Genomic DNA, 72,089 nt, shown 5'->3' with positions numbered 1-72,089 from the left:
GATTTTTTCCTTCATATTCATAAGTCTTTTCCTTTTTATGATTGTTTTTTAATTCATGTGAAGAAAATCTCTCCTTGAAATCAATAGCTTGACCTAAAATTGTGTTTCTTAACTTCTAATCTAGCTATATCATGCTTCATGTGCCTAAACACACACACACACACACACACACACACACACACACACACACACACACAAGATTAAACCTTTTATTCTGACATTATAGTGAAATTTTAAATTTCACATGCCAGAACCACTACAGATTCTTTTTTAAAACTTTTGGCTGTGACTATTTAGAAATCAGTCTGGAAAATGACAAATTTTATTTCCCTTGTTCTGTCCATGGTCCAATTAGCAAATACAGGGATTCAATCCTCTGCAATTCAGCAATGGGGTTTCTTATGTTCTTTCTTCCCCATGATGAAAGTGTTTGTATATTTTTAAATACTTTTAAAGTTTCAACTGAATAAATTAGATAAACACAGAGTCATTATAGAATCCAAGTTAATAAGCAAAATAAACTATATTTTTCTGATCCTCCAGAGTGGACCTAGATGACCCTTCTAACTTTAAATCACTTTAAAGAAAAGGCAATTCTCTGGACCTAGATCCTGGCCCCAGAAGAACAGGAGGAGTCTGTATCATCACATCTTCTCTCTCTCTCTCTTCCCGCTCCCAGCCAGTTTCACACTTCTCATAGAGTACATGGATTTGCACAAAAATACTTTCAACAATGTGATCAATATGGGTTTGCCATTTAGATGCAGAAAACTAAGGTTCAAATCCTCTTTCTTCTCTACGTATTGCCATAACAATCACTGAAACTCCTCAGCCTCAGTTGTGAAATTGAAATAATAATGTCTCCCTTGGAGCACTGCCGTGAAGATCAGCAGAAAAGGTGTATGTGATAGCACGCCATAAACCGAAAAGCACTATGGAATGTTAAATTGTTGTATTATTATTATTATTATTACTTTAATTCTCAGCTTCGAAATAGATACAGTGAGCATTAGTGAACTTTAATAGAGGTCAATAGTTGACCAAGAAGAGTCCTGGATCAACTCTCCAAAACGCGGTCCAGAACATCAGCTCCTTGAGTTAGTGATAGATGTTACAAAAAAAATTTTTTTAATTAAAAATAGCAAGAGGAAAACATTGGTTAACAGGGTTAGATCTGTTTCTCCATTCCAGGATGATCTTTCAAAACCTTCTTCTGCTAACATACAAAATGACAATCCGAGGGGAATATCATCAACTCCTATCCTCTTTCTCATTGTAAAACACTATCTCTAACAAGCACAACTTGATCTTTCTGTCTTCCTGATTCCTATTACCCAATTCTTAGAACACACTCTCTAATTTTTGTTATTTTATTTTTTCTGTTAGCAGTCAGGGAATAACAAATTTTCCCAAACAATGTCTTATTGCAGCAAAGCTACACAACTAGCCCTGCCATATAGAATACAATGTAGAATTGTGTACAGGAGCTCAAGGATAGAAAATATTAACAAGAATCCAAAGCAATAAGAATCCAAAAATACAAATTATACTTTAGCAACTCTTCCTTCTTCCCAATCTACAGAGCTGATTTTCATAAAGGAATTTCATCAATCAACATAAGAGGGGTTTAAGGAATAGTACTGTAATATAAGTCTTAATCATTAGTCTCTTTGGCTTGGAGTTTTAAAGCCCAGTGTCTCCGTCGCATACTTCTGAATTGTATAATAGTGATAATAGTGTTAGTGTGAGTAGTCTATATAACATGGAACTCCACAGCCATCAGTTTGCATTCTAGTACAAAAATAGAACACTTATTCAGTTTTTCACTTAGCACATTTCAGACCTCAGAACAACCAAAGTGATGCTCACTTCCTTATTTGGGGTATGAAAAAGTTCCAGTGCATTCTCAAAGTCACAACTTTGCTGTCATGTGTGTGTGCTCATATCTTCCTAAAGCACACACCTTCTTCCCCTCTGTCAAATGTTTTTACGTCTCTGTGAGTCAGATCATAAGTTCTTGGGCCAAACCCCAACTCCTTGCCCCTCTCTTTTTCCTTTTGTATCATATTTAGTGTTTATAATTCCTCTCAAACACCCGGAGGCCACCCAGGTGTAGGATACCTCCAATTGCAGTAGTGTTTCCAAACATCACCCACACCTCCCCAGCATGGCCCCCAGACCTCTCACAGACCTCCATGGCTCATTTTCTCCACTCCAGCTACACCAGCCACATACAAGCTCCACCTAATTTATAAAATGACTGTATTCTGCAAAAGCCTATCTGGAGTCAGAAAACAACCTGGGGGTTTAATTTGAATGTGAAAACCACTAGAGTTACTTGTTTGTTAAAAGAGTTATGATGTATTACTCTTTTCAATTTCTGGACCCCTTACTCTCACCACCCACCCAAAAAATGATCAAAAGAAAAACAGGTAGTAAGGAACTCTCGTAGTGTTATTTCATCCCCTTTTGGTACCCTGCCTAGATGCAAAAGTTAGTAGACTTGAAACTCTGAATGAGAAGGGCTCTTTGGGTTGAGATGGTTTAAACACCTAACTGATAATCAAATTGACATGTGTACTTCTGAAAAGAGAATGAACTTTGAAGCAGGACAAACTAGGTCGGTTTTGCCATTTGACCACCAGTTGCTTAACTTCCTTGAATCTCCATTGCCTCAACTATAAAATGGAGAAAACGTTGCACAAGTTTATCATGAAGATATGAAGTAATATACTTAAGATGCTTAACATTGTTCCTAGCACCAAATGAATGGCAGCTGTGATCTTATTTCTTTTCTGACCTAATTCCTGCGTACCTCACAAATGGTGTTACAGCTACTTTAACCCCCCAATGAAGAGGAACTCATTGCTTCCCTAGTTGGTCTATTCCATCCTTGGAAAACCCTTCAAGTTATAAAGTGCATACTTATTGCTGGGATGACCAACTGTCCAGAGTGGTAGAGGCTGGAGGTGAGCAATAGCAAAGACTGTATTAAGTGACGGACAGAGGAGGCTGTAGATTTGAACAGAGAAAAAAATAATTCAGACTCAATCAAGTCAACATCTGCTAATTAGCCATCCTACACATGCACACTCTTCCCTCAAGCCCCTTAAGCTTTTTCAAAGAAGACTAAGAAAATTTGATAGTCTAGTTGCTAGCAAAAATGTGAAGGGTTAGGTATGGTGAACACTTCAAAACTACCAATATTTGAGCAATGTGCATCAACCTGTAATCAATGAAAATTAGAAGTAAATGTGGTCATGTACAACCCAAGATTGGGAAGTTATACTCCATGTATGTATGATATGTCAAAATACATCCTACTGTCATGTATAACTATAAAGAACAAATAATTTTTTTTTTTAAAGAAGTAGATGTGGAATGTCTTAGCTTGGATTCCTCAGACAGCAAAGTATGTAAGAATACTGTGTTGGCGAGTGGAATCCAGGGAGCAGAAGAGGTGACCAGATGACACAAAACTGGGAAGGGAGAGAGCCAATTCAAGAATGAGTTATTACATTAGCTGCCACTATATGTGATTTCCTCAGAACTATATGGTATGAAACCTCAGAGTATAAGCGAGAAAGCATTTAACCACTGTCTTCCAATTCCTATTGGTTAAAAGTTCATCCACAGGATATTAACACCTCACACCTGGCTGAACATATTAACTAATTATTGCTGCAATAATGTATAATAACACCAAAATTTCAATAAATACTCATTTTCTCACTCATGGATCTATGGGTCTGCTGGCCATGTTCTGCTTCAGGCTGTGAGTGAGTTGGGTTCAAGTCTGGTCCACATGTCTCTCCTTAGACTAGAAATTTGCTGGTACATGCTCTCTCGTGGTGAATGGTGGAAACACAAAGCCAGTTCAAACCACACAAATACATTTAAAGTCTCTGTCTGCATCCCAAAGCTAGTCACATAACCAAACCCAGGGTCAAGGAGGCCCAGATTAAATCTCCACCTATTCTACTGGAAGGCACTGAAAATGAAAACACCTGGCAATGAGTTTCAATGTGTAAATTCTATTGTAGGGAGGAAGGGAAGACTGAGGGACATAATCTAATCCAGAAAGCATAGATGGGCACCAAGTATGATGCTGAGGAATCAACACTAAGGTATCAGTACAGAAGTCCTTAAGCAGATGAGAGGCACCGAGGTACATCTGAGACGAGGTGCTATCAGGTTGAAACTACGCAAAGCTGTTTTCCTCTGCAAATGGGGGAAAAGACATGGGCACAGTTGAGAAGATTTGAACTGATATGGAAGAAATGGCCAAAACACATATTCAGCTCTGATGATCAGCCTTTATAGCGTGGTAAGGAAAACTACTTCAGCATAGTATGTAAGAAGGAAGTCCATTTCTACTGGGAGTTTGTGCTCCTGTTTTTCCTGTGAAGTTAGGAAGGAAATAATGTGAATTGAAGCAAGGAGTCACCATTTTCCACTCCACTGTCTTAAGAAACTTAAGAGGAAGAGAAGTCTGGTCCCTCTTAAAAGAAATGAGTTGTTAGCCAAGGCTCTGATGTCAGATATGGGAATATTCTTTGGGAACTATGTGGGAACCATGTTCCCACTAAGAGACCAGGCCTTTCTCCCTCCTGCTGACCTCGGGTGAGAAATTTGGGGACAATATACCCTGGTGCCGTATTTTAAATAGATAACTCCTCCTGAGACCAACCAAAGCAACTCCTTCTTGCCTTCGACATACAATACTTGCCATTTTGGAATGAAAGGAAACAGCTTCAGCAGTCTCAAATTAGTCCCTCTGGAAGTTCATGTCACTGTCCCACAATACATCTGGGCCTCATAAAATGGAACCCATCTATCTCCCTTCTACCCAGAGGCTTCAGAGACTAAAAACAAATTCAAAATCAAACATAGTATGGAAGGATCTCATCTGCAGTATGTCAAACACACTGACATCTGGAAACACATAAGCCACTAACAAACTTTCTTTTTATTTGAACAGAAATGACTTCAGACTTGTGTATCTTTCTATGAATTGATTCAACATGAGGATGGATCCAAACATACACTTTCCTAAGGCAACCAACAGCATATCCCTTGACATTTGTCAATATGTCCAATTTTACAACACCCTTAATGACACACAATTTTCTTTCTTAAAATATGTCCTCTGCATTGGCTTATCAGGAGTACCTCACACATCTAAGAACTATGGTAAATTACCATGAAAGAAAAAGGAAATGGTTTATGTGTATGTGCTTTTGTCTGGGAAGAAATATCGTGACTTTGAAAAGATTCCCCAAAGGGTCTATGTGCCATCAGATTATGAACACTTGAACTTGGTGGCAACTCCAGTATATCATATCAACAGCATCACAATATACTTTAAATGGAAAAAAAAAAAGAAAGATTCATGAAGCTTTTCCAGCGAATGAAGCAAGGTGACATTCTAAAACTTCTGTTTCCTTATGATGAACCACATTTATTTATTTATTTTCAATTGTGAGACAAGGTCTCACTAAGTTGCTTAGGGCCTCCCTAAGTTCTGAGACTGGCTTTGAACTTGTGATTTTCCTGCATATCCTCCCTAACTTCTATGATTACAGGCGTGTGCCACCACACCAGGCTGAACAGATGTTTCTTGGAATTGTGTTAGACACAAAGGGAGAAGCAACTCGGTTGACATTGATTTCTCCAGAAACTGTTCCTGCACTCTGTGCCTCTCCTTTCAACAAAAGATTCCTTTCCATTGGTACTTGATACAAGTTGAACATGTCATGATGACTCCATGAGATTTTCACACAGAATCTGAGATGATACTCTTCTTCTTTGATCACTCTCCTGAAGCAATATGAGCCCAATAGGCTATATGACCAACTACCAAGTATGCCTGGTCTTATGGAGAATGAAGAAGAGAGTGGAGCTTGTATCTGGAAGGGAACAGAAGCAAAAGACAGCAAGAGTCCTAGAAACATGGGGATCCTGGTTCCATCATCCCCTCCCTATCCCAACCATATGAACTACCAAATCTCTTTCACTACTTAAGCTTATTTAAGTCATGTTTGTCACTTGCAACCAAAAGTTTTCAGCATCAGCTGCTGCAGTTATCTTCATTTTCAAGCCACTTCTCAAAAAGAAACAAGGATTTTTGTCTTTTTATCTTGTCTCAAGAATTACTACAGAAGTTGCCTCACAAGAAAAAGGACAACCACCCTGGTGTGCTTTCAGTGTGGTTTAATCTCTAGATAAGTTGAAAACAAATGAAGGGAGACCCAGGAAGCAAGGACATTGATGCCATTTTAACATCTCCCCCTCCAGTCTTCTAAGGACATAGAGAGTGTTAAAGTGATCTTACATAGCAAAGTAGTCACCAAGTCAAGTTTTCTGACTCCCAGCCCAATGACCTTTCCACTTTGCCATGAAGTTTCATCATATTATTCCTTCATTTGGAATACAGCTCTTTCAAAAGTCATGATCTGCCTCCCAACTTGAAGTAGAGTCTTATTCTCTTCTCCTTGAATATGGGCTGGTTTGAGTGATTCACTTCTGAATTTGAAGGCAAACAACTTCTGCCTTGCTCTCTTAAGGAGTCCTTGATCTTGAAAACCTTGTTGCTCTACAGTTGTGAAGCCCAGGATGTATGGGCCAACAGTCCTACATGGACCGACAACCTCCAACTAATAGCAATATTAGCTGCCAAACTATATGAGGAAGTTTTCAAGATGGCCCCAGAGACCACAGGTGAGGATAAAGATGCTAAACCCGGTCAACCCTAGAACTATAAGAGAAAAGAAGAAGGAGGAGGAGGAGGAGGAAGAGGAGGAGAAGAAGAAGGAGAAGAAGGAGAACGAGAAGAAGGAGAAAGAGAAGGAGAAGAAGAAGGAGAAGAAGAAGAAGAAGAAGACGGAGAAGGAGAAGGAGAAGAAGAAGGGGAAGAACCTGTTGTCTTCTGCAATTAAGTTTAGGATAGTTTGTTACACGTAAATAGAAAATATAAAGTGGGTCTATAGGCAGTAAAATTTTCTTATACCTTTGGGTACTATTTATCAGTATAAACAAACACCCTAGAGTCTGTTAATCTCTCTTTTGAGCAGAGGGACATGTAGGGAAGAGCCAACAGATCTGTCCACATATGGAAGGAATATAGTGCAAGTTCTAATGATTTGTTTTGGCACCTCTGTGCATCTTGCACCAAGAGAAGAATAGAAGATCTTGCCTTGCAGAAAACAAGTCCTCCATAGTCCAATTCTTTCCATCCAACATACATGGCAGCAAACAGGTCAGGATGCTCAGTAGTTGGTCAGGATACTCTTTTATAGCTCTAAGAAGCCTGGGTACTTGGTGTGCTCTGTAGACATGTGCTCTTGTGAGAAGGTCATGCCAGACTAAGATTTCTGAAGTTCATTCATTTTTACGGAAGAAAACACTCAGTGTCCCTCAGAAGGGAACTGTCCTTCAGAGAGACAGTAAAGGAAACAGAATTGAGGCAAGGAAGAAATTGAACTCTGATGCAGTTGCACTTAAAATAGAAGCCTCGGTTAATACTATGAAAGTTATGACACTTCTGAACTGTCCCACGGTGGCATTTCCAAATTGACAAGTTATTAGACAGATGCTGCTCCCAGAGATACGGCATGATCGTGGGTCAGGCAGCTCCCTTCAAGGGGAACAATTTCCATGGAGGGACTCTTGTGAGCCATCACAAGCAAACTCTTCAGTAGCTGCAGGAGTGAGTGCCGTGGTGGACAGCACATCTGTCCATTCCACTCACATGGGAACAACATGGACATCAAGTGGTAGAATTGCAAATATTTTTGTGTTTATAAAAATACTGATATACTTGACTTAAATCCTCAAAACATTAAAACAATTTTAGTTTTATGTTAATAATGTTTTTCAGTTGTCAAGGAAAGTCTCTGAGATGGCACTAACATGGTTGGAAAAAATGACGTATATAAGACAGAATTTTGGCTTCCAAAATACAGAAGCTACATAGGACTCTATTTGTATTCAGCATTAGGAGACATGACTTCAAATATGCTGATAACGATGCCATTCTTGGAAAAGATTCAACAATTATACAAAATATTTTATAGATCTACCAAAAGACAGACATCTTGATGAAACACATCAAATTTGACCCTTATGGTTTGTTTTGAACACATGATAGTGTTATGGACTGCATGTTTGTGTCCCACCCAGAACTCACATGTTGAAATCCTACCCATCACTGTGATGATTTTAGAAGTAGAGCCTTTGGGAGGAAGTTTGGTCACAGGAGTAGGGCCTTTGTGATGGGATTAGCGAGAGGACTTGCTTCCCCTCTCTCTGTTCTCTGCCATGCTAGAACCACAGCAAAAAATGGCCACCTGCAAAGGAATTGGGTCCTCATCAGACATTGGGTCTTGGATTCCCAGTCACCAGAACTGTGAGAAATGGATTTCTGTTGTTTACACTACTCAGTCTTTGATAATTTGTCTTGGCAACCTGAACTAAGACAGATGGGAATGCCAACTAAAACTATCAAAGCAATTAAATTTAACTTAGACAAGAACTCATATACATTTGAAGGGGTAGGCGAAACCACAGAAGATCCTCAGATTGTAGAATTTGTCAGAAAATGAAATTATTTCTGTATTAGTTCTAGCTATAGTTATTTGTTATCAACTATTACTTGCTATTTATTACAAAAAGAAACAGATCTAAATGTGGATGTTTATGTTTTAAATTTTTTAAATATTTTTTATTTAGAATAAATGAGTTTTCCATATAAAAATAAACTATTTGTGGAAACTAAACACAACTGAAGTGGCACTTCAATAAAACATGAGGAAATTAGAACAAAAATAAAACTTCATGGACCTGAAGAAGAGGTTCATAAATAATAATTTTGAAACTACTATTTCTAGAGACTATGTTATGACCAGTTGATATAAAGGCACAATCTCATTTGAGGGTAAGAACAAAAAAATATTTGAAGGCAAGTTGTTTAACTTAATATTACAGTCACTGATACGCAAATTATGCGGAACATCTTGCATAGACGTGTTATTTATGCTAAAATAAAGGCAAGAAAAATAAGTTTTGTGGCATAAGAATTTGTAAAAAAATTTAAAAGATTTTGCTAACATATAACCATAGAGAAAAGCATGCAAATCACATGTATATAGCACATTTTCCAAGTGAATAGTAACCAGTACCCAGTTTAAGAAGCAAATATATCTCCACAAAGATTAGAACTGAGTCTACCCATTACTTCCTCTTCAAATGCCCTCTGCTCACCTGCCTGAGCTCCTTGAGACCCAGCAGGTCCAGACCTAGAGAAGCTTTGCTGTCCATATGTTTCCCACCCACCTCTTGGTCTAAATGTGGTTCATACTATTACTCTCTCACATAAGCCTACGTTTTCTCTTAGTAACACCTACCACAATCTATAATTACATATGTCTTTGTGAGTGTATGTATCTTCTCCAGCTCAAAAACTCCATGAAGGGAGGAAAGCTACCTGTTCTCTCCCCCTTTTGTAGGTAACATGTAGCTCATAGAATGCATTCAATAAATAATTTTTAAATGAAGGAAGGAATAGAGGAATGAGGAAATGAATAAACTGTAAGTTGATGACTGAGTCACAAATCTCCCTGTTCTCTGCTCACTCATGGGTGCCATAACTCTGTGTCTAACTGCCTCATAGAGTATCTGTACCTAGATTCCTAAAAGCTTGTCAAATTCAACATGCCCAAGTAAAATTCAACATCTTTCCTTCCCACTAAAACCGACTTTCTTCTCCTGCATACCTTTTTTAGAAAGTATAAGTACCACCTGCCATGAAACCAATCAAAACCCAGGGGTGACCTTCTTCCTCCCTCTAGCTTCTAGAACCCACTGATCCTCAACTTTCTATCCACTTAGTGCTTTCAACAAACCTGTTTCTCCAACTCACATTCTTGCTTGACTTACTGAGACAGCTGCCAAATCAACCTCCATATGATAGCAAAACAATCTTTCCAAAGTGTAAATGCAATTGTGTACCTCCTGTGCTTAAAACCTTCCCCCCAAGAAAAAAAAAATCAGAAAGGTAAGAATTAGTAGAAGTCTTTCTTAATGGAGAGTCCACAAATTTTGGAAGTTTGACAAATCAAGAAATAGGATGAAAACATATAACGAGTTACAGAGATAAAATAACTTTCAAAAACTTATAAACTCTGAAGAATAGAACAAAGGGGGACAACAAAAAGGAAGATATTTATTTTTCATTGTGTAGATTTCTATATTGCAAGATTATTGATTTTTACATTGTAAATAATAATTTTAAATGCTGATTTTGACAATATATCTTTTATTAGCTTTCCAGTGCCTTTGAATTAACCTCAAAATTCCTTGGCACAAAGAGTTTGTCTTAATATGAAATCAGTCTATACAGCTAGTCTCATCTCCTACGCTCTCTCACACTTTACCTGCTCTCTGACACTCTGACTTCACATGCTTGTGCTTTTGCACAGATTGGTTTCTCCACCTGAAATGTTAATTCTCTGATTCACCACTTAGCTAAGCCCTTCTGATCCTCTAAGTTTCAGCTGGTGTCACTCCAAGAGTACTTCTTCCCTGAGCCTCTCCCTCTCCATCTATAGAGAAACTGATGCTCCATCTTTGAGCTACAATAACTCCCTGTGCATAGTTCTATCATACACTAGAGAGCCATGAGAAGTATTGTAGCTCCCATAATCTGGGAGTTTCCTAAGGACAGGACCTGTATCCAACTCCTATGCCAAATTCAAGACAAAGCATAGAATAAGTATGCCGATGAATGAAGAACAAAACAATAAACATACATCTACAAGCAAAGGGATAATTTTCTTAAGAAAGTCACGCATTAAAAACCAACAACACAACTGAAAAAATGGGCAAAAAATATGAGTAGACAATTCACAGGAAAAGAACCACAAATGGCTCTTAACCATATGAAAAGATGATGAATCTAATTTGAAGAAAATGAAATGCAAATTATCTTGACTGAGATACCATTTTAAACTATCAAATTGGCAAAGATCAAAAGTGTCGATAGCTCTGTTAACAAAAATAAATGAGGTAAAATGTTCTCTTGTATGTGACTGATGAGAGCATATATATCATTAAAATCTCTATGCAGAGCAAATTGGCAACATTTCTAAGAATTAAAAATGCAAGTACTCCTCCTCAAAGCAACTCTACTTCTTACAAATTTGAAAAGATATATGTTTAATAACCTTTATTTCAGTCTAGGACCCTGAACTTCAATTACCAATCACCTAATTGGAACTTAGTGTGTGTGCCACCTTTATGACCAGTTATTTCTTCAACCAGATGGTAAGTTTCTGAGGTCAAAACTATGTCAAATCTCTTTCTCTCTTTCTCAGTGCCCAGCACTGTATTGAACACATGCATGGTTCACAGGACCCAAACAGAAAATCCTCAAGCCACTCTGGAAGTTAACAGGCTTCTTCCAGGAGGTCCCCTTCTTATCAGTTCACATGACAAAAGGAAGATAAGGAAAAAGTCTTAATGATCTCTTATGAGGGGACTTGTATCTTCTGCTATTCTGTGACCATAACACCCCCAACAGGCAATGTGTTTGTTTTAGTGAACTTTTTCACTGCTGTGACTAAAAGACCCAACGAGAGCAATTTTAGAGGAGAAAAAGTTTGAGGGATCATAGTTTCAGAGGTCGCAGTGCACCAAAAGCCAGCTCCATCTTTGGGGCTTAAAGTGAAGCAGAACATCATGGTGGAAGAAGGGGGCAGACAGAAGTGGCTCACATGATAATTAGGAAGCATAGAGAGACTCCACTTGGTCAGATACAAAGGCACACCTGCAATGACCCCCTCCTCCAACCACACCCTACCCACCTTCAGTTACCACTCAGTTAATCCTTATCAGGAGATTAACTCACTGATTGGTTATGGCTCTCATAACCCAATCTTTTCTCCTCTAAACCTTCTTGCATTGTCTCAGACCTAAGCTTTTGGGGGACAACTCATCTAAACCATAACAGTATTCAGAGAAGAAAGTTACCCAAATATCACATATACACCAATATGAATGTAATGAAAACATTTGGTTCTTCAGTATATTCAGTCAGAGACTAAGAACTGAGCAGGTAAATAGGGCAAGATACTGTTGAATGAATCCTTTGTATTCTCAAATAAAATAATCTATGAGTATTTATACACATGATACAAACAGGAAGGAGTCATCAGAATGTTTTAAGCTTCAGGCAATAGAAAATTCAAATCAAACTGCTTAATTATAAAGCTGTTTATTGTCTCACATGTCAAGAAGTTGAAGGAAGTATCATTTCAGGGTTGGTTCAATCTGTCCGGGTTCCAGCTTCTTTCCCTCTCCCTCCTCTACATACCTCAACATGTTCTTCTCAGGCTAACTCCTCTCATGGCCTGAAGGGACTGTTACAAATGCCCCTGAAGACAAAACTTTCTATAGCTGAAAGGAGATGGTTTATTCCCAAATACCTCTTTTAAGAGCAAGGAGAAACTTTCCCTCAGAACATACTGTCAGGTTCTGGGTCAGAATTCTGTCATGCATCCATGCCTAAATCAGTCATTGATGAGAAGGTTGCAGCTACTACTCTGGCTTAACCCAATCCTTATCCAGTCCTTGGAACTCCTGGAAAATACATGGAGGGAAAACATCTAAGCCCAATTAGAGTTCTGTTTGTTACCAAGGAAGAGTAAACAGCTTTTGCTTCTGAGTGCTTAACAATGTCCTAAGAGGCATATAAGTAGAATATACTTCAACAGTTTGTAAAATTGTACATGTTTATCAATACTCCTCAATTTTCCCAAGCCTTTTCATAATACCAAGTTCATCTAATTTGTCAGAATCAAGACAGCTTTTGGATATTTATCAAATGAAAAATATTCATTCATTTATCTACTCATTTATTCATTCAGTCAGGATGTTCTGAGCATCTATCATATTCAAGATATAGCTCACTATGAAGAATTCAGGGGCCTCTAAGTTTATGTCATCAAGAAGTTTATTTTTTGGAAAACGTCAAACAAAAAAAATTATGGAGCAGTTCCTCATGCTATAATGTGAAAGGGTCTTTCAAATTAAATCCACACTGAAAAAAAAATTCACAAATACCACAAAATTTTCAGTATATCCAGCTTAAGCCAACAAATAAAATTTGTTATTTCTTTAAGAGAAAGTGATTCATAATTTTAATTAGTTGATGTGGTAGTTAACAGAAAATTATAGATTTGTTCAAATAATCCCAATTGAAAAATCTAAAAAATAAAATATTTATATCCATACAACTTAGAAATGTGATGATAAAAAAAAATACAAAGTAAGTGTATTTATTTGTGGAAGAGAATTCTGGAAAAGTTATAATATGGAATGTGAAAACTATTATAGGTCTCACACTTGAAGTCATTTAGTCTAGTGCCCTCATGTAGCAGCAATTAGGAAATAGAGTAAAATCTGCCCTTAAGTGAAAAATTCCAGGGACATTGAGAACTAATTCGAAACCATGTGTTCTAAAAGTCACAAAAATTATTTATGTGTTTTCCCTCTGAGATCTCAACCAGGAAGTTTATTCTCACATTACTAACCTTACTCAAGAAAAACCAACCAATTGGAAAGCATGCAGAGATGAGGGGAAGGAAGGACTAAAAGAAGGGACACAAAGAGAAATGTTTATAGTATTAAGAACCATTCTTTTCTGTTTTGGTAGGGTTCACCTCAATTGTAGTTCGTCCTTGGTCATTCCTAGTTTGAGGACGGGCATATAACTTATTCTATAAAGCTCAGTAACCAAGTGGCAGAAAGACAAGCATCCCGTTGGGGCCTCAACCGCCTCTACACGTGGGCAAAGTGCTTTCTCCTCTATGGAGCATAGCTTACTAAAGGAAGTCCGATTGGATTTCAGTCCCCTCTGCCCTCTTTGCTAGGGACCCTTGCTCAGGGCACACATGTGTAAATGTACAGTATTTATCCTCCCTGATAAATAAATAAATGAATGTTGGTAGGGCACAGTGGCCCTACATTCTAGAAAAGAAAAGTCTTGGCGTTCCTGAGGTTGTTTGCCCAGACTCAGAACTTGAATACCATGAAGGAAGTCAGAATTATCCATCCTGGCAAACTTTCTTCATTACTGACATCCTAGACTGTTGGCATAGTGATCTTAATCATCTGACCTTTTGGAGGCAATTTCCTGCATTGGCAGCACAAACCAGGCTAAATGCCACATTTGGCCCTATTTTTAAATTGCCCAGATGGTGTGAATGGGTGTGAGGCTCAGGGTGCCCCATACACTGGGATGCTTCCAGGAAGGACTATGTGTACCTTGGGTGTGACCAGCAGCTGTAGATGGGGGGTGGGGGTGGGGAGGAGGAATAGTAAATATCCAGTCAATGCCTTTCTGATCTGAATGAAACGGATTCCACCAGTTACCTGTGAAATGTTTAGATTCTTAGGAGGTGGATTTACTCTTGGGAAATTATAAAATGGTAGCTAAGTGCAGATAGAAAAAGTGACATGGACAGAAACTAGGAGGAAGACAACCCTGAGACAGCTGCTTCTGATCTCTTCTCCATCCACCCCAAGTTGGATCTGGATGTGCTACTTGTGGAAGAATTAGCAGAGAAATTCACCCTTTTCATTACTTTGGACAGGTCATTTTTCTGCTCCCTGCCTACTATGAATAGAAATTACTTTTGTTTCCTTGGAGATTATAAGGATTTGATAAGGATTTGCCTAGAAAAGAAAGAGCAAAGAGGATTTGAGACACGTATAACCACAATTCCCAAGATTTTTAGACTTTTAGCAAGAATATACAGAGGACTCTTTAATCCTGAAACAACTCCTCCTCCCTTTATTTTCAATTTTCCTTTTCTTCTCCCTAAAATGACTTTCCCTTGGATGAGATTCCTTCTTCCTTCATTGATCCATGACTTTCTTTCAAAATAGAAACTTGATACCCAGCACTCCCAAGAAGCCTTAATACACATCCAAATTCATTCCTTCCAGCCCTAACCAGGTAGATGGTGACTGGAACTCAAAACAAGCTTTTAGTGAAAATTGTGGGTTAGGTCAGAGGTCAGCAAACTGTAGTTCACAGACCAAATCCAGCCAACTGCCTGCTTTTGTCCAGCCCACAAGCTAATACTGGATTTTACATGCCTAAATGGTTGGGGAGGGGGGAATTAAAGGAATAGTAATATTAACTGCCATGAAAAATATATAAAATTAAAGTACCCATATTCATAAATAAAGGTTTATTGGAAGGCTCATTTGTTTACATACAGTCAGTGACTGGTTTGTACATCATGGCAGGCTTGCAGAGCTGCAAGACTATACAGACACAAGGCCTAAAATGATTACCATCTGGCCCTTTATAGAAAAAAATTTTACTAATTCCTGGTCTAAGACCTTAAAAGTGTGAGAGCTATTAGGTAAGAATCTCAGAGAAATAAATTTTAGGCAAACCAATAAGTCTAAGACTGACCAGTAGCCACATTAAAGTCTAAGTTCCATAATCAAGACTAAGCAGTTACCCTGAGGAACAAAATATAATGATCAGGGAGGATAAAATGAAGGAGTATACAAAGTATACACTTTATACTTTAAAAGTGCAGAGATAATAATGTCCATGTTGCTCATTGCCATATCTCCAGTAGCTAGGCAGGTTCTCAGGGCTAAATAGTTACTGAATGAATGAAGAGGAAGAGAGCAGGGAGAAACATAAAGCTAGTGAACCAAGACTTGCACAGGGTTGGGAATGAGAGCAGGTCCCCAACAACCTTAAGGTTGTTGCCTTGTGAGATATGTCACAGGTTTGTAAAAGTTAGCAAAAAATCCCTACTTTGGAAGCTAATGTAGCAATTGTTAAGTGTGTGCCCAAGAGACTCTTCAGTGACTGACTATGGCAATTGTCCTGATGTTCATTCAAGGCAACTTTTTCCACCCCCTTCCTCTGTCACTAGCCGCTCAGAGATTTAGTCCTAAAACTAAATTCAGATGCGGAGATTAGCGAGGGGAAGGAAATAGAATCTTAAGTTCATGAAATAAACAGCATCACTTGTTACTGTTGATCATAGTTAGCTGGCTCTTCTTTCCAACAGGGCCTCCCTCCTGTTCTCTCTCCCTCTCTCTCTGTCTCTGCTTGCAGGTGACACCCACACATATCCTTCAGCGTTGGCAGAGATGCTCACTCAGATAACAACTGGAGTTCATGTTGCACATTTTCATCTTCGCTGTCATCATCACCGTGTAAAACCACAACTATAGGAAAACAAAGCTGTTTGCTGCTCTTCTGTCTCAACTGACATTTCCACCCAGTTCACAGTTTGTTCTTTGGAGACAGTGTTTAAATCTGTCATTGAGAGAACTCTCCCCAGTGAAGTATTAAGTAAAATCCAAGCACCCTACCATGAGATCACTTCGACTTTTTGCAACTTCTTGTCCCCTTGATTTTCTGACACTCCAAACCCTTTCACAAAGTTTAAACAGACAAATAGAACTGGGGAAATGACCTTCAGGAAGCATACACGGACGTTGGTGTTGCATGTAGAATGAGGTCAGCTTGGAAAAGACGATAATTCTCAGATCACACGAACGACATCCCAAGTGATTTTCAAGCACCTTGAAATGAACAAGACATTCTGAGAAAGTGAGCCACATTCTGCTCTGGGCAGCTGCCTGGGTTTCTAAGTGCTGGAAGCCAGTGAATCTTCAAAGGGAAAACATATATTTCTTCTGAGATGTCAAATCAGAAAAAGTGGAGGGGTCCAGCCACTCAGATGCATTCCTGAGGAACAAAACTTTAAGCACCCCTGCTAAGAAGTCAAGAGTTAGACAGAGCCTCAGTTTAGGAGAGACAAATAGAACTGAAGAGACACAAAGTTAAACCAGAAAGGCTCTGATGTGGTTCCTAGACCACCCCATTTGCTAGTGCTTGGTGTGGTGATCAGGCCCCCATTGCAAAGGACCCAGAAGTTTCTTTGATTTTTCTCACCCATCCATTATCTCTGTTCAAGATAAGAAAGGACAGAAGGTACTGCTTAAAAAGGAACCGGGTATATTTGATTGGACTGTGTAACTAGAACATGGTGGGAGGTTTGTTAGATAAAGTCGAACTTGAGTTTCAAGGTACTGAAACTTTATTACAGAACTAGGTTGTGTTGTTTTTATGAGTACTGTAAAGGAGTGCTAATGGAGCAGGTTTATTTAATGGTTGATTTTTTTTTTTACCACTCTGGTTCCTTTCCAATTGGTTTGAAATTGGACCACCCATGAATGACTAAGTTCCATCTTTCTTGAGTAGAAGGAGACAATTAGCTCATCTTTTTGAAGCTTTCCATTACCTTTACTATTTGAAAAGAATCAATTTGAAGATGAATGCATTGTGTAAAATTTGCAACAAGGAAACGGAGGCTGCTAAATGAATTATCAGACAAGCTCCCGAGTTTGTTGTTCAAGGCCTACCTCACAAGATGATAACGGGATGTGTGTGTGTGTGTGTGTGTGAATTTTCCACTTGCTTCAAATACCCTGTTTTATTTGTTGTTCTCTTGTTTTGAAACTCTTGCAAGCTATTAGAGTGCTCAGTTGTGACATGAGTTTGATAGGTGAAGATGCTGACGTTTGTTTTCTGTCCTCAGCATTCCCATTTTTGAGCTCTTTTTGAATCAGAGCCAGACCAGGCATTTATAGATTTTGTTGGGGTAAAACTGCTCCATAGAAAAGAGCAGCAGTCCAGTAGTAAGATGAGATTTTTAACCACAAAGGCAATATTTTCAGAAGACTTGGGTTAAAGAAATGTTTCAAACATAGTTGATGCTCTCTCCAGAGGGAATTTGGAGACTTCAATGGAAAATGAAGTTATTCCTGACTATGGCTTATTTAAGATGATTCTTTCTAATAGTATTAGTTTGACCATTGATATGCCCATTAAAATGGCCATGCAGACGAGAGCCTCGTTAGTCAACACTCGGGACTGACGGACTCAAGGCTGAAGTTCATGTTTCTCATACAGCATTCCCATCACACAGAGAGCACAGGTGAGCCCAGTCTGACAGCTCAGAGAAGTAAACCATGGTCTGCTGAGAACTGTGATAGAAGCTAAGAGAACTAATCAGAAGTGTACCTTGCTTGAAATGAAACTAATATTAGAAAGTCTGGCTTTTAAAAAACAAGGCTAAAACAGAAACATAAAAGGATTTACCCACATCTCTTTTAAGCAGCAAGTTTTCTCCAGATTCATTACCAAAGTGAAGACTACCTGCCCTGAAGACAATATCAAAGAACAGATTTAAAAGCAGACACAACAGTCTGGCAATTGGATCACTGAACATATGGAATATAATGTCTATGTGGTCTCTCTCTCTTTTTTTTATTCTTTTTAAATATGCATGACAGTAGAGTGCATTTTGACATATTATACACACATGGAGTATAACTTCCCATTCGTGCAGTTGTACATAATGTGGAGTTACACAGGTCATGTATTCATATATGAGCATTGCAAAGTTATGTACGATTCATTCTACTGTCTTTCCTATCCCCCATTCCCCTTCCCTTCTCTTCATTATGTGATCTCTTTAAACTGGCATTCTCAGCCCCAAATAAGAGAGCTCACAATAAAAAAATTAAAGGAATGTCATTAATTATAAGATTATTACAATAAAAAATTAAAGGAATGTCATTAATTATGACTATTACAATAATAGCAGCAAATGATATTGTTATTCTTCATAATTACCAAAACTGCAAAAGCATTACTCCAACCCTGTTTTTAAACCATTCTTCTTTCATAGTAATAGTGAAAAATGAACTTCCCTGCGTAACATTTCTGCTTTGCTTCTGTTAAGAGTGAGTAAGAAAAATCTCAGGTATGATTCATCTTTAGTAAGCCTACTTTTCCAGTTAGAAAACAAAATTGTTTACTACCAAAGATCAAATCTTTCCATTTTTAAAAATTCATTTATATATGTGCCATGCCCTTCTCAAAGTTCTCCAGCTCTGTCATTCTCAAATATAATATGATAACTTGGATTAAAGAACTCTGTGCCAGGAAGCTGGCACAAATGCAGATGTAAATTCAATAGTTCTTCATTATCCATGTACTGTTGAGTTTGACCTTTTGATTTAAATATCAACCAGAATATAATATTTTTCATCTGGAATCATAATATTCTTACCCCTCCACCTCTCCACATTAACAAAAAACTTTTTAAAGACCTCTTTAAGTAGAAAAAAGTCAGGGAGACATGCCCAATATTTCATTACAATATAAAATATTCCAAGAGACAAGAAAATGATGGAAGTTAACCAATTTTATAGCAACTCATAAATTTGGGTTTAAATTTATGTTACAAGTTTCCTCCCTTCTTAGGTCCTTGTCCACTTTAATTTTTATAAATTCATCTATAAAAAAATAAATTATAACATTTATAAATTTGTAAAATTGGCAGTAATAACAAGAACTAACATTGTTTATCAGGCATGGTAAAAACGCCAATGACAATTAAGACAGTCATATTTGGTCAATTTGTGAAGATTATAATGTAGGAACAGAAATCTTTGATTATTGTGTCCACTTAAGAACTACAGTCTTAGATGAGCAATGCCTTGCCTAAGACCACCTAACTAGTAATGGGATTTGAACCAGGTCTATCTGCCTCTAAAACCGAGGCTCCTCTAACAACCAACCAAATGAAAGAGCCAAATAAATTGTAAAGGTGGCAGTAGAGACATTCTTCATAGTCCCAGACATATCCCAATTGACTCAACTGAAGCCAGAAAAATATCCATGGTCACTCCAGGGTCAAGCCTTGCAGAGTCTCTTGAAAACTTTGATGTTCTCTCAAAAGATATACTTCAAAATAATCTTCCAAGTCAATGTACCTCCAGGGTACACAGAGGCTGAGCCCACAGAGTTCTGCAGCTCTGAGCCCTGATACACACAACCCAGGAAAAGAGACCTCACCAGTGCTCTTTGTGCCTGAGGCATTCAGGAAAAAATTTCTAGCCAGTGTCAGCCACCTCCTTAGCACAAGGCAAGAACTGCTTCATTCTCTTTCATTCTTCCTTCTTCAAAAGAAACTTCTTGGAACTCTGTCCCCACACCTACTGAATGCTAACATCCCTTTTCACAGTATCATAACTTCTCTTGTGAATTCTCTGTCACCATTCCACTTCAGATATCCATGCAGATAATGAAGTGACCAACAATACAAAGCTGAAACCTACAGGGCTTGACTGGAAGGAGTCACTAAACAAATAATCCTTCATAGCATTCACATACTTTTGACATAAAGTGATCTTATTTCCTGACACATTCTTCTTGATGGGGAAATCAGTTATGCTATTTTATTCTTTTGAAATCAGGCTGTGAATGCTAATACTGAATTCCTATTAGAGCTCATGAGGAAGCAAAGTCTGAGTGTTGTTTTAAGGGAATTCCATTGGTCAAAATGATTAAAAATGGTCAGAGTTTGTCAAAGACAATGTCTACATCTTCCTACACTAAGAAGAAAACAGCATTAAATAGAAACTAAGTGGCTCGTGTCATGAGTGGGAGACAGTGTTTTAATGGTTTAAAAATATTGAAAGTTCCTCTACCCCTCCCCACTCTAACCTATACCCACCCTAAATACCCATTTTATTTTTAATATATATTTTTTATTTGTCCTTTTTAGATACACATGACAGTAGAGTGTATTTTGACATATTATACATACATGGAGTATAACTTATTCTCATTAGGATCCCATTGTTGCAGTTGTACATGATGTGGAGTTACACTGGTTGTGTATTTCATATTTTAACATAGGAAAATTATATTTTCATTCTCCTGTCTTTCCTATTTCCATCCCTTCTCACTGTTTATTCCTCTTTGTCTAATCCAATGAACTTCTCTTCCTCCATCCCTGCGCCTTTATTATGTGTTAGCATCCACATATCAGAGAGAATCCTCAGTCTTTGGTTTTTTGGGGATTGGCTTATTTCACTTAGCACGATAGCCTCCAGTTCCATTCATTTACCAGCAAATGCCATAATTCTATATGACTGAGTAATATTCCACTGTGTCTGTGTACCACATTTTCTTTATTCATTCATCTGTTGAAGAGTACCTAGGTTGCTTCCATAATTTGGCTTTTGTGAATTTAATTGCTATGAACACTAATGTGGCTGCGTCACTGTAGCATGCTGATTTTAAGTCCTTTGGGTATAAACCAAGGAGTGGGATAGCTGGGTCAAATGGTGTTTCCGTTCCAAGTTTTCTGAGGAATCCCCAAACTGCTTTATAGAGTGGTTACACCAATCTGCAGTCCCACCAGCAATGTATGAGTGAATCTTTCCCCCCACATTCTCGCCAACATTTATTGTTACTTGTATTCTGGATAATTGCCATTCTGACTGGAGCGAGATGGAATCTTAAGGTAGTTTTAATTTGCATTTCTCTAATTGCTAGAGATGTCGAATATTTTTTCATATATTTGTTGACCATTTGTACTTCTTCTTCTGTGAAGTGCCTGTTCAGTTCCTTCGCCCATTTGTTGATTAGGTTATTTGGTTTTTCGGTGTTAAGTTTTTTGAGCTCTTTGTATATCTTGGAGATTAATGCTCTGAGGTACAGGTGAGAAAGATTTCCTGAAGGCTCTTTTTCACATTCTTGATTGTTTCCTTTGCTGTGAAGAAGCCTTTTAGTTTAATTCCATCTCATTTATTGATTCTTGATTTTACTTCTTATGCTTTAGGAGTCTTGTTGAGGAAGTCAGTGCCTAAGCTGACATGATGGAGATTTGGGTCTACTTTTTCTTCTATTAGGCACAGTCTCTGGTTTAATGGCTAGGTCCTTGATCCACTTTGGGTTGAGTTTTGTGCAGGGCTAAACACCCATTTTAAAAGGGAATGTTTTCTAGCCTTTCTTCTCCATCTAAAACAGCGCTGGATATCACACTTTGCTTGACTGACAGGCACAAGTGAGTGAGAAGGGAACAGGACTTAGCCCAGCAGCCAGGAAGCAGAGTCCAAAACCTCACAGAATCCACTCACTTTTGTTTTCTACTCTAACTCCTCAATCAAGTCAATAAATACATGATAAATTTGAATTTGGGTCATGGCCCTGCAAGACTTAGCCTGCCAAAGGAAATTTCTTTAACTGAGTCTCAAAATGATCTTGGTATTTCATCCACAGTCTCAAGAAAAAGTGGTATTAGTGGCCCAACAGGGGCTCGAGGAAGCCGGCTGAAAATAAGTCGGTCCTTTCCTATCCAGAGCATTGATGTTGAGTGGGTGGAGTGCCAGCCGGCTGGCTTCTGGATAGGCGTCCTTGTCAGGGGCGGTAGGCTGCAAAGTCTCGTGCTGGGGCGTAGGGCTGGTAGTGTTTGCGGGTGGGCCCTGGCCTCCGGGGAGTCATGTTCATGTAGTCACTCTGAAGAAGCCTGGTTCTTTGACGCTTCATCTGCAGGAAAGAGAAGTGTTAATGTGGAAGGACATAGGAGAGATATCAGGGGAGGATTCTAGGATTCTTCAGACATCTATTGAGAGTATCAACTGTCAGACGATGCTAAACACAAGCATTTCTTGAGCACCTTGGTCCGACCTAATTACTAACTCCTTTTCTAAATTAATTTGAAAAATCTCAAACAAAGGAAACATTTTAGAGAAATGTCACTTTTAATGCTGTCATTGAAGTTTAACAGTGTATCTAAATAACCTACTCACTAGTGATATTAATTAATCTATCTCTGAATGGATTAAGCATTACCATTACATTAACCATTTGCTTAACAAGCCTTTTTTCCATAATTAACCAAAAAGGACTTTTCAGTTCCTCCAGAGTCTAAAATGGGCATAAATTCATAACAGTAAAGTTCAAATTAATGGAGATTTAGTTCTGGATAACTAATTACATTCCTGTTACCATATGTGCCTGTATTTCTATAAAGACAGTTGGGTTACCCATCTTTTCCCAGGCCTCAGCTTCTCAGGAGGAACTCCTAGCAGGGCTGAGGGAAAAGGAAGGATACTAAACCTGAAGCAACAGTTATACTCACCATGACCCTTAGCAAAGTTTTTGTCCTGGGGCTAGGAGCATCATTTCTATATCAATAAGATGAAAAAATATACAGTTCTGACCAAAGTCCCGTAGGAATTCTAAAATCAGAAAAACACCTGGATTTCTGGTTTCAAAATTCTCTATTATGGAAAAAAATACCTATTTCCTGGCACACAATCTGATGCATAAGTAGATACACTGGCCATGAATGAGAAGAAACCTGAATGAGCACATAAGTAAATGACTTCGGTCCTGGGCTCATTTCCATGCTCTCCTGCCTGACCCCTTCACAACTTCCTTGTTAAAGGGGTATGGAGCGCTAAAGAAAAATTTGAAAAATACTGCTCTCCACGTTACTGAATGAGACTAATGTGTTCAGTCCTTCTTCAACTCTCAGCACCATTCCACAGTCAGTCCTCTGAACCCCTGGGTTCTTCATCTATGGATTCAACCAACCACAGATGGAAAATATTTTTAAATAGCTTTTTTCTAGTCATTATTCCTTAAACCATACAACCACTTACAAAGCATTGACGCTGTTTTAAACATTATAAGTCTAGAGATGATTTAAAGTACACAGGAGGATGTGCATGTTATATGCAAATATCACTCTATTTTATATAAGAGATTTGAGCATCCATGGATTTTTGATATTTGAGGGTGTGCTGGAACCAATTCCATTTGGATACCAAAGATGACTGTACAGTTGATTGCTCTCTTCTTTTTGAAACACTTCCTCTTTGTCTTCTGGGACATCCTGGTTTTCGTTCTACTCTCTGGTCACTCCTTCTGTGCTTCTTTTGCAAGTTCATCCTTCACTAGCCATTCAATGTTAGAATTTCTCACTGCTTGATCCTTGGCCTTCTCTACTCACTCAATCCTCTCTCCCTAGGCAATCCCATCCACATTCAGCTTCAGTGAGCACCTATTCATCTGAATTTCTATCTCAGGACTAGACCTCAAGGGTCTACATTCAACCTGTTCAAAATGAAACTCAAGATCATCCCCCAAAGTCTGTTTCTCTCCCAGTGTTTCTTATATCAGTAAATGACAGTTGCCCAAGCTAGACCTCCTAGGCCTTATCCTTGACATCTTGAGTTCCCTTATCACCTGTCCCAGGAAACATTTGGAAAAGGGTGAAGATGTTTTTGGTTGTCACAATGCAAAGGAATCCTATTGGCATCTAGTGAGTAAATACTAGAGATGCACTAAACATCCTGTACAGGTCAGCCCAATAATGAATTATCTAGCCCAAAACAGCACTAGTGCCAAGACTGGAAAATCCTGTCCTGAACAGTCCAATCGTGAAAATAAATGGAATGAGAAGAAAGCAAAGGATATAAAATATATCACCAAAATAGAATGATTATTGTTAGACTGCTTGATGACTCCTTGCTCAAACCCAAAGAGGACGATGATTTGAGCCTAGTTGACCAGAAGTATGGCTTCCCATTCATAAATGTAAAGCAAGACAATAGGAGAAGTAGATTTGAAAAAAAAGATTATAAATTCAGCTCTGCATTTTATATTTGAAATGAAGGATGTGTTGTCTAACTGGATCTAAGAAGAGAGAAGAATATAATACATACATAATTGGGAGATTCATTCAAGGAGATACACATGAAAACCAAGCATCTGAATGATGTTGCTCTTCAATATTTCTTACTAGAACTCTCTTGGGCATAGGGCTACAGCAGGTCAGTGGTGAGACCAAGGAAATGTCAGCACCTAAATAAGTATAAAAGGTTGCTGCTTCTGATACCCAGGAACAATTTTTCATGCTTACTCCAATGCCTTTGCCAAACTCCCAAGTGACTGTTCTTATCTCTGGATGCTGAAACAAAACTAGACAATAGAGAGTCCCCAATGATAAAGATGTCTTCTGAGGCACTCCTGAGTTCACACAAAAATAATGAAAGATCTGCTGCATTCGGTTCCCATTCTCACCCTCAAACTATTACCAAATGGTAGATTCAGGTGTGTCATCCTTACTCAAAACACAACAGTGGGATGGAAATGATAGGTGCATGGCTGAGAATACTATCCAGAACCCACAGTGCCCATGGGCATCTAGCACATGCACAGAGTACCCACCCGATGTGTCTGTGCGTTTGTGACATCTATTCCACCCCTTCACCAATGGCTGTGAAAGGTGTGTGATTTCAGTTCCTCCATCTCTGCCTCCCCCTGTTTTCTGAGAGGAGCAGCAACACACAGAGCAAATACAAAGCCATCTACTCAAAGAATCAGTCTTCAGAGTTTACTGAATTTAAAGGTAGACATTATCTGTACACATGCTGTTCACATCCTCCACATTATGGTCCATAGTGGGAAAGACCATGTGTGTTTTTAAAAAAACCTTCTTTAGACTAGGAAAAGGAACAGGTTTACCAGCTCGGCTACATGGAGGGAGAATTGAATGAGAGTAGCAGGTGCTGGCCCATGGCAGCCTGACCAAGAGAAGCTTTTTATTTACTCAAATGTCAACATCAGGTCAAGAACAGAGATAGAAGCTACAGCTGCTCCCAGAAACCCACTCAGCCTAGAACTGCCTACAGTAGCACATCGAGGGCCCTCAGTAAGTTCCGGAAAACAGAGACTTTCACCAAGGTGAAAGGGACCAGCCAAAAATAGGGTCCCAGGAAATGAATAAATTCCCAGTGCCCTGATGGCCTCAACACCTAGCTCATCAAGATGCTTATTGTTTAAACAGCAGTAGAAAGAAAAGATGAGCTCCTGGTTAAAAAAAAAAAAAAAAATGCCATTTGTCTATTAAACAGAGGTACACTCCGTGATCAGAAAATCCAAGGACCTAGGTTTGAGATGCTAATAAAGGATTTCTTACTGGAAGATCTGATTTGACTACAAGAGGCCACAAGGAATGCCAAACACTGAGACTGTCCAACCCACGGGGAGCTTGTGACATAGAGTAAGACAAAGTATGTTTTCTCAAGACAAATAAGATGAACTTCACTATAAAGTAATTGTTCTGCCAAAGAAAAACCAAGAGCATCTATGCTATGTCTGAGTTGAAAGTGAGTTGCTTAAACTCATTGGAAAAACTTTTTAGTTTGAATCTATCCCATTCATTGATTCTTGCTTTTATTTCTTGCACTCTAGGGGTCTTGTTAAGGGAGTCTGGTCCTAAGCCAACGTGATGGAGCTTCAGGCCTACTTTTTTCTTTTATTTGGTGAAGGGTCTCAGGTCTAATTCCTAGATCATTGATCCATTTTGAGTTGAGTTTTGTACAGGGTGAAAGATAGGGATTTGATTTCATTTTACTGCATATGGATTTCCAGTTTTGCCAGCACCATTTGTTGAAGATGCTATCTTTTCTTCATTGTAAGTTTTTGGCACTTTTGTCTAATATGGAATAACTGTACTTATGTAGGTATGTCTCCATGTCTTCTATCCTGTACCATTGATCTACCTGTCCATTTTTAGTGCCAATACCATGCCGTTTTTGTTACTATTGCTTTATAGTAGAGTTTAAGGTCTGGTATTGTGATACCTCCTGCATTACTCTTCCTGCCCAGGATTGCTTTGGCTATTCTGGGTTTTTTGTTCTTCCAGATGAATTTCATGATTGCTTTTTCTGTTTCTATGAGAAATGTCATAGGTATTTTAATTGGAATTGCGTTAAATCTGTATAGCGCCTTTGGGAAGCTATTTTTGTTCTTTTTCCAGTCACTCAACAAATTAGTGCCTCATTTTAGTAACTGACATCCTAATGCATATTTACAATAAGTTATAAATGATGAGTAGTACCCTTTTGGCCACTAAAAGTTGAAGCAGTTCCCAAAATTAATAAATTACTTTGAGTTAGGTCAGCATGTCTTGGGAAGGCCTATCCTGGAGGGGTGCCCAAAAGGCCACTATACCTGGCCTTTAAGTTAGGAAGCTGAGATTCCCAATGAAAGGATTGGAAAGACAAAGAGCAGGCCTAAAAGTCAATGACCAGGAATTTAAAAAAATAAGAACAAAGAATCCTAAAAGTTCCAAAATCACTGGCAATCACCACAGAGAATCAAAACTGGAAGATACCTGGGATAAAGACCCCATGATCTAGAAAGATGAAAATACTTAACTAACATCAGAGGCAGAACATAGGCAATATTTTGCTATATTAAAACCCCCTCACCCCATTGGGATAGAGCAAGTTGCAAAAGGCAAGCCAGATCAATTTCCAAAATGATATCTAGTACAAAGAATCCCCAGGAACAAGCGGCAACTTTGTTCCTTGCCCTACAGAAGGTACAGATTAGGCCACAGGCAGTTCGACAAAGGTCCTTCTGCCCCCTAGGGTCTTCTGAACTGCAAGGAACACGTGGAGAGTAATTTATGGGCCAACTTTGACTACAGGCCAACAAAAGTTTTAAAGGCTGTACGACCCGATGAAGAAGAGCATAACTATGAATTCAGGACCATCCGCATACCAAGGAAAAGTAAATAGGATGACTCCAGGTGGCATGGCTTCTAGAAATCACAGACCATCTGTGGCTTAATTAAATAAATGGATTATGCCTCAGATATGAGTATCACATGTCAGGTAGGCTTATTTAAGTCCTTAATTTGACCTCTTAAAGGACGGTTCATTTATCCCAATGTCCAATAACCCAATAAGCATTCATCAAGCATTAATACCAGATGAACTGAGAATAACAAGAGAAATAGTCTTTTATCCTAGAGAGGCATACATTTCTCATTGAATAAATGGCTCAAATATACATCTAACTTCTAGAAAAACTTTCAAAGACCACACAAAATCAATACCTGATGTATTTGTAATAAGAAGAAGGTATCCCTTCTCAACAGTGGATTTGTTCATTAAAATGTGTTCAAACCTGGGCCAAAATTTCAACATTGAAAAAGGTGAAGAAAAATAGACCAAGTTTATCACCTTAGCATTTGCAAAAACTGATCAACTCCAATTCAGTGGTGAGAGCTCAAAAAATTCTAACTCCCATCGTAGTTTCATAATGACAGCACCATGCTTGGCCTCACACCATTCAACTGCTTCAGAGGAGACAAAAAAATATGACTCAGACAAACAGACCTAGTTTCTTCTAGGTTTGAATACACAATTTCAGTAGCCAAGTTTCTCATGATTTTTAAGCCTGAACATTTGCTTCAGTTGCCTAACTTTCTGACTTGTCTAGATTTTTGTACCTATATATGTTAAGATTGTTTTATGTGTCATAATTCAATTGCAAACTGGAAAGAAGAAAAGTAACAGTCTCTAATCCCCCCACCCTAATTTGCCCATTTAGCTTCTTATTCCACCTAACCATCTACTTAGTGCCTTCTGAAAAACAGAAGATAAAGTTGAACAGATGAAAAGAGAACCTATGAAAGCTTAGCAGGGAAAAGAAAATAATAATCACATGTTAAACAGAAAATAAACCACATAGGCAAAATTCTTAATATGTTCAGATTGCATGTGCAGTAGAAAAGTTCCATAAAAGCAGTGCAGCATCTCTTACCCAGAAATAAAAAAGGAGCATTGTTGATAGCAAGCTATAGGTACCCAGGACTCCACTAAGCACCACCAGTGCCCAAAAGGGCTTAGGAGACTCAGGAGATGGGACACCAGGACAGATATTTTTCTCTGAAAAATAGAATAGAGTGGATTAAATGATACAGGAATGGCAGTTGAATACATTTCCTTTTTTCTGAACATTAAAGAAGGATGTGAAAGAGTTTTTAAAAAATGCAAAATATCACAGTTTAGAATGTATAGACTTGCTCTTTGGGATTTATCCACCTCCCCACTGACCAGACTGGTCCATTTTCAAGACTGAAGTTGAAAATCACTACTACTTTAGGGTGGTATAAATGGTACAACTGCACTCACCCAATTTTGTTAAACTCACTGTGTGATTCAAAATGGTGCCTTCCAATGGCCTTAACCCAACTCCATCCCTTGCCTCCACCAGAAACCAGTTCATCTAGACCCTAAGCTATATTTTTGGAAAAAGTTAAATGGTATACTGATATACATGTTTTCAAACCTTAAGAAAGTTATCAATCTAATATGACAGAACTCTGAACTGGTAATCAGAAGATAAATGTCTAGCTACAACTCTAACAGCTTATGTAGTGATAAAAAAAAGTCACTTTATATCATTAGGTATCCAAAAATGGGAAGGAACATGTACAGCTCTATTCAAAGTTGGAGACAATAAGAATTGGAAAGAACACCAAAAACTAATCTATTAATTTTTATTCCTGGATGCACATTAGAATTGTTTGATAAAGTCTGAAAATACAACAATATCCAATGCCCCTTCCTCAGTCCATATCAATTACATCAGAAACTCAAATTTGGACCTTGTCATTATTTTGTTTGTTTGTTTCCCTAAACCTACTCATATTTATAATATGCAAATAGACTTGAAGATTACTGAGTCCAGGATCACTGGTGTCCTTTCCAGTTCTGCTAGAAATGATATACTATGTGCATATGTGTGTATAATATACATATATACATGAAATACTATCCTAAAGTAGTATATCATTTATAAAAGAAAAATATTTACTCTTTGCTTTCAAACTAGCTTATTTTCTTAAACTTTAACTTGATTCAACCAAACTATTCATCCTGGACATTTCAGAAATTAGAAATCTGAATGGAACTCAGCAAGTCAAATATTCTCACATTAATTGTCTCTATTTTGCTAAAATACAACTATTCTCCCAAACTAAGTTAATGGTTCCTTTCTTATTTAATATTTGATTTTTTTCCCGCACACCTTTGTTCTAGCATAGGAGAAAAAACATTTATTGGAATTATTCTAGTATTAAATATAAAACTGAGCATACATTTTCTAAATTATTGTTCTACAGAGGGAAAAGCTATGGATGATGTATCCACAAAGAGTACCAAAAAAAAAAAAAAAAATCTATCTGATCTCCCTCATTTTTATGTGTTGATACCAATGAACTGTATTTTTCCAAGTTTGGGGGGTTTTCGCTACCCAGTATTTGGAGAGAACATGATCTCAATATCAGATCAATATACTTATTTCCACTAATTCATGAATACTATTTAATAATATTGAGTTTCGGACCTTGAAAAATTTGGGCAACTTATCCAAAATGACAGAGTTGTTTAATAGCAAATTTTTATATCCTCTGGTTTCTAGTTCAGCATCTTTTATATGTTTTGGAAAATGGAAAGGTATTTAACAGAGGAAGACTATGGAGCACAAAGAGAATTAGTTTGAATTACAACCCACTCTTCCTGAGTTCTGATACCTTAGGCCCAGCTACTTCTTGGAGTTCACTTAGACTTATATTTTATCTTAATATAACATTTTTTTCTGCCATGACCCACTCAAATTGAGAATAATCTTAATGTTCACATGGGTTATAACTTTATCATTCACTCTTCCACTCCATGTCAGTGAGTAAAGATATTCAAAATATAACTTTGAATCTTTTTTAAGTAAAATAAAAACTAAAAAAAGGGAAAGAGAAGAAAAGAAAAAAGAAGACTTGTCTTTGCTAGATCACTCAGGGCTGCTCCAGTCTCGCCACTGATGGTGATCTCATTTTCAAGACTATAGCTGAAAATCATGACTGTACAGTGGTACAAGGATAGAGTTGCATCTTACCTTTCACATGGATAATGGTTCCATTGCTCTTCTCATTGTCTAAGTAAGGAGGAGGATACATAACCTCAATTTTGCAGAAATAAATATCTGTTTGGTTAACATACAAATTCCGGAGATAGAAAGTCACTGTTTCGTTGCCCAATTTCCCATCACAGTTGAACCCTGTATGTGAGTGAAACTGAAGTTGATGGGAGAAATTCCCATTCACAACACAGACTTCCACAGCACTATCCACACCCTTATAAAGGGATGCCCGGAACTCCTTTGAGAAGAGGTTGTAGGTGTACTTGCAGCTAAGGTTGACCTCATTGTTGTATACCACAATCATGGGAGACTGCTTCACCAAAATCTTGTTTTCTAGAGAGGGAAAAAAAATCATTTGCTTAGAACAGGAGTATAAGAATATTTTTCCCTGAAATCAAAGTATATTAATTAACCAAATAAACAGATCTCCTACAAAGGCTTTCTCTAGGTAGACGAAGATTCAGGAGCTATCAGAATGAGAATTATACCGCTAGAGTTTTAAAGTTTACATTTCGATAATGTTTTCATCCTCTGGTAAATGGGACATCAGAGCATGTTTTCACCTAGAAGGCAAAACTTGCCCTTCTGCTGGCATTGAGCACCACAGCTATGCACTCGGAATTTTTGAATCTGTATTGAGATACCTAAGATGTCAATCATGCATTGGGCTGATTTCCTGATTAAGAGATATTTTTGGAAGCAGCTTTAAAGCTTTGTGACACAGTTTCACAAATAGATGTATTTTTAAGTTGTGAGACAGGTTTTTGTGAAGGAATTTGAAAGTTTTGAGACATTTTTGTTTTTTAATTGGCCATTCCAAGAGTGAGATAAAAAGGTAAGAAAAAAAAAATGTAACCCCAAAGAGTTTTCTATAATTTCTCTTCCATAGCAAATTCAGAGACATCTCCTCAAGAAATTTGTATATGTGTGCCCTTAAATCATAGAGGATTACAAAAGTTCCATGAGAGTTCTCTCTCTGGTCATCTTCTACTTTCATGCTATTCAAACTAAAGATCAAAGAGTATGGAGACTATCTAATTCAATTTCTCACTTTAAAAGCAAAGAAACTTAAGCTATGTAATCAACTCCAGAGGAAAAGAGAACAGATTGATGTTGTTTCCCACATTAATATTTTATTCCCATTGCTGGTACATAGTAATATATTCCTTTTTTTAAAATGACTGCATGCGACCTAGAAACATTAGATGTTTTTTCTAAAATCACTGAGCAAATAAATGGTGAGCAAAACCAGAACTAAAAGCCAAGTCAGCCACACCACCTAAGAAACAGATGCTTAAATGTAAGCATTGAGGATCAATTTTGCAAAGACCCTACAAACTGTTTTTGAAGTAACAAATAGCTTTTCTTTGTCTTTGATTCTAATTTCTTCCTACACCAAAATATTTGTTGCTATTGTTTTAGGGGCATGCTAATAATTATCTACCTTATTTGCATTTTTAAAATGTTATTTGATAATCCAGCCAATACATGGGCAAAGAAACTGAACAGATACTTCACAGAAGAAGAAATATGATTGGTCAACAAATAAATGAAAAAAAACGTTCAACATCTCTAGCAATTAGAGAAATGCAAATTAAACTACACTGAGATTTCATCTTATTCTGTTTAGAATAGCAAGTATCAAAAATGTAAGTAATGATAAATATTGGTGAGGATATAGGGGAAAAGGTTCATTCATACATTGCTGGTGGGACTGCAAATTGGTGAACCACTATGGAAAGCAGTATGGCAATTCCTCAGAAAACTTGGAATGGAACCACCATTTGACCCAGCTATTCTATACCCAAAGGACTTAAAATCAGCATACTATAGGGATGCAGCTACATCAATATTTATAGTAGCTCAATTCACAATATCTAAACTATGGAACCAACCTAGGCGCCCTTCAACAGATGAATGGATAAAGAAAATGTGGTATATATACACAATGAAATATTACTCAGCCATATAGAAGACTGAAATTATGGCATTTGCTGGTAAATGGATGGAACTGGAGGCTATGGTGCTAAGTGAAATAAGCTGATCCCCAAACAAAGGCCAAAGGTCCTTTCTGTTATGTGGATACTAACACACAATAAGGTGGGGGGCGGTGTGGAATAGAAGTTCATTGGATTAGACAAAGAGGAATGAAGGTAAGTGAGGGGTGATGGAAATAGGAAAGACTGTAGAATAAATTGGACATAACTTTCCTATGCTCACATGTGAATGTACGACCAGTGTAGCTCTATATCTACCACATGAATAGGAAGTTATACTTCCATGTATGTATAATATGTCAAAATAAATTCTATTGTCATGTACAACTAAAAAGAACAAATAAAAAAGCATAAAAATGGTTATTTGAAGCAACACCCACTTATCCACCCTAAAGAATAGAATAGAATCAGAATCTGTTAAAAATGAATTTTACAATTTTAACTGGGTTTAGTTTCCTGTATTCGAGTATTCTGTTTTTGTTTTGGGTAGAAGGCTGTGTAGACCTAAATGCCTAATAACTTTTTGTCTCCTATATAGTTATCAATACCGCTATGCATAAAGAACTTTTAAAAGTAAACCTATGTCCAGGTCCCTCCACTCCAAGAAATTCTGATTTCATAGGATCTAGGCTGGAATGGGGGAATTGATTTTGGGCTTAGGGAGTATGGGTAACAACTTTATTGAGACATAATTCTTGTACCATAAGTTTCATCCTTTTGAGGTACACAGTTCAGTAGTTTCTTAGGATAGTCACAAAGATGTGTATAGATCACAGCTATGATTCCAGAATATTTTCATTATCCCCAAAAGAAACTTCATTAGCAATCATTCTGAATTCCTCCCTCCTTCCAGTTTCTGGCCACCACTAATCTACTCTGTTCCTATGTATTTGCATATTGAGTACATTTCATATCAATGAAATCATATAATATGTGGCCTTTATATCTTTTTTTTCACTTACATGCTTTCAAGGTTCACCCAGGTTGTAACATGTATCAGAACTTCATCAGTTTTTATAAATTTTTGTATATTTTGTTTTTGCTTGTGTGTGTGTGTGTGTGTGTGTGTGTGTGTGTGTGTTCACACACACACTTGGGATTGAATCCAGAGCCTCATGCATGCTAGACAAGCACTCTACCACTGAGCTTGACTTTTTGACAATTATGAATAACACTACTGTGGATATTTGTGTAGACATCTTTTATATGGACATGTTTTTAATTCTCTTAGACATACACCAAGAGTAGAATTGAGGGTCATATGACAAGTGTATACTTAACCTTTTGAGGACTTGCCAAACTGTTTTCCAAACAACTACACCATTTCACATTGCCACTGGCAGTACATATAGAGTCCAGCTTCTCCAAGTCCTTGCTGATGCTTCTTGTTGTTCCTCTTTTCTAGTGTAGTCATCCTAGTGTGTATGAAATGACACCTCATCATGGTTTGGTTTGCATTTCTCTCATGACTAATGATGTTGAGAATGTTTGCACATGCTCATTAGCCATTTGTTTAAATTCATACCATTTGCATATTTTAGTATTGGGTTTGTCTTTTTATTGCTGAATTATCAGAGTTCTTTTCTATTTTTGAAACAAATCCCTTATCAGATATTCTGTGATTTACATGTTTTTTCTCCCATTCTCTGTGTTGTCTTTGGTATTGTCTTGAAAGTCCCCCTTACCATTAATTCTAACATTCAGTTGGGACTGAAACCACTATGGCCAAACAGATTTTTCCAGCTGATGACCTACTAGAATCTCTGGGGAAATCTAAAAATCCTTGATTGTCAGGACAATTAAGTCAGAATCTCTGGGTATAAAACCATGGCATCAGCATTTTTAAAGTTTCTCAGGTGATTCTAAATTGCAGTCAAGTTTGAGAAGCAGTAGGCTAACAGATGGAAACTTACTTCTTATCCTCAAATTCATAGGCCTCCACAGACTTTTCCAACTTCATTTCCTCAAATCAAAACCCTCCCAATTAGCCAGATCCTTTAAGTCAACATCTTCAGAACACACTTTTGGACTTCCCTACTGTATCCACTAACTCCATGGAGGAGAGTACCATTTCCTTCTTAGGTCTCAAAATAATCACAGTATTGTTCCTATGCCATTTGGACATGTTTTCATCTTTTGAACACCTCTTGTTTCATGTTTCAATTTATTTAGCTTATTTGATCCGTGAGAATTTCCTGTAGGCCCTAGTTTCCAAGCCTCTTGACAGCAAGGACCATGTGTTATACTTCTTCACAGAACACTGTGAGACTAATAGGATCTCATTAAATAATTGTTGAGAGAGAGAGAGAGAGATGCTGATCTCACTCTATCATTTCTATCATTAGCGAGGTCTCACTACCATCTCATTAAATCCTTGTTGGAAACCAGTGTCTAAACATCTTCAGCTTCATTTACCATTTGTTCAACAAATACTCTTTAAGAGCATGGCTAAGTAAACGTGAGGAATCTTAAAAGTTCTTCCAGTCTTGATATGAAATCCAACTTATTTCTTTGTTTTTATTCATTTGGCTTTTTTTCTTTGTTTACCGAGAAGGAATCTTTGGGCCCATTCTGTCAGGATGGGCACAAAATGGCAGTGTGTTCCCTCCTTTTCAGAGAGGACAAATTGGGCATTTGTATTTCCGCTTACTAAACCCTCTGGAAACTTTCTGCAGCTAATTATTTGGATTCCGTTTTAATGGGTCTTCAAGATTCCTTCTGATCTCTCTTTGAGAGCAGATATAAAGGAAAAAATGAGAACAGGACTTCTTCAAGGGGATTAAAAGAAGAGGAGCTGTGGGCAAGGAAACTGAGTGAGGCTAGAGAGAAACCCCAGATGGTTACCTAGTTTGGCTTCCTCATTCCAACACCCAACAATGAGATGGAGAGCAGGAGGGAGGGGAAGAAAGAAGGGAAAATTCCAGCAAGCAGATTCCAGTTTGCTTAGTGTGTCTTGTCTAATTCAGAGTGTGACATCTTCCCAAGACACACACAGGAGATAAAAATTGATTCCCCCAAAATGAAATTCTTGGGTAACTCACAGTCTGAAGGGGAAGAAAGATATAAACCACTAGCTAATTTTAAAATAGTGGCATAATGGTCTGCAGTTTCTGAGGGCAAGTGGGGAACTGTGAAGGATCTCTGGAGAAGATGACCTCTGGCCTGAGATATGAAGGATGATGCACATATTGATTTGACAAAATTTTACCAGCTAAACCTGGATAAGATATGCCTTGTGTTGGGGGTTGGGATAAAGTAGAAGCGTGTGTGTTGAGGTTGAAGATGAGTTAGGGGACTGTGGGAAAGGTAGGACAAAGAGAAAAAGAGGGCAGTCTAGGCCAAGACCATAAGAAGGTGAGAATGCCATGGCAGATGTAGGGAATTACATCTGGATCGTGGGTTATAAAAGACAAGATTGGCAAAGTGACTATAGTTCACCACGTTAGAGAACTTGGCCCTCTTCTGCAGTAATGGGAACTTACTGAAGGTTTTAAGCAGAGAAGTGGATGCACACAACTTTTCATTTTATATAGATCACTTTAGCAAAGATGGGGCAGATAAACTTGGAGGATACAAGAGTGAAACTATGGAGTCCAGTTAGGATACAGTTGTAGTCTAGGCAGGAGGTAAAATGGACGATATTTTAATAGGGTTTGAAAGAAGTGGATGAAGTTAAGAAATAATTACAGGTTAACATGTGCAAAACTTGACGTTGACATAAGTGAGGTAAGAGAAAAGGAATTTCAAATGACTTCCTTAGACCACACAGACCAACCAATAGCAACTATTTTCCTTCTGCCTATCTTCTTCGTTCATCTCTTCTTCATTATGTCATCAGAATAGATGGTCAGAAAGTGAGGTGAAATTTGGACATCAAAGATATATTTAAAAAAATTTCTCCAGCTTCAGGGATCATTGCAAGGAAAATGTAAACTAATTCAGAGGTTACTAGGAGCACAGTTGATTCTCTGAAGCTTATGCCAGTGTTTGCTGTTTCTCAGAAGGGAAAAGCAGCAATTTTTATCTCCTCAAACTATTTTCCTTCACAATGCATAATGGGGTGACGTAACTGGAAGATAGCTTTTTCTTCTGTCCATCTTGGGGCCTCCAATTCAAACTTAAGCATTGTTGAGATTGACCGATTTCTCCTGAGCCTGTTGGACCTCAGCACAAGAAGTCTAGAACTTTCTCAGACAGGAGAAATTCAAGACTCCTATAGTAAAGCTGGCCATTACACATTCAATATCGTCTTGATTGACTGAATATCCAGCAGCTGAGTGAGGAAAAGGAAAATACTTAATTTTGTGATGCTTTCTGCTAAGATTTTTTTAAGGAAAATATTTGAAAACTATTGGTTATAAGGCCATTTGATGAGGAGACATCCAATTTATTTGTCAATATTTACTTTCCTCTCTCTTCTGTGTCAACACAGATCATTTTTAAATTAGTCAACTATACATAGGTACAAACTTGAAATAACTACACAAGTTTCATGCTGTGCTAATCTGTAGCTAATAGCATCCTAACTTAGAGTTCAGGTTAAGTCTTGGCTGATAAACCTCTTGTTTTTCACTATTTATATACTTTTAGTACTTGGTCCCATTTGGGTGCATATCAATAATTTAGAAAAGACTGAGAAACTCTCATAGGACCTCAAAATCTATATCTGTTTTGGAGGATGCTGAATGAAAGAAATTAGTTTTTGGTGAAAACCAGTTACTTTATGTAATATTGAACATACGTGATCATTATGAATTCCAGTAGATACTATAACTCTGATTCCTCTCACTTTCTCCTAAAATGGAGTACGTGTGAAAATTTATACCCCTCACTCTATGGGAGTGGAATATAAAAACACAGATAAACCAAAGCAACTGATAACCAGAGCAACTGATATTTGACTAGGATATATATTTCGGTTCTCTGAGTCTCTGGGAGTCCACAGTACTTCAAATAATTCAAGGACATACTATAAAATTTAAGGACATATCTAGGCTCAGAAGAAACTAGAAAATAAATAGCTTCCCCATACTACCTTCTGTTTGATTCCTCTCTACTTTCTGGATCATGATAGCAATGAAAAACATCCCTCTTAGCATACTTTGGTATTAGAAAAATCAGCCCTTTTCTTAGGCAAGGTCCATTTGGGTCAAATCTACTATGTCAAAAGAGAAATATTGTCAACTTATCAATTATATTTTCTTCTGACATCAAAATGTTGACTTGTCTGACATTTCCGTAACTGAATTGACAAGTTGTTTTGATGATGAATTAATGCTTTGCTTTTCAAAGCCTTTCCAGCAGCTTACCCAACTAAAGGTGTGGAGACAGGAAGCAGTAACCTCAAACCTCTTTCCCTCACAGCTCCTGCATGACAACAGGCAACATAAAGATGAAGATCGGAGGTGAGAAGGTACTTATCTGCTGCTTATGAACAAGGCAGTGAGAACTAAAAGATTTCTCATAGATAATCTGTGGATCTTGTGACATAGACAACTTCTGGAAGGTTGAAAGTTGCTTGCGCTTCCATGAGAACAGAGTAGGGGTTGCGCAGGGGACTTGGTTATCAAAAAAAAATGAAAACCTTTGCCTATTGTAAGTGGGTCAATTACTATATTTAGTAATCAGGTCAACTCTGCACAGGTGGAATGGATAACCACCTCTAAGGTGTGGCTCCTAGCATCAAAGAGCCCCCACCCTAAAAGGACGCTCCTTGTCAGTTCAATTAATGCTTGCATTTCCAAAGAAGATGAAGCCGAAAATACAATGTGAGAAACACATTGGCTTTAATGAGTAACTATGGCCTACATTCGTGGGGCTATAAAATGCTTTCTCTTATTTTATCTCATCTGCAGTCCATATGAACTCGTGAAGCAAATAGATAAGACAATCCTCCTTATGCCCATTTAACAGTTGGTGAAGTGATGTCAAAGAAGCCCCTGAGTTTCCCAGGTTTCAGGACAAATAAGACTTGAGACCTGAGCTCCCATACTCTAAACTACTGGACTTGATCAAGAGGATGGTACCAAGCGTCTCAAGTGAGAGTAGGGAGTGAATGGATTGGGAAGAGGACTGGACCAAGATAAATTTCATTTTCTCCACCATTTTGATGGAGTCCACCCTGTGGTGGTGGCCATTGAGGGGACTCAGCAGAAGGAAACTCAGAGATGATCTATGCCAATACCTTATTTTATAGAAAAGCCAACTGAAAGCAAAAGAAGTAAATGACTTTTTGAACAAGGTCACAGGAACAACTGAAGAACTGAAGTATTTATTTAGGTGTCTAGGAGTAATGTTTTAAATCATGAATCAACAGGAAAAACAAATTTGCTCATTTAATAAGATTGAACTGATTTCATGTTCTTATTTAAAGAAAATGTATTTCCTAACTTTTTTGTTGCATCTATCTTCTTACTGCACATGCAGTAGTTCTTATCTACAATTTTGCTTTTTGAAGTCTCAGTTTCTGACAGTTAACCATGATCCAAAAATATTAAATGGAAAATTCCAGAAATAAACAATTTATAAGTTTTAAATTTGTACCTTCATGCTACCGCATGTTGAAATCTCATGCTGTCCCACTTGGAGTGAGTCATTCCTTTGTCCAGCTATACACAGTGTACATGCTACCTGCCTATTAAGTCACAGAGTTGCCCTCTAGGTTATCAGATCAACTACTGAGGTATTTTACTGTTTGGGTGAACAATGCCCCAAAATGCAAAAGCACTAGTACTGGCAACCTGGATATGCCAAAGAGAAGCTATAGAATGCTCTCTTTACATGAAGAGGTGAAAGTTCTCTACTTAACAAGGGAAGGAAAATCATACACTGAAGCTGCTGAGATCTACAATAAGAATGAATCATCTGTTCATGAAATTGTGAAGAAGGAAAAATAAATGCATGCTAATTTTGCTGTTGCACCTCAGCCTGCAAAAATTATAGCAACAGTGCATAAGTGTTAGTCGGAAAGAAAAGGCATTAATTTGAAGGATTTGGTCCTGAGATTTCAGACATCCCCTAGGGGTCTTGGAACCCATTCCCTGTAAATGAGGGGAGACGACTATACACAAAATGTTCTGCTTACAATTTGAAAGACCTCCTAAAGGTCGTAGATAGATCCCAGTTAAGGTCTACAGACTGTATGTTTGCATGAAATGCCTCTTATAAATTATTTCCAATGCACAGCAGTAATTATACGATTGTAGTTCTTCCTTCTCAGTTTGTCCAAGGGTACAAAAGGGACTTTAATCAACACACAGAGTCATTTTTCAGGCTAACCCTCATTGGTTAAATCCTTAATTTCAGGGCTTTTGTGAATTACATTTTTTTGTCATATTTAAATTTACAATATTCCATCTTTTCTTTTCTGTATCATGAGCACCATTCACAAATAAAATGGTATATAGAGACTGGTGGAGTCAGTAGTGGTTCATAAAGTTTGCACTGGTAAGCCAAAAAAGCAATTAGAAAGATACATGTTTAGCTAGTGATTTCCTCCACAACCTTTAAGAACTTTACAGCATTCCATTTATGCACATCACAGCCAGAGTTTCTTTTGCAGTTGAAAAAAAAAAAAATCAGGTTATAAGATCCAAATCATGTTGTTTCCTTTTTTAAAATTCTGACTGAACAGAATTTTAAAATTTAACATGTTAGGTAGGAACAGAATTTAACATGTTAGGTAGGAACCAAAGAAAATGAAAGCTTTGTACTTTCGGCCATCTTTCCCTATGATGTTTGTGAGCAAATTACAAAGATGAAACTAGTTCCCCAGGCACAAAACACCTCCCTCCTGACCACAGAGCTGGTTAGGTTACTGTAACTTTCCTCTGAGTACATTTCCTGTTTAGCCTAGGATACCCTTCAGCGCTTGGTCATCTGACCACTTGTTCCTTTACAGGATCCATAATGGGCAGGCTTCCCCACAGGCCAATCCAGTGTTTGTTCTGGAACCTGTAAGCCAAGCTCTGCTCTCCAAGAGTAAAGTGACACTCAACAGTCAGTGATTCTGATAACTAGCTGCTGGCTTGGCTTCATTCAGATATCAGAAAGAGGAGCACAGAATGTTCACCAGTCTGTAGCATCTTTTGTCATCCTTTTGAGCTATTTAGTAGATAAAAATGAAGCTACTAAAGACCTATCATGCATCAAATGGTCTCAGACTCTCTGAATTTCACATTAAAATGAAAAAAAATGCAGGTTACAGCTTCAAAATAACTTTGTGGTCATTTCATATGATTCTTAGTTGATTATTATCTTGAAACTCTCCCAATGTTCACAAAGAACAGTGATTTAAGGAAAGTCTAAAAAAAAAAAAAAAGACTTTGAGAAAGCATGATATGTATGCATATAATCTCATTCAGGATTCCAACAGAAAACAGATGGCATACTCAAAATTGGGCAATATGGGAGGGTTTATTTATGAAAGATGACTGGTCAAGGTGTGGAGATATCAATGCTACAGTGCATACACTGGAAACAGCTATGGTACAAGACATAATGGGTGACCACCTCTGGCTTGTAGCAGCAAAGTTATGACCACCCTTAGGTCTGAAGGGATGAAGCAACGAGGAAGTTAACAGAACCAGAAGGAAAGAGAATTATATAGAGGAGGCAAGCAAGACATCTGTTGAGAGAGTCAGAAGAACTAACCAGCCCCATCTAAGATCCAGTATGTCCCAGCTATCAACTTTATCAAGCACATTAACTCTTATTAACAGAACATAAGATTTTTAAACAAAATCTAAAGTAACTTTAATTCAAACAAGGACAGTTGATTATAAGTAACAATAAAAATCGAAGCCTAATCAATAAATTTACTAAGCAAGAAGTTGCTCTTGGCCAGCTCTAGACCTAAACCAGAGCCTTAACCCTGTGTTCTCTCATAGACAGACACTATAGTGTAGAGGACCACTCATCCTCATCCTTTTAAAATATTATTGTGCTACATGCAACTATCAGAAAGTAACTTAGAGGTCAGATATTTCTGGAGGAAAAAGTTCCATCTGAACACTTAGACCTCAGGCATTCATTTCTGAGAGAAAAAGTTATCAAAGTAATCAATGAATACTTTCTGGAAAAAAATTTTGATTAGTTGTCAGAGAATTGTTCTTTGGTATTCTGACTCCTGCAATGACAGAGCCATTCATTCAGCAAGTTAACAATGGGATCTAATGTGCTTGGTTTTGAGGAGATGGGAGGATGTAAACCACAGAGCTGCATCACCCTAGGAGAAATTCTAAGGCAGGTACAAACTTAGCTACACTCCAGACCCATGGAAGGTACATGAACCCTAGAGAGGTTCACTGGCAGCCACATGGAAGGGGCTGTGTTTCCAAATGGGGTGACTCTGGAAACCTTTGTAGGCTCTACCCTTTAGCTGGGCCCTGAGATCTGGGGAAAATTTAGACAAGCTGATTATGAAAATGTCCTTAGTTTAAGTGTTTGTTGAGAACTAGCAGAGCATTTTATTTATGTAGGGGGAAATAGATGAATATGGCTGATACCAATTGCTGAGGGCCTTTAAGGCCACGAAAAGACACATGGACTTTACTAGGAAAGACATCGGAGATGTTGAGAATATCCATGGTGTGTGATTAGTGTTTCTTCAGGAGGGTTCGCACCGCAGCAAGGACCAAGGTCAGAAGCCAGGAGAGACCAATCAGGAGGCTGCTACTGCAGCATCCACATGAGCTTGTAAGACCTGAGCAGTGGAGGTGGCAGCTGAGCTGTAAGAGGTGGACAAGACATTGGCACTCAGTCTCACAGACTGGTGGTGAACAGGATTGGAAACTGACTAGGAGTTCATAGACTGGGTGAGTGCGAGAGCGGAGACTCCGCTGACAAAAGTAGGTAAGAGAGGAAATCCGTTTGGAAAAAAGTTGAAGGAAGCTAGTCAGAGGTAGAAGCATACATTGGAGAGTCATCTGTTTTAGGATGAAAGTTAATCTTAAAACTGCTAAAATGTCACTGCTTGCTCTGTGATCCATCCCTACCCCTCAGAGACACAGCCCAGTAATGCAGGGTGTGAGCACCCTAAAACTGAAACTCCTACATGCTCAGCCAGACGAATTTGTGTGCAATTTCACCCAGCCCTTACCATTCACATGTGGGCAATTTTCCTCTCATCCCCTAATATTAGAAGTATAATCTAAAAGGATAATCCTAACCCACAATGGATCCATACCAAAAGCCACTGAACCATCTCCAAATCAAATTTTATTATTCTAAAAGTTACCTGTAATCCAAAGGGTACATAAGCAGGGTTTATAGTTTCCCACATAAATATTATAACAGTAGTTCTGTTAACAAATCAAAAGAAAACTCAGAGATATAAAGTGATCCTTTCTATTTGTATATTGCTTTCTGAATATATAGTTTAACCTAGTAACCAAACTTGGGAACCGTACTTTCCTCCTGAGCCACCATTATTCTGAGCCTTCATTCAAAATCACTCTATAAGGACACAGTACATGTTTCCTGTCTACTCCATTCTCTCTAAATCTTACATCTTTGAAGAGCCTGCTCAAGACCACTTTGGCATATACAAAATCTTCTAGGTAAGTGTCATGGCCCAGAAATTTGGAAATAACTACTGTGATAGACCTTAATATTGCATAGGAAAATAAGAGATAGGGCAATATTGTCCCCCAAAGTGTTGCAGTCATTTCTAAGCATGTTAGCATCTAAGATCATGGTTATCCATCTTTCTAATCGATTTCAGAGATAACTGTCTTGCAATTCTTTGTATTTGTACTATTAAACCATAAGAGCATCCACAGAGGGGTAAAGTGGGTGGGTTGCCATGTTAGAGCTAATAAAAAAGCTAGCATTTTTAAATTAAACTTTAGAAGCATTTTTAAGACAAAATAATAGACTTAAGATATCCTCTAGTTCAATCCCTTCATATATCAGATGAGGAAACTGAGACCTAAAAAAATTGAGTCACAGTATGACAGGCCAAAGCTCCTAATCATGTCTCCCTTCCTTGAGAAGTTTTTGGCTTTAACATCTGAGTCTGAAAAAAAAAAAAAAAAAAAAAAAAAAAAAAAAAAGACAGAAAATCAGCAGACTTGATTTTCCCAAAGCCAAGGTCAAGCAGTCACATCCTTGTCCCAAAAAATACAGGGAGATGCTGAGATTAACATCCCTCATTGGAAAATGGAGCCCTGCCCAGTTTGGGCAGGGTTGGTTTGAACCTCATGACCCTGTTATCTCAGCCAGGAGCTGAGGTCAAACCAGTCGAGTCGAGCAATTACGAGTGCTCAAGCAAAAATTTAAAGTACACGTGAGTTTAAGTCCTCAGAGTCGAGTATGCATTATCCCACTGGCCTTGTTGACAGAGGTTGACACAGAACCCTAGAACCAATCCCTAGAGAACTGGACACATGAACACACATTTAACAAAGCAGTCTTCAGTCTCGGGTCTGCCAGCGTGGTATGACTCACCTGTCCTAGCTTCACCCCAACATATCTCTGCCCCTGTAAGTCCTTCTCTTCCTCTCCCTCTTTGAGATTTGGCCTCCTATCTCTAATACTCCCATCTCCTTGTGAAAACTACTCCTACCCTCCTCCTTTCTCTCTCCCACTTCTCCTTTCTTTCCTATTAGCCTTCCCTCTCCAGTTCTGCAAGGCCACACACACATACACACACACACACACACACACACACACACTCAAGTCCAGCACTGGCTCCTTCCACATGACAAACACAATGAAGTCATTCAGTCTGTAAACATTTATTACATACTGACTGTGTATAAAATACCACAGTAGGCACTGGAGGTGACCTAAGTTCCTAATCATCTTCACCATATCTATCCATCTCTTCTTCTTTTTGCTGTCTCTCTTTTGACCCACGCCACGTTTTCTTAACCCTGTTAAGTCTCATCTTCCTTCCCCCATGGCTCTGCCTACACTCCAGAGTCTCACTGGCCTCCTTCTCAAGCCATTGTTCACTCCTCTTTCCCTCCTTCATTCAGCGCTGTTACCCAGTCTCTTCCTGCCACTTTCCTCCCTTGATTTCACTGGCATGTCCCCCTCCTCCCTTTCTTACCACATTCTCTGTCTCCTCCTCTGGCTCTTCAGCTGACTCCTAACCAGAGCTGTTTTCCAGATTCAATTCAACTCGCTGCTTTTCTAGTTACAACCCTTCCTTTCAACTCCATCCTCCAAAGATAAGGATTCCAAAATACTCTCTTCTTATCCAGTTCAACTGCTTCAAAATGCCTTGAAAATAAAGTTTAAACTTCTTTTATCAGCATTAAGACCCCTGCTTAATCTTATCCTTTCTCTCCAGGCCTCCATACCCTTGACTTGCCATCTGTTCCAAGAACATTGAACAACGTTCCTGATTTAGTTTCCTTATTAATATGACTTCTTCCTCAGGCAACATAGCATCGGTAAGAACATGGACCTGGAGCAAGACAATCTGGATTTCTATATCTACCAGCTGTGGTTGCAAGCTAATTACTCTGCCTGCTCAGTTTTTCAGTTTTCTTCTCTATGCAATAGTAACTACTCCACAGGAATTGGGAGAAAATGAAATAATACAGGAAACGTCAGCTAGAACAATGGTATGATGTAAGTACAAAAGAAATGTTAGTTAGCAATTTTCACTAATAATATTATCCATTCAAATCCTGTCTACCATTAAAGTCCTGCTCAACACTGAACTCTCCATAAAGACTTACTGTCCTACGTTAATCCTATCAGAATATTTCTTTCAGCCTTCCTCATTTTGGGGTTAGTTTGTTCATTTCCTTCTTCAACAAATATCTGTTGAGTACATACATGCTGCAGCATTTTGCCTAATACTGAAGATATAAGAATGAATAAGACATGATCCTGCCCTCAAGGAGCTCATAGTTTTCTAGAAAACAAAAAAATGGATGGTCAACGCACACAGTAACAATTTTGGGAGCTTTGAATGATAAGGAAATCCCTTAATTTGCCATTTAGTGTCTCCAAAAAGGACCTTCAAATGATAGGTAGAGGAACATTCCAGATTGCAAGAATAATATATGCAAAGTCATGAAGGCATCAGTTAGCCATGGGTGGTAGGGGGATGCCTAATGTTATCACTTATCCAATTCCAGGTGTTGTTATATGTAGCTTTCTCAACTAAATTGTAAAGCCCATGAAAGCAGAGAGAACTCAGTTAATTACATAAACAATACTTGTGTGTGAAGACTTTATGTTTCTTTTTCTGTTCTATTTCCTCAGGCTCCAATAGACACTAAAATACAAGAGAGGTTTAATAAATATTTGTTAAAGTAAGTTACACCCCCATAGGAACTCCTCTTCTGAGTCTGCAATAAAGGCAGAAGTATCCTGGAGAAGCTTCCTCAGGGAGGTGGATCTTGTACCAAAGACAAAAAGTGTAAGACAGGAGCATCTATATAGGCAGAAAGGGGGAGAGAGGGCAATCTAAGAGAGAAAGGGCTTCAATCAGGTCACAAAGGGGGAGTACAGGGGTTAGTCAATAAAGAAAGCACTAATATGGGAGTTGGGGGCCTTATGTTAGGGCACAAATGAAGATAGTTGGAATATGCAAGATGGGACCAGCCTAAAAGAATCCAAAAATGCCAAAAATTTTTGCAATGTCATCTTCCTATCAGCATCTTCTAGAAACCATCAAAACACAACTTTACTTTTTGCAGGTTGAGCAATGTCTATGTTCCCTCTCATTTCTAAAGATACGTGGCTGAATTCCACATTTCTCTGGATGGTTCTGTTTATAATTGTTTTCATAAAATAAATTAGTGTGGATAGCATATTATTCACACTGGTCCTGATTTGAAAGAAAAAAAATTTTAAAAAGATTTCACAATTCTCATTTTTACTTGTGTGAATCTCAAAGTAGGTTTTTGTATCAGTCACAGAATCCAGACTGAATCCACACTAGTGTCTTGCACATAGAGGACATTCAATAAGCACCTGTCGAATAAGCATATTAATGAGGACCTGTCTTGTCAAAGCACAAAAAGAAACAGAACCTGCTAACACCCTATTTTAGTTCCCCAGGAGTCTCAGGGTAGAAGGAAACTCTCCTCATATACACCCAGTTCTCACCCACTTTCTGTGAGAAACTCTGTGGATCCGAAATGGAAACTTCCTGATCTTAAATTACAAACCCCTTATTAGTAGCGGTGTCCAATATCAAAGAAAGTCATCAGGTCTCACAGAGGCTGCAAATGCAGCTAAGTGATGATCTAACACTGTATTGTGTATGAGGTATACAAACTTCTACCTTCTCAGCAAATTTTTAAAAAGTCAAACACCCACCTACATTCTCAATAAGGGAACATACGTCATCGTTAGAATGGGGGACGTGTTGCTGGTGTAATCTGTACATTGTGTGGTGACTGTAACCCAATGAGGTGATTCAGATACTGCAGACAAGGGCTCATGATTAGATTAGAGACCAAAAGTAACCTGTGAGTAACTGAATGAAACCCTCAGGAACTATTAACCTGGTTACCTCGTCAGCCAAAGTCCCCAAGATAATGAAGATGATGACAAAGAAAAGATGATGGTAATGGTGAATAAGAGATAAAGGAGTAGAGAAAAATCAAATAAGAAATTCTCCACCACCTGGAAGCTTCTCCTCTAGCAGAGAGAACATAAATACACATAATTTGGATGGACAAACAGACTCAGCATGATATTAGTTGAATTACTAAGGCCCAAGAATTTGAAACTCTTTTTCAGAGAGAAAGCAAGTGGGTAGCTCTTGATCCCAACCAGCACACCTCTCTTCTAGAGTTCAGAGTCATCAAAATGAGAGTAACAAGCAAAAAGTTAGACACCCACTTGGCAAACACCTCCCCGCCCGGCCCCACTGGGGATTGAATTCAAGGGTGATTTACTGCTGAGCTAAGTATCCCCACTCTTTTTAAATTTTGTTATAAGACAGAGTCTCACTAATTTGACAAGGCTGGTCTCAAACTTGCAATCCTCCTGCCTCAGTCTCTGCAGTAGCCAACATTATAGGTGTGCACCACTGCACCCAGCTTGCAAACAAGCCAGGACCTGGGATACCTTCCCTCTGTCTTCAGGGACAGATTCTCTTTTAACAATCCTGACTAAAAGGTCTGGGTATGTTGGGGTTTTTTGTTCTTTTCTTAGCTTTTTGTGGGTTGATTGGTTTATTAGTGGTGATGGTGCTAATACCATAACACTAACCAAAAAGGAGTCCATGAAATCACCAAGAAAGAGACACACAGATACTTTCACACAGCACAGAAAATCAGAGACTCCTCTAGTCAGCCAAAAACCACCCAGATGTCATTTTTTTCTGATGATTGGCTAAACTCTCTAAAGAAATGTTCCAACCTCTATGAAGTAAAAGCAAACAATAATTTAACAGAAATGAAAAGATTTATCCCTTGCAACAACTGCCGTAAAATAATTGTGCTTTGCAAGAGGACCTGCCCTTTGAGTTTTACGAAGCCTGAAATGAATCGTGATCCTCAAAAATGCCCATATTAGTTAATACAAAGAGCTATTGTTTTAGATAAGCCACAAATGGCATTTCTTCTGGGATTTTTGTGTCATCAAGTTTTTTTGTTTTATAAATGTCAGCACACTGCCTGCAGGAAACACTTGCAGGAAGATGTCCATGTAAGGGACAAGCCACATGGTAACCATAGGGCATTTCTCAAGAAAAGAAGAAAGACATGAAACAGAAGGGTCCACCTCTAAAGAAAGAGAGGCAGCAAGATTCCCCTCCCACCCATAGCATGTGAGCACTTCAGAGTTCTGATCACAGATTCATTTCTATTTCTAATCTATCTGTGGCAATGACTCATTCAATTTCCTGGAATTGATATATTGATATTAATTTTATAGTCCTTGCTGTAAAAGCCCTTGCTGGGTGGTTGCTCAAAAAACAAAAGAAAAAAAGAAAAAGATAATTTATTATCTTAGGTCATAGTAGTAGAGTAAAATAAATGTTTAAGCAATGCCCATATTTTTTAAATATCCATCAAATTTACTTCAACTAACAAGAGACCCAATTCTTTTTTTAACAGTCAGAAAAACTGGCTGCAGTGTGTTGGAAGTCAGGTTAACACAGCAATCTGTTGATTACATTGTATTTTACAATGTTAATTTTTTCACCTTACTTTCCCAAGCCCCCAGAGCAACACTAAACTCTGAGCAGTAAATAACTATTTTCTTTTCTTATAACCGCAGAGAAGTCATTTGCTGAAGACTGAACTAAAGATACAGTTTTTAATTGCTTTGTTTTGCCGATAAGACTTTTTTATTAAATGTCAATCATTTTCCTGCCTTCTGTGCTTCTCTCAGAAAAAGAAGAGCTGGGAATGCAGCAGCATTGGAAAGATCAGTCGTGTCCAAACTGGTCATTTTGACAGTTTTTGCTAAGGTTTGAGGAGAAATGAAAAGAAACACTTTTGTGGAAAAACAAGGGGTGATATCCTGATTTTTGTCTTCATACTGAATGATCAATTTCCTGAGAAATATAAACAATGCCAGATATTAGCCACATACACACCCCTTCTACCATTAATCATGAATCCTTTTTATCCAGGCCATGCAGTTCCAAATTGGACTCACAGTCCAAAAGCCAACAAAATCCTGTCTTGTGAATCTCACAAGACACAATTATCCAAGTCTCATAGAAAACATGCAGCCTTAGCAAAGAAATTGTCCAAGTTTCCTCACTCTTCCTAAATAATTTCTTTAATGTAGCCATAAAGACTTTCTACAGTACCATCCAAATCATGAAGAGTAAGGTGGGCTTAACCATCATAAATGAAGTATTTCAAGCCCTGCTGTGAACCAGTGAGTTAGAATTATTAAATCAATGTTAATAAAGAACTGTTTATATGTACACACACACGCACACACACACACACACCTCAACACAGACAATAGTAGCTTCTCACAATGCAAAGGAGGACAATTCCATTTTGATCAGAGAATTTCCTTATCTATAATTTCTTCATGGAGGGTGAATGCAGAAATAAAAAACACATGGAAGATTTTGCAGCATTTGATTAGAATGGATTGTATATTTTTGTATGTTGAAATTATCTTCTTTCTTATAAGATTTTTTACTAAAAGATGCATTTCAAAGTATGACTTCTACTCCCCACCCCATTCAACTTTATTAGTGACCACACAGCATCAAATCCTAAAAGTTATTAGGAAAGAGCTGGCCTTTCAAAAGTAAATGTATCTCAAAGTAGAAAACAAATGTTCCACATGTGTGAAATCTCCGACTACTTTTTTAGTTACCCCCCTTTTAATAAATGTTCCAAAAGGAAAAATACAAAGCTTTGAGTCTTACCAAAAAAACTTCAAAAGAGAGTGAAAGAATTGATGACAGATGGTTGTTCCCAAAGCACATCAGAAAAGCATTTTGTGTGCAATTACTAAGGGTAAATAGTTTTTGGTCAGTCCCTTGCTGGCTAATAAATTAAGACATTGTAAATACTCCTTTAAAATAAATTCTAAAGATCCTTTAAACATGAAGTGAAAAGAAATTTTCAAAATAATTTTTAAAAATTCTTTTAGAATGTATTTAGTAGCTCTAAATGCTTGGTACCAGACACTACGCACAACCTGTCACCAGCTCATGTCTCTCATTATATCAACACCTGTTGTAAATATACAGTTTGTGTTCACTGGCATATCAGACATCAAAAACAGAGATATATGTAACTATTGTATTTCTACAAGTTGGGAAATTATACTCTTTGCACACAGTTGATGTTTAAGAACACCACAAACAGGTCATGCTGTCTCTGTGCCACCAAAATAAATAGAAAGAAAATTGAAGATGCTGGCCCTGCAAAGGATCGCTCAGGGGAAAAAAAATAATAATAATAACAATCCTTACTTAAACACACCTGTTCACTCCTATCAGTCCAATTTTGGAGCAAAGTAAGGACCCTTTTCAAACTCCAAGAACAAATTGAATGAATGTATTACTCCACCCTGCCAAACAAGCTTTTTCTGTTACAAACTGTAGTTTTCTGGAGATGATTCTACTGTGGAGTTACCCTGGTCTATGCAATTACAAATCAGATCACGCCGGGTGGAAGAGCCTAAGGGTCAAGATCACAGGCTGTGGAGTCCAGCTATGGTGGTTTGGACTCTGCCACCCACAACTGGATCCTGTGTATCCATGGGGAACTTAACATTCCCATCCCTCAGTCTCTTGATCTGCAATGAGGTTTACTGTGATAACTGCCTCCTGGGTGTGACAACTGACGCTGCTCCCAGTAGGTGCTCCTCAAGTGTCAGCTGTATCATCCTCCTCATCATAGTTACTGGGTTCTAAGGATTTTAATCTAAACAGATTTCAGCTGATAGTAAAAGAAAACTCACTTGTTAGCATTTGCATTGTACCAGCTTCTACGGTGACTCCAGGATTCATTTTGGCACGCATTCAATTCAGGTAGAAATAGTAATAAAACCAACACTGATCTTGCTATCCGAGCATTGACCCAACTAAGCATTTCACATGGATTATTTCATTATATCTCCACAATGACCTTAAGATGAGGTTTATTATCATTTCTATTTCACAGTTAAGAAAACTGAGGTTTGGAAAACTTAAATACCAGCCTTGGCTCAATTAATAAGGACTGGATCTGTGATGTGAGCCCAGGCAATCTAAATTCAAAGCTTTCAGAGCAAACCTGCTTACAACAGTTTTCTTAAACTAAAGCGGGGGAAAGGTTTGTAAGCTAAAACTTCTTGGGACATTATCGACTAGTAGCTAAATAAAAGCTTATGTACTTCCAAAGAACTTTTGTGAAAGTACATTTCTGTATTCTGAGAATCAGGGAGTTTCTAAATTAAAGGTTACCATATTAAAGTCAAACTACTAATTTCACAGGTTATTTCAAATGTAAAATAAACCATGCTGATTGCAAGGACACAAAAGAAAACCTAGCGGAGGAAGAAAACAAAATTGTTTACCTGTTACTTGAATCGAGGGGAAGAAGTTGAGAGCCAAGAGCAGCAGCCTGAGCATCATTGTCCTAACAAGGGCCAGGGCTCCAGCCCCTCCTCCCTGAGGAACCCAAAGTGTGAAGTGAACTGAAGACACACCTGCCACTGCCCGAGAGTCTCCGTCATCCACGGAAACCCCCAACTCACTTACTTCCTTAGAGCACATGATCAAGGGACCCAAACCACAAGGCGCGGTGACTTTCACACCAGATGTTACATTGTTTTGATGACTTTAGATTTTTGCTGCTTCTTTGAAAGGCAAGTCTTTTCTTATCATTGAAAAAGTGATTCGGTCACTACATAAAGGGCTCGTGAGAATTATTTCCTATCGTTAGGTATCAAAGCTATGAAAAAATGGGTGCCCGAAATCCAGCAGGGGCTTAAGCATAGACAAACAAGGTGTTATAAGAAGAAAGAGGGTTGGGGAGATAGCTCAGTTGGTAGAGTACTTGCTTTGCAAGTAGGAGGCCCTGGGTTCGATCCCCAGTACCACAAAAAAAAAAAAAAAAAAAAAAAAAAAAGCCCCTTGTAAAAGAGAAGTTCTCAAAAGATGGGAACAGACCAGGTCCAAAATACAAGCATTGTACTGAAGAACTGAGAAATGCCTGCTTAAGTGTTTAAAGAAGTTATAAATGCTACGAATTAAAATGTTTGTATTGGTCGTCAGGTAGCCCTATGGAACATTCAGCACACAGTGCTGGGTCTACACCAAGCTTTTCCCAACTTACTTCTAGGAACTTGAACAGACTCAGCCCACTGAATGTCTGGAGGAGGTTTCCTAAGCAAAGAGATCAAAATATGGCTGATGAAATCTTAGAGTAGTTTTGATTTGCATTTCTCTAATTGCTAGAGATGATGAACATTTTTTCATATGTTCGCTGATCAGTTGTATATCATCTTCTGTGAAGTGTCTGTTCAGTTCCTTAGCCCATTTATTGATTGGGTAATTTTTTTTTTATGTTAAGTTTTGTGAGGTCTTTATATATCCTGGAGATTAATGCTCTATCTGAGGTGCGTGTGGTAAAGATTTTTCTCTCATTCTGTAGGCTCACATTATTGATTGTTTCCTTTGCAGAAAAGAAGCTTTTTAGTTTGAATCCATCCCATTATTGATTCTTGATTTAATTTCATACACTTTAGGAGTCTTGTTGAGGAAGTCAGGTCCTAGGATGACATGGTGGAGATATGTGCCTACTTTTTCTTCTAGTAGTCGTAGGGTCTCTGTTCTAGTGCCTAAGTCTTAGATCCACAGTGAATTGAGTTTCATGCAGGGTGAGAGATAGGGTTTAATTTCATTTTTTTACATGTGGCTTTCCATTTTTCCCAGCACCATTTGTTGAATAAGCTATCTTTCCTTCAGTGAATGTTTTTTGGCACCTTTGTCTAGCATGAGATACCTGTATGTATGTGGATTTCATCTCACTCCAGTCAGAATGGCAATTATCAAGAATACAAGAAACAGTAAACGTTGGCAAGGATGTGGGGGGAAAGGATCAATCATAAATTCCTGGTGGGAATGCAAATTGGTGCAACCACCATGGAAAGCAGTATGAGGATTCCACAGAAAACTTGGAATGGAACCAGCATTTGACCCAGCTATCCCACTCCTTGGTCTATACTCAAAGGACTTAAAATCAACATACAGCGACACAGCACATCAATGTTTCTAGCAGCTCAATTCACAATAACTAAACTATGGAACCAATCTAGATGCCCTTCAATAGATGAATGGATACCAAAAATGTGATACATATTTATATATAATGTGTGTGTGTGTGTGTGTGTGTGTGTGTGTGTGTGTGTGTGTTTACATGATGGAATATTACTTTACTTGAAAGAAGAATCAAATCCTGGCATTTGCTGGTAAATGGTGGAATATTACTTTACTTGAAAGAAGAATCAAATCCTGGAATTTGCTGGTAAATGGATGGAGTTAGAGAATATCATGCTAAGTGAAATAAGTCAAACCCAAAAAAACCAAACGCCAAATCTTTTCTCTGATATGCAGTTGCTAATTCACAATAAGGAGGGGGATAGGGAAGAATAGAGTTACTTTATGTTAGGTAGAAAGGTATGAAGGGAGGGGAAGAGGTATGGGGGAAGGAATGATAGTAGAGTGAAACAGACATTATTACCTCATGTACACATATGACTGCATGACCGATGTGATCCTACAATATGTGTAATCAGAAAAATGAGAGATTATATTCCATGTATGTATGATCTATCAAAATGTATAAATGCATTCTACTGTCATGGACAACTAAGTAGAAGAAAAAAATTTTTTAATTTAAAAAAAATTTTTTTTAAAAATAGCTGATGTTCTTAAAGGGACAATGGGCGACCAAAAGTCCCTTGATAATTCATGCTTGCTCTGCCTCTCAGGAAACCACTTGGTGTTAAGTCATAGCCCATAAGAATCAGCCTCATGGCAGGCTCCTCCAGGAGCCCTCTGCCCCTCCCACTTGCAGGCCCTTTGGAGAAAGAACCACTCCACCAGCCCCGCCCACTCCACCAGCCCCACCCACTCCACCAGCCCCACCCACTCCACTCTCCTCTCCTGGGACCTCCTTTAGTGTCTTGTACTCAATAGCTTTCTCATAAATTCTCCAGTAATTTTTTTTTTCTCTTTTCCTGATGATCTAACCTTTATACAATTCCCATACTTTGCAAATTTGTGTATAGTTTTTAAACATAATTTGTATTGCTTTTTATTCTTACTATAAAAGTAAAACAGAATTTAGAAAAAGATGAAATAAACACTAGATCAAGGTTCACCTATAATCTTGTCACCCAATATATCCACTGTTGCTAATCTCATCCACTCCTTTCCATCTGTCTTTTAAGATTTTTGCACACTTGCTATCATGTTTTATTTATAGTTTTCAACATATACATTATCTGTTATATCTTAAACATTTTCCAATGAAATTTAAGTATATTTATTAATTAAATGTATTTTAACTGGTACATTAAACATATTCTACACATTAATGGGGCATTACATGATATTTTGATACAAGAATACATTGAATACAATGTTTAAATCAGGTTAAGTGTATGTCTCCCCAAACATTTATCATTTCTTTTTGATGAAAACATTTGAAATCTTTTCCAGCTTTTTGAAATGTATAGTACATTATTGCTATCTACAGGCACCCTACTATGCTTTAGCATTTCAAAACTTCTTGTTCCTATCTAACTAGAGCTTAGCACCCATTGGTCGACCTTCTCTTATCTGTCCCTCCCGGAACACTCTCCAGCTTCTAGTAACCCCCACTCTAGTCTCAACATCTCTGGAATCAACTTTTTCTGTTCGGTTCTGCATGAGTGAGATCATGAGGCTCTTGTCTTTCTGTGCCTGGCTTATGTCACTTGACATAATGATCTCCACTTTCTTCCATGACATTACAAATGACAGGACTGCGTTCTTTCTGTGGTCGGATGGCATTCCGTGGTGTGTATGGACTACATTTTCTTTTCATCTCTTCATGGACACTTAGGTTGTTTCTGTTTCTTGGCTGTTGTGAACAGTACAACAATGAATACAGGAGGGCAGATATCTCTTCTACGTACTGACTTCATTTCCTTTGGCTATATACCCAGTAGAGAGATTGCTGGATCACATGTATGTCTTCTTTTAAGAAATGCCAGTTAAGGTCTTTCATCTATTTTTTAACGGGTTATTTGGGTTTTTTTTTTTTTTTTCCTCTACAGAATTTTTTGTGTTCTTTTCGTATTCTGGATATCACTTCTTGTCAAGTGTATAGTTTGCAAATATTTTCTCCCACTCTATAGATTGTCTCTTCATTCTGTTGATTGTTTCCTTTGCTAATAGAATTTGATTGGTTTTGCTTTTGTTTCCTGTGCTTTGGGGGATCTTCTGCAAAATTTTCTGGCCCATTCCAATGTCCTGAAGCTTACATACTTTATAAACATCATTTTAATTGATGTATACTATTTTTTCTTATCCTTCAATGCTGTTACTTTTTTATTTTTTGCTATTTTAAAATGTTACAGTAAACATCTTCAATGACATAACTATAAGGTAGTTTTAATGCCCCTCTCTCCTTATCTAATAAATGAGAAATCAAAAGTATTTCCTTTCCTAGTAGACCCCCTTTGTCTACATTTCAGTTTTCTCACACACAGTCTTCATGACCTACAGTGACACATCCTTCAGTCCTATGGAGCAATTTGTCCTTAGAATTGATTCAGTCACACTTCTGAAATATAAGGAAGTGACAGAGTCATGCTCCTCATCCTGAAAAACATCTACTTCTAGATTTTAACTCAGTGTTCCTAGCTTTGACCTTCCATCAGTTTAGAGGATAGAAGGTCTTACTCAGGGTCTGATGTCTTTCTAGGGACAACGTAAAGAAGGAGTTTTTAAGAAGGTCACCAGTGTTCTAGAGCCACCAAACTACCAAGATCTAGAAGGAGAACCTGAGATTCATTATGCAGCCTAAGAATATGTATGGTAGAAATAAGGACCTCTGGCAACTTCCTATAATGGAAAGCTAAAGAGTAAGTGAGGAAGTTTCAAGATGGCGGCCTAGAGGGAGGCTGCATTTCGTGTTGCTCCAGGACTCAGGATTCAAGAAGAGGAGACATTGAGAGACTTGGGACCAACTCAAAGCCACTGGGTGACTCTCTCCCGTTGGGGTCGTCCCAGATGGGGCGGTAGTCCTGGAACGCAGGGAACTTTGTGAAGTAGAGCTGCACAATGAGACACCCCCGCCCCCTGCTGGAGCAGTGAACTCGGACAACTGGGAACATCGTAGAGGAGGCCACTTAGCACAGTGCTTGGACTCAGAGCAACCACTGGGGCTCTGGGCAGCTGCCCAGAGGAGGAGCTGCGCAGCGAGCTGTTTGGACTCAGAACAACCACTCCTGAACACCTGGGGCCTGCCTGGAGGAGGTGGAGGAGCAAGGTGGGTCGCTTGGACTCAGAGTGACTGCACCAGAACTCTGGATGGCTGCCTGGAGGAGGAAGCAAGTGGTGAGTTGTTTGGACTCAAAGCATACGCTCCTGAACACCGGGAGGCTGCCCGGAAGAGGAGGAGGAGCACGGCAGGTCACTTGGACTTGGAGTGACTGCTCAGGGCTATGGGCAGTTGGCGGGAGGAGGAGGCACGCAGTGAGTTGCTTAGAATCCTAGCGACCACACCAGAACACCTGGGAGCTGCCTGGGGGAAGAGGCGTACGGCGGGTCGTGGGTCTTGGAGCGACTGTACGGGGCTCCAGGTGGCTGCTCAGAGGAGGGGCCGCATAGCCAGACGATTAGGTGCAGAGCAGGGTCCCAGGACCTAGGAGGCTTCTTGGTGGAAGAGCCGCACAGAGACAAACTGAGGGGTACAGCGAAGTTTCCAGGACTGCGGGCAGATTCTCTGAGGAGGGGCAGCCTAAGGAGACTCGTCTCCAAAGGGTGAGGCTCCCAGGCCCAGGAGGTAGGTCCGGGCCCCTGGTAACGTTGCAGAGGAAGGCAGCCCTGCCCAGGTGGTAGTTGTAGATTGAGGGGAACCTCTAGGAAGGGAACTGAACAGCGGGACCTCCCCACCGAGTAAGTCTGCCCTGACAGTGAGGTTTTCCCACAAGGACGGTAAAACCAGAGACACAGGCCCAAACAGGCCTTGCCTCAGCCTGGAGCCTAGTTCCCCTTTGGATGACCATTGGTCAACAAGTGGAGGCACCTCTGCCCACTAGCAGGGAATATACCCCACCTGAAGGCTACCACCCCTAGAGAGGGAGCTTCCTTGGGGAGCACCGCATTATCAACTTCCTCCAAGACTTCAGCCTACTGAAGGCTAAGAGGGGATATACTAGAAATCTTCAAGGACATTATAAGCCAATAGAGGTAATCTGCAATATCTCAGCAGTCCACTGATACCTGAACAATATGAGAAAACAAGGGAAGAATATGCCCCAAACAAATCTAGATGTTACATCAATAAAACCCAATGACAGCATGGCAGAAGAAATGACAGAAAAGGAGTTCAGAATGTACAAAATTAAAATGATCAGAGAAGCAAACAATGAGATGAAAGAGCAAATGCAGGCATTTAAGGAGGAGAAGAAAGAGCAAATGCAGGCATTGAATGATCGCACCAATCGACAGTTAAAAGTGAAAATACAGGAAACAAAAGATCATTTCAATAAAGAGTTAGAGATATTAAAAAAAAACAAACAAAAATCCTTAAAATGAAGGAAACAATAAACCAAATTAAGAACTCCATAGAAAGCATAACCAATAGGATAGAAAACCTGGAAAACAGAACCTCACATATTGAAGACAAAATATATAACCTTGAAAACAAAGGTGAACAAACAGAGAAGATGGAAAGAAATCATGAACAGAATCTACAAGAATTATGGGATATCATGAAAAGGCCAAATTTAAGAATTATTGGGATTGAGGAAGCTTAGAGAAACAAATCAAAGGAATGAACAATCTATTCAATGAAATAATATCAGAAAATTTCCCAAATATGAAGAATGAAATGGAAAATCAAGTTCAAGAGGCTTATAGGACTCCAAATACACAAAATTACAACAGACCCACACTAAGGCACATTATAATGAAAATACCTAATATATAAATAAAGACAGAATTTTAAAGGCTGTGAGAGAAAAGAACCAAATTACATTCAGGGGGAAACCAATACGGATATCAGCAGATTTTTCAATCAAACCCTAAAAGCTAGAAGGGCCTGGAACAACATTTTTCAAGCCCTGAAAGAAAATGGATGCCAACCAAGAATCTTATACCCAGCAAAACTTACCTTCAAATTTGGCGATGAAATAAAATCCTTCCATGATAAAGAAAAGCTAAAAGAATTTACAAAAAGAAAGGCAGCATTACAGAACATTCTCAGCAAAATATTCCATGAGGAAGAGATGAAAAACAAAGAAGCAAATCAGCAAAGGGAGGAATTATCCTAAAGGAATTATCAAATAAAGGAGGAACCAAGTAGTGTCAAAAAAAATACATAAATAAATAAAATTTTAAAAATGAGCCAAATGACCGAGAATACAAATCATATCTCAATAATAACCCTGAATGTTAATGGCCTGAACTCATCAATCAAAAGACATAGACTGGCAGATTGGACTAAAAAGGAAGATCCAGCAATATGTTGCCTACAAGAGACTCACCTCATAGAAAAAGATACCCATAGACTAAAGGTGAAAGGATGGGGAAAAACATACCATGCGCATGGACTCAGCAAAGAGCTGGAGTATCCATCCTCATTTCAGATAATGTGGACTTCAAGCCAAAGTTAGTCAAAAGGGGTGAAGAAGGATATTTCATACTGCTTAAGGGAAGCATAAATCAGCAAGACATAACAATCAAAAATACCTATGTCCCAAACAGTGGCTCATCCATGTATGTCAAACAAATCCTTCTCAATTTCAGAAACCAAATAAACCATAACACAATAATACTAGGTGATTTTAACACGCCTCTCTCACCACTGGACAGATCTTCCAAACAAAAATTGAACAAAGAAATCATAGATCTCAATAACACAATCAATAATTTAGACTTAACAGACATTTATAGAATATACCATCCAACCAAGAGCAAATACACTTTCTTCTCAGCAGAACATGGATACTTCTCTAAAATAGACCATATATCATGCCACAAAGTAATGTTAGCAAATACAAGAAGATAGAGACACTACCTTGTATTCTATCAGATCATAATGGATTGAAGTTAGAAATAAATGAAAGAGTAAAAAACAGAAACTATTCCAACACCTGGAGATTAAACAATATGCTATTATATGATGAATGGATAACAGAAGATATTAGGAAGGAAATTAAAAAATTCTTAGAGGTAAATGAGAACAAAGAAATACCATATCAAAATCTCTGGGACACTATGAAAGCAGTACTTAGAGGGAAATTTATTTCATGGAGTGCATTCAATAAAAGAAGTAAAACTCAACAAATAAACAACCTAACACACCAGCTCAAAGTCCTAGAAAAAGAAGAACAGACCAACACCAAAAGTAATAGAAGACAGGAAATAGTTAAACTCAGAGCTGAAATCAACGAAATTGAAACAATACAAAAAATTGACAAAATTAATAGTTGGTTCTTCGAAAAAATAAACAAAATTGATAAACCTTTAGCCACACTAACAAAGAAAAGACAGAGAAAACCCATATCACTAAAATTAGGAATGAACAAGGAAATATCACAACAGACACACGTGAAATACAAAACATAGTAAGAACCTATATTGAAATCTATACTCAACAAAATAGAAAATTTTGAAGACATCAACAGGTTTCAGGAGACATATGAATTACCTAAACTGAACGAGGAGGACATACACAATGTAAATAGACCAATTTCAAGTAATGAAATAGAAGAGGTCATCAAAAGCCTACCAACAAAGAAAAGTCCAGGACCAGATGGGTTCTCAGCCGAGTTCTACAAAACCTTTAAAGAAGAGCTCATTCCAATACTTCTCAAAGTATTCCATGAAATAGAAGAGGAACCCTCCCAAACTCATTCTATGAAGTCAATATTACCCTGATACCTAAACCAGACAGGGACACTTCAAGGAAAGAAAATTTCAGACCAATATACTAATGAACAGCAACGCAAAAATTCTCAACAAAATTTTAGCAAATCGCATACAAAAACATATTAAAAAGATAGTGCAACCATGATCAAGTGGGTTTCATCCCAGGGATGCAAGGTTGGTTCAACATCAGGAAATCAATAAATGTAATTCACCATATCAATAGACTTAAAGTCAAGAATCACATGATTATTTCAATAGATGCAGAAAAAGCATTTGATAAAATACAGCACCCCTTCATGCTTAAAACACTAGAAAAAATAGGGATAGTGGGAACATTCCTTGACATTGTGAAGGCCATCTACGCTAAGCCCATGGCCAATATCATTCTAAATGGTGAAAACTGAAAGCATTCCCCCTAAAAACTGAACAAGGCAGGGATGCCCTCTTTCACCACTTCTATTCAATATCATCCATGAAACTTCTAGCCAGAGCAATTAAACAGACCAAAGAAATTAAAGGGATACGAATAGGAAAAGAAGAACTCAAACTATCCCTGTTCGCTGATGACATGATTATATATTTAGAGGAACCAGGAAAATTCCACCAGAAACTTTTAGAACTCATAAGTGAATTCAGTAAAGTAGCAGGTTACAAGATCAATGCTCATAAATCCAATGCATTCTTATACATAAGTGATGAATCTTCAGAAAGAGAAATTAGGAAAACTACCCCATTCACAATAGCCTCGAAAAAAATAAAATACTTGGGAATCAATCTCACAAAAGAGGTGAAAGACCTCTACAATGAGAACTACAGAACACTAAAGAAAGAAATTAAAGAACACCTTAGAAGATGGAAAGATCTTCCATGTTTTTTGGATAGGCAGAATTAATATTGTCAAAATGGTCATACTACCAAAAGTGCTATTCAGATTCAATGCAATTCCAAGTAAAATCCCAATGATGTGCCTTACAGAAATAGAGCAAGCAATTATGAAATTCATCTGGAAGAATAAAAAACCCAGAATAGCTAAAGCAATCCTTAGCAGAAAGAGTGAAGCAGGGGTTATTGCAATACCAGATCTTCAACTCAACTACAAAGCAATAGTAACAAAAACAGCATGGTATTGGTACCAAAATAGACAGGTAGATCAATGGTACAGAATAGAGGAGAGGGACACAAACCCAAATAAATACATTTTCTCATACTAGACAAAGGGGCCAAAAAATATGCAATGGAGAAAAGATAGCCTCTTCAACAAATGGTGCTGGGAGAATTATAAATCCATATGCAACAGAATGAAACTAAACCCATATCTCTCACCATGCACAAAACTAAACTCAAAATGGATTAAGGACCTGGGAATCAGACCAGAGACCCTGCAGATTATAGAAGAAAAGTAGGTCCAAACCTTCAACATGTCAGCTTAGGACCAGACTTCCTCAACAGGACTCCCATAGCACCAGAAATAAAAGCAAGAATCAGAACTGGGATAGATTCAAACTAAAAAGCTTTCTCTCAACAAAGGAAACTATCAGCTATGTGAAGAGAGAGCCTACAGAGTGCGAGAAAATCTTTGCCAATCATACTTCAGATAGAGCACTAATCTCCAGAGTCTATAAAAACTCAAAAACTCTACACCAAGAATGCAAATAAGCCAATTGACAAATGGGCTAAGAAAATGGACACTTCACAGAAGAAGATCTACAAGCAATCAACAAACATATGGAAAAATGTTCAACATCTCTAGTAATAAGAGAAATGCATATCAAAACCACCCTAAGATTCCATCTCACCCCAATTAGAATGGTGATTATCAAGAATACAAGCAACAATAGGTGTTGGCGAGGATGTGGGGGAGAAAGGTACACTCATACATTGCTGGTGAGGCTGCAAATTAGTGCAGCCACTCTGGAAAGCAGTGTGGAGATTCCTTAGAAAACTTGGAATGGACCTACCTTTTGACCCAGCTATCCCACTCCTCGGCCTATATCCAAAGGACTTAAAATCAGCATACTACAGAGATACAGCCACATCAATGTTCATAGTTGCTCAATTCACAATAGCCAGATTGTGGAACCAACCTAGATGTCCTTCAATTGATGAATGGATAAAGAAACTATGGCATATATATACAATGGAATATTACTCAGCCATAAAGAATGATAAAATTATGGCATTTGCAGGCAAATGGATGAAATTGGAGAATATCATGCTAAGTGAAATAAGCCAATCTCAAAAACAAAGGACAAATGATATCACTAATAAGCGGATGATGACACATAATGGGTGGTGGGAGGTGTTAGTGTTAGGGTTAGAGTTAGGCTTAGGGAAGGGGACAAGAATGGAGGAAGGAAGGATTGTATAGAGGGAAAAGAGGGGTGGGAGGAGTGGGGGAAGGGAAAAAATAACAGAATGAATCAAACAACATTACCCTATGTAAATTTATGATTACACAAATGGTACGCCTTTATGCCATGTACAAACAGAGAAACAACATGTATCCCATTTGTTTACAATAAAAAATAATAATAAAATAAAAATAAAAATGAAAAATAAAAAAATTAAAAAAAATAAAGTTTTCTATGAAAGGGTGCAAAAATAAATAAATAAATAAAGAGTACATTAATGGTGGTCTTCAAGCATATTAAAGATGACTGAATATCACCTACTTAATATTATGTACATAGTAATGCTTAATTGAATCAAATTTAGATGGAAAAAGCAGTACTAGTATCTAACACTTTTACTGTGCAGAAGTCCTTTGAAGTAGTCGGCTTACACAAGTTCATAAAACAAATAAGTGTGTTTGATTTTATCAGTTGACCAACTGTATTTGGTTTTATTCCGTAGAATAAAAGGAACACAAACTGATGTTTGCTTTCCCCTTCTTTAAAAAACATGTATCACAGTAAATAAGCAAACTATTTCATTAGTAGTTTCACATTTACACTTAAAATTCAATGACATTCATACATCCTACAAGGTAGAAATGACAGAGATGACATAAGGAATCTTAAACCCATCAGTGCATAGGGATATCCTATTACATATATACCGATAATACTTTATGTACCAACTTAATTCACCAAACAATAGACAATGTACCACTTTACATTCCTGATATCATTCAATACTCACAGAAACCTGTCACCACAGAAGAGGAAAACCAGGAAGCCACGGAGCAAGATCAGAATGTAGACACTTCTGATTGGAATTGCTATGTTGTAAGCAAAGCATGATGACACCTCTTGACGGTCAACCCCCATCCAGTACTGAAGATTTCTTCAGGACATAAGGTAAGTCAAAACACAGGCAACATTAGGTCATAAAACACCTAACACAGTGTCTTATGGGAGCCTAAGTGACCTCGGTCACTTCGGTAAAGGGAAGAGTGGCCCAAAGGACACAAGGAAGGCATAATTAAACTATGAACCTATATTTGTCTGGACTAATTCCATATTCATTAAAGTTCACACGTTTTGAAACTCAAGACATGGTCATGATGAATCAAGCTACCTTACTCCATCAACGACAAGTATACTGAAGTCCCAACCACGTGGCTTAGTGGGGAAAACTCAGAGGTTTCACCACGTGTTCTCTGACTAGGATGCTTTTCTCCAATCTGTCTGAGTAAGTCACACTCATCCTTCCTGGGTCGGAGTGAACAGGACCTCTCAGAACTGCCTTCTCCCACCACCAGCGCCCCGCACACGCACACCCCACTCCCACCCCTCTAAAGCTTGTCTCCCTGGTCTCATTTTCACCACACTCTTTCACAGTGTGGAAGAATGTCATATCGTTCTGTTATTTATTAAATGCCTCTGTCCCCCATAAGACCGTAGACACAAGTGTGGGACCCATAGCGCTCCCATTCACAGCTGTATTCCTGTGCCCAGCTGGAAGACATTTCTGAAGGAAAACCCCACAGTCACTATGACTGTGATTGTGTCAATATGGCTGCAATTGTGGATTTCTCTTCTGTCACCGTTAACAGGATAATCTTTCCCTGGTTGGCTTCCTAAGGATAGGACACTAGGAATAACCCAGCATAAAATGCACCTCATCACCAGCTAAGACATCAGCCTGCATTTCTGCCTGCTTCCCTATCCAGAGTGTACTCAAATGTGTAGAATACTCAAAGACCCTTTCCTTCACAAGTCCAGAGTAACACCTAACCACTCAGCATTGCCTCTGCTCTCTCTGCTCCTGCTGTGAGTTCCACATGGCCCTTGAGAGACGGGGCTGCTTCCTACACAGACTGCATACCCAGACTCAACTTACCACTCTGACTGAAGAAGAGGAACAATAACTGACGTGGGAATTCCAGTGGCTAAAAAGCACAGGAGTTGAAGTTTCACAACCTTAGGATCCAAATCCTAGTAGGGCCACTTTCTAAGCCACATGCTCTCAGAAAGCCATACTTCAGTTCCTCGTATTTCAAACAGGGATGAAAAACATCTCACTCACATGTCTTTCCCATTTCACACAGTGACAACTCCCCCACCCTTAAGATTTAATGACTCATCATTCATACCTCTTGTAAGAGATGAGTAAATGTTTGTTGGATCAATCAGACTAGATCATTGAATATATGTACCACATATTAATGAGGTTTTTTACTTTACAGCATGAGAGCCACCAAAAACCCAGATTAGAAATTACCATAGTATTCCTACTGGATGCACAGTTCTTCAGTAATAACACTACCAGTAAAACTATCACCCAACAGCCTTCAAAAATTACACTTGTCAAGCTTTGAGTTCTGAGCAAGAAGCCCTGGCTATTCACATACAGCGAGCCAACCAGGATAATATCTGCTTTGATCTCAATCTCAGCTAGAAACTTGCTTTTCATTTTCACTTCTAATTTCTCCACAGCTCTGCCTTACAGAGGTTCTGGTACTCACGTGGTGATTGTGGGAAAGAAATAAAGCTTGAGATTCTCTCTTTGGGTTTTATAGTATTATTCCAGCTGTTAGTATTAAAAAAAAAAAACCTTATTCAAAAAATAGACAAAAACGAAGTTAAGAAAGTCATGCATATTGTCTGAAGCCAGCAGAACCAAAACCTTAAAAAGAAAATTATGTTAAACTTTAGAAGAAATAGGAAAAAATCTATGATACTGATGAACTAATTCTACTGAGTAAATAAGTATTACAAACAGATGTATTTGCAGGAATAATCTATGATGTTTTATCAAAGACTAAATATTGTGAAAAGTAGCTTAAAATAATCACTACAGACCTTTGGATCACTGAGAGAAGCAGGTCTATTAGTCCAAGTTATGAAAGCAGTAGCTAAAATTTATTAGAAGCTCATAGCTGCCAGTTATCTTGCTAAAAGTCATGCAGACTTTATCTCATTTAATTCTATTATGCCCAGGAGATTCAGACTATCACTATCTCCATTTTATAGTTAAGGAAACAAAAGCTTAGCCAGGTTAAACAACTTGCCTCAATGGCACACTAAGCAGCTGTCTAGTCTGTGTTCTGCTGCTACAACAGAATACCATAGACTGAGTAATGCAGATATTTATCACTTTATGCTTCTGGAGTCTGGGAAGTTCAAGATCAAGGGATCAACATCTAGCAAGGATGCTTGGCATCAGAGAGAGTACAAGAGATTGAATTCATAGCCTCAAACCCTTTTATTATTAACCCTTTATAAACAATTCATGAGATGGAACATCCATTAGGCCCACATCCCAATACTATTGCATGGAGGTTAAAATTTCCAACACATAGCAGTAGCAAAGAAGAAATTTGAACCCAACTGACTTGAAAAATTGAAATCAAACTTCAAGAGTCATGGGAGGTTTTTTAAGATGGCGGACTACAGGGTGGCTCCTTTTCGTTGCTCCAGGACTCAGGATTCAAAAGAGGAGATGTGAGAGACTTGGAACCAACTCAAAGCAGCTGGGTGAGTCTCTCCCGATGGGGAGGAGTCCCAGATGGGGCGGTAGTCCAGAATGCAGGGAACTTTGTGAAGTAGAGCTGCCCGGCGAGAACCCCTCCCCCCGCTGGAGCAGTGAACTCGGACAAACTGGGAGCATCGTAGAGGAGGCTGCTCAGCACAGCACTTGGACTCAGAGCAACCACTGGGGCTCTGGGTGGCAGCCCAGAGGAGGGGCTGCGAGGAGAGCTGTTTGGACTCAGAGCAACCACTCCTGAACGCTGGGACCTGCCTGGAGGAGGGGAGAGGAGGAGCATGGCGGGTCGCTTGGACTCGCAGTGACTGCATTGAAGCTCCAGGCGGCTGCTCTGAGGAGGAGGCGAGAGAGTAGTGAGTTGTTTGGACTCAAAGCGACTGCTCCTGAACACCGGGGGGGCTGCCTGGAGAAGAAGCGTGGAGGATCGCTTGGTCTCGAGTGGCTGTACCAGAGCTTCGGGTTGGCTGCAAGAAGAGGCGTGCAGTGGGTAACGTGGACTCAGAGTCACTCAGAGCGACTCAGAGTGACCGCTCCTGAACACCCAGGGGGCTACTGGAGGAGGAGGAGGAACGGGGGGGTCTAGGATTTAGAGTACGCCCGGGCTACGGGTGGTTTGCAGGAGGAAGAGGCCACACAGTGAGTTGCTTGGACTCTAGTGACTGCACCGGAAACACCGGGTGGCTGTCTGGGGAAGAGGCATGCGGCGGGTCTCTGGGACTCAGAGCAATTGTACGGGGCTCCAGGGGCAGCTCAGAGGAGGGGCCCGCATAGCCAGACGATTAGGTGCAGAGCAGGGTCTAGGACCTAGGAAGTTCTTGGTGGAAGAGCCACACAGAGACAAGCTGAGGGTGTGCAGCGAAGGTTCCAGGACTGCGTGCAGATTCTGAGGAGGGGCAGCTAAGGAGATTCGTGCGAAGGGTGAGGCTCCCAGGCGAAGGAGGTAGGTCAGGGCTCCTGGGAACATGCAGAGGAAGGCAGTCCAGCCCAGGCAGTAATGGTAGATTGAGGGGAACCTCTAGGAGGGGAAATATGGACATGTTTTTAATTCTCTTAGACATACACCAAGAGTAGAATTGAGGGTCATATGACAAGTGTATACTTAACCTTTTGAGGACTTGCCAAACTGTTTTCCAAACAACTACACCATTTCACATTGCACTGGCAGTACATATAGAGTCCAGCTTCTCCAAGTCCTTGCTGATGCTTCTTGTTGTTCCTCTTTTCTAGTGTAGTCATCCTAGTGTGTATGAAATGACACCTCATCATGGTTTGGTTGGCATTTCTCTCATGACTAATGATGTTGAGAATGTTTGCACATGCTCATTAGCCATTTGTTTAAATTCATACCATTTGCATATTTTAGTATTGGGTTTGTCTTTTTATTGCTGAATTATCAGAGTTCTTTTCTATTTTTGAAACAAGTCCCTTATCAGATATTCTGTGATTTACATGTTTTTCTCCCATTCTCTGTGTTGTCTTTGGTATTGTCTTGAAAGTCCCCCTTACCATTAATTCTAACATTCAGTTGGGACTGAAACCACTATGGCCAAACAGATTTTTCCAGCTGATGACCTACTAGAATCTCTGGGGAAATCTAAAAATCCTTGATTGTCAGGACAATTAAGTCAGAATCTCTGGGTATAAAACCATGGCATCAGCATTTTTAAAGTTTCTCAGGTGATTCTAAATTGCAGTCAAGTTTGAGAAGCAGTAGGCTAACAGATGGAAACTTACTTCTTATCCTCAAATTCATAGGCCTCCACAGACTTTTCCAACTTCATTTCCTCAAATCAAAACCCTCCCAATTAGCCAGATCCTTTAAGTCAACATCTTCAGAACACACTTTTGGACTTCCCTACTGTATCCACTACTCCATGGAGGAGAGTACCATTTCCTTCTTAGGTCTCAAAATATATCACAGTATTGTTCCTATGCCATTTGGACATGTTTTCATCTTTTGAACACCTCTTGTTTCATGTTTCAATTTATTTAGCTTATTTGATCCGTGAGAATTTCCTGTAGGCCCTAGTTTCCAAGCCTCTTGACAGCAAGGACCATGTGTTATACTTCTTCACAGAACACTGTGAGACTAATAGGATCTCATTAAATAATTGTTGAGAGAGAGAGAGAGAGATGCTGATCTCACTCTATCATTTCTATCATTAGCGAGGTCTCACTACCATCTCATTAAATCCTTGTTGGAAACCAGTGTCTAAACATCTTCAGCTTCATTTACCATTTGTTCAACAAATACTCTTTAAGAGCATGGCTAAGTAAACGTGAGGAATCTTAAAAGTTCTTCCAGTCTTGATATGAAATCCAACTTATTTCTTTGTTTTTATTCATTTGGCTTTTTTTCTTTGTTTACCGAGAAGGAATCTTTGGGCCCATTCTGTCAGGATGGGCACAAAATGGCAGTGTGTTCCCTCCTTTTCAGAGAGGACAAATTGGGCATTTGTATTTCCGCTTACTAAACCCTCTGGAAACTTTCTGCAGCTAATTATTTGGATTCCGTTTTAATGGGTCTTCAAGATTCCTTCTGATCTCTCTTTGAGAGCAGATATAAAGGAAAAAATGAGAACAGGACTTCTTCATGGGGATTAAAAGAAGAGGAGCTGTGGGCAAGGAAACTGAGTGAGGCTAGAGAGAAACCCCAGATGGTTACCTAGTTTGGCTTCCTCATTCCAACACCCAACAATGAGATGGAGAGCAGGAGGGAGGGGAAGAAAGAAGGGAAAATTCCAGCAAGCAGATTCCAGTTTGCTTAGTGTGTCTTGTCTAATTCAGAGTGTGACATCTTCCCAAGACACACACAGGAGATAAAAATTGATTCCCCCAAAATGAAATTCTTGGGTAACTCACAGTCTGAAGGGGAAGAAAGATATAAACCACTAGCTAATTTTAAAATAGTGGCATAATGGTCTGCAGTTTCTGAGGGCAAGTGGGGAACTGTGAAGGATCTCTGGAGAAGATGACCTCTGGCCTGAGATATGAAGGATGATGCACATATTGATTTGACAAAATTTTACCAGCTAAACCTGGATAAGATATGCCTTGTGTTGGGGGTTGGGATAAAGTAGAAGCGTGTGTGTTGAGGTTGAAGATGAGTTAGGGGACTGTGGGAAAGGTAGGACAAAGAGAAAAAGAGGGCAGTCTAGGCCAAGACCATAAGAAGGTGAGAATGCCATGGCAGATGTAGGGAATTACATCTGGATCGTGGGTTATAAAAGACAAGATTGGCAAAGTGACTATAGTTCACCACGTTAGAGAACTTGGCCCTCTTCTGCAGTAATGGGAACTTACTGAAGGTTTTAAGCAGAGAAGTGGATGCACACAACTTTTCATTTTATATAGATCACTTTAGCAAAGATGGGGCAGATAAACTTGGAGGATACAAGAGTGAAACTATGGAGTCCAGTTAGGATACAGTTGTAGTCTAGGCAGGAGGTAAAATGGACGATATTTTAATAGGGTTTGAAAGAAGTGGATGAAGTTAAGAAATAATTACAGGTTAACATGTGCAAAACTTGACGTTGACATAAGTGAGGTAAGAGAAAAGGAATTTCAAATGACTTCCTTAGACCACACAGACCAACCAATAGCAACTATTTTCCTTCTGCCTATCTTCTTCGTTCATCTCTTCTTCATTATGTCATCAGAATAGATGGTCAGAAAGTGAGGTGAAATTTGGACATCAAAGATATATTTAAAAAAATTTCTCCAGCTTCAGGGATCATTGCAAGGAAAATGTAAACTAATTCAGAGGTTACTAGGAGCACAGTTGATTCTCTGAAGCTTATGCCAGTGTTTGCTGTTTCTCAGAAGGGAAAAGCAGCAATTTTTATCTCCTCAAACTATTTTCCTTCACAATGCATAATGGGGTGACGTAACTGGAAGATAGCTTTTTCTTCTGTCCATCTTGGGGCCTCCAATTCAAACTTAAGCATTGTTGAGATTGACCGATTTCTCCTGAGCCTGTTGGACCTCAGCACAAGAAGTCTAGAACTTTCTCAGACAGGAGAAATTCAAGACTCCTATAGTAAGCTGGCCATTACACATTCAATATCGTCTTGATTGACTGAATATCCAGCAGCTGAGTGAGGAAAAGGAAAATACTTAATTTTGTGATGCTTTCTGCTAAGATTTTTTTAAGGAAAATATTTGAAAACTATTGGTTATAAGGCCATTTGATGAGGAGACATCCAATTTATTTGTCAATATTTACTTTCCTCTCTCTTCTGTGTCAACACAGATCATTTTTAAATTAGTCAACTATACATAGGTACAAACTTGAAATAACTACACAAGTTTCATGCTGTGCTAATCTGTAGCTAATAGCATCCTAACTTAGAGTTCAGGTTAAGTCTTGGCTGATAAACCTCTTGTTTTTCACTATTTATATACTTTTAGTACTTGGTCCCATTTGGGTGCATATCAATAATTTAGAAAAGACTGAGAAACTCTCATAGGACCTCAAAATCTATATCTGTTTTGGAGGATGCTGAATGAAAGAAATTAGTTTTTGGTGAAAACCAGTTACTTTATGTAATATTGAACATACGTGATCATTATGAATTCCAGTAGATACTATAACTCTGATTCCTCTCACTTTCTCCTAAAATGGAGTACGTGTGAAAATTTATACCCCTCACTCTATGGGAGTGGAATATAAAAACACAGATAAACCAAAGCAACTGATAACCAGAGCAACTGATATTTGACTAGGATATATATTTCGGTTCTCTGAGTCTCTGGGAGTCCACAGTACTTCAAATAATTCAAGGACATACTATAAAATTTAAGGACATATCTAGGCTCAGAAGAAACTAGAAAATAAATAGCTTCCCCATACTACCTTCTGTTTGATTCCTTCTACTTTCTGGATCATGATAGCAATGAAAAACATCCCTCTTAGCATACTTTGGTTAGAAAAATCAGCCCTTTTCTTAGGCAAGGTCCATTTGGGTCAAATCTACTATGTCAAAAGAGAAATATTGTCAACTTATCAATTATATTTTCTTCTGACATCAAAATGTGACTTGTCTGACATTTCCGTAACTGAATTGACAAGTTGTTTTGATGATGAATTAATGCTTTGCTTTTCAAAGCCTTTCCAGCAGCTTACCCAACTAAAGGTGTGGAGACAGGAAGCAGTAACCTCAAACCTCTTTCCCTCACAGCTCCTGCATGACAACAGGCAACATAAAGATGAAGATCGGAGGTGAGAAGTACTTATCTGCTGCTTATGAACAAGGCAGTGAGAACTAAAAGATTTCTCATAGATAATCTGTGGATCTTGTGACATAGACAACTTCTGGAAGGTTGAAAGTTGCTTGCGCTTCCATGAGAACAGAGTAGGGGTTGCGCAGGGACTTGGTTATCAAAAAAAAATGAAAACCTTTGCCTATTGTAAGTGGGTCAATTACTATATTTAGTAATCAGGTCAACTCTGCACAGGTGGAATGGATAACCACCTCTAAGGTGTGGCTCCTAGCATCAAAGAGCCCCCACCCTAAAAGGACGCTCCTTGTCAGTTCAATTAATGCTTGCATTTCCAAAGAAGATGAAGCCGAAAATACAATGTGAGAAACACATTGGCTTTAATGAGTAACTATGGCCTACATTCGTGGGGCTATAAAATGCTTTCTCTTATTTTATCTCATCTGCAGTCCATATGAACTCGTGAAGCAAATAGATAAGACAATCCTCCTTATGCCCATTTAACAGTTGGTGAAGTGATGTCAAAGAAGCCCCTGAGTTTCCCAGGTTTCAGGACAAATAAGACTTGAGACCTGAGCTCCCATACTCTAAACTACTGGACTTGATCAAGAGGATGGTACCAAGCGTCTCAAGTGAGAGTAGGGAGTGAATGGATTGGGAAGAGGACTGGACCAAGATAAATTTCATTTTCTCCACCATTTTGATGGAGTCCACCCTGTGGTGG

The 72,089-nt window shown here is 38.6% G+C and overlaps 1 protein-coding gene across 1 annotated transcript; it reads right to left on the bottom strand.

Moving 5' to 3' along the window:
* Nucleotides 1–18,693: 18,693 nt before the first annotated feature.
* CD28 (CD28 molecule) lies at nucleotides 18,694–51,788 on the bottom strand. Its single transcript, XM_079130704.1, has 4 exons — nucleotides 51,640–51,788; nucleotides 30,662–31,018; nucleotides 28,529–28,653; nucleotides 18,694–22,447 (listed from the first exon to the last, which is right to left on the bottom strand). Exons 1-4 carry the CDS (start codon nucleotides 51,695–51,697, stop codon nucleotides 22,319–22,321), a joined length of 669 nt encoding a protein of 222 aa, XP_078986830.1. The 5' UTR covers nucleotides 51,698–51,788; the 3' UTR covers nucleotides 18,694–22,318.
* Between the last annotated feature and the right edge of the window lie 20,301 nt (nucleotides 51,789–72,089).

Source organism: Sciurus vulgaris (assembly GCF_902686455.1).
Source record: "Sciurus vulgaris genome assembly, chromosome: 3".
NCBI lineage: Eukaryota > Metazoa > Chordata > Mammalia > Rodentia > Sciuridae > Sciurus > Sciurus vulgaris.
Note: the sequence above shows the minus strand (reverse complement) of the source record. Positions and strands in the feature narration are given on the sequence as shown.

Excerpts from the sequence above, each read along its gene's own strand:
- CD28 (XM_079130704.1), bottom strand. The coding sequence starts at position 51,697 with ATGATGCTCAGGCTGCTGCTCTTGGCTCTCAACTTCTTCCCCTCGATT. Across the intron at positions 31,019-51,639 it reads CCCCTCGATTCAAGTAACAG|AAAACAAGATTTTGGTGAAG; the intron begins GTAAACAATTTT and ends TTCCCTCTCTAG. Across the intron at positions 22,448-28,528 it reads TGCTCCTTTTTTATTTCTGG|ATGAAGCGTCAAAGAACCAG; the intron begins GTAAGAGATGCT and ends TCTTTCCTGCAG.